The sequence below is a fragment of the Lampetra planeri genome, chromosome 18, assembly GCF_965212315.1.
Source record: "Lampetra planeri chromosome 18, kcLamPlan1.2.h2, whole genome shotgun sequence".
In the NCBI taxonomy this organism is placed as follows: domain Eukaryota; kingdom Metazoa; phylum Chordata; class Hyperoartia; order Petromyzontiformes; family Petromyzontidae; genus Lampetra; species Lampetra planeri.
The window spans coordinates 5,617,415-5,689,503 of record NC_136124.1 but is presented as its reverse complement, the minus strand read 5'-3'; the positions used below and the strand labels follow the sequence as shown (position 1 = coordinate 5,689,503).

At 49.1% G+C, this 72,089-nt stretch overlaps 1 protein-coding gene across 1 annotated transcript; it reads right to left on the bottom strand.

Moving 5' to 3' along the window:
- Positions 1–27,134: 27,134 nt before the first annotated feature.
- On the bottom strand, positions 27,135–64,549 carry LOC144723537 (protein transport protein Sec23A-like). Its single transcript, XM_078602370.1, has 20 exons — positions 64,433–64,549; positions 60,652–60,904; positions 59,879–59,936; positions 59,339–59,425; positions 57,656–57,892; positions 57,070–57,155; positions 56,787–56,931; positions 56,333–56,491; positions 55,806–55,921; positions 54,950–55,073; positions 53,539–53,619; positions 52,859–52,948; positions 37,183–37,289; positions 35,178–35,331; positions 34,376–34,453; positions 32,826–32,987; positions 32,083–32,169; positions 30,849–31,004; positions 29,779–29,844; positions 27,135–28,289 (listed from the first exon to the last, which is right to left on the bottom strand). The coding sequence occupies exons 2-20, from the start codon at positions 60,870–60,872 to the stop codon at positions 28,200–28,202; spliced, it is 2,304 nt and encodes a 767-aa protein (XP_078458496.1). The 5' UTR covers positions 60,873–60,904; positions 64,433–64,549; the 3' UTR covers positions 27,135–28,199.
- Positions 64,550–72,089: the final 7,540 nt, after the last annotated feature.

The window sequence follows — 72,089 nt, the reverse complement described above, 5'->3', positions numbered from 1 at the left end:
GTAGTGCATGTGTAAACACCGTCACCGGAGAGACAAAGGCGGTCGGGCATGGTGCTGGCCACCCCCTCGTGTACCGTTGCCGGCCTTCATAAGTGCTCGCTAACAGCACTTGCCCCAACAGTATGTGATAGCTATACGGGGTATCGTTGTCTTATGTGTGTGTGCACACGTGTGTATGTACACTGAACTTCTTTCGTCCCGTACGTAGCCAACCGTGTTAATCGGAGGTGCGACTGTTGTTAGGCATTTCAACGCAGCTTCTCTGTTCGCTTTCGTCTTAGGACCCATTCTTATTTCTCCTGTTCTGCTCTTCCCACACGTGGCACGATCTGGGCATTATCAGGGCCGTAAAAAGAGGCGGCCGAACGTTGTGAAAATAAATAAATAAATCGCTCTTTCACCACGCGTTTTAACCACACAGCGCCATAATTTTAAGACCGTTACGTTTGACAGCTGCCAGGCTATATTTATAAAGAAAATTGCGTTCATTTGCCGATAGAGACAGATTTGGGGGTGACTTTTTGGCCCGTTAAATTGACACAGGGACCTGACCGGAATAATAAAGCGTCGCCGTTGTGTGTGCGTGTGTTTGTGTTCGCGTCTGTGTGTGTCTATGTGTGTGTGTGTGTCTATGTGTGTGCGTGTGTGTGTCTATGTGTGTGTGTGTCTATGTGTGTGCGTGTGTTTGTGTTCGCGTGTGTGTGTGTCTATGTGTGTGTGTGTGTGTCTATGTGTGTGCGTGTGTGTGTATATGTGTGCGTGTGTGTGTGTCTATGTGTGTGCGTGTGTGTCTATGTGTGTGTGTCTATGTGTATGTCTATGTGTATGCGTGTGTGTGTATATGTGTGCGTCTATGTGTGTGCGTGTGTGTGTGTGTTCGCGTGTGTGTGTCTATGTGTGTGTGTCTATGTGTGTGCGTGTGTGTGTATATGTGTGCGTCTATGTGTGTGCGTGTGTGTGTCTATGTGTGTGTGTGCGTGTGTTTGTGTTCGCGTGTGTGTGTGTCTATGTGTGTGTGTGTGTCTATGTCTATGCGTGTGTATGTGTGTGCGTGTGTGTGTCTATGTGTGTGCGTGTGTGTGTCTATGTGTGTGTGTCTATGTGTATGCGTGTGTGTGTGTGTATGTGTGTGTGTGTCTATGTGTGTGCGTGTGTGTGTATGTGTGTGCGTGTGTGTGTCTATGTGTGTGCGTGTGTGTGTCTATGTGTGTGTGTGTTTGTGTTCGCGTGTGTGTGTGGGGAGCGGTAGCGTAGCCGTTAGCGCGCTGCGCTACGAATCTGGCGACCCGGGTTCGATTCCCACTCACGGCCAACATCAGTGACGATTTTCTGAACCGGTCCTGGGCCTCCCTTAGGTCGACTCAGCCTCAAATGAGTACCGGGTGTGGTGTGTAAACATCGCCACTGGGGAGACAAAGGCGGTCGGGCGTGGTGCTGGCCACCCACCCCGTCGTGTGCTGTTCCGGCCTTCATAGGTGCTCGCTAACAGCACTTGTCCCTAGTCTGTTAAGGCTATATGGGGGATCTTTGTCTTTGTGTGGGGAGGGGTAGTGGAGCGGTTAGTGCGCAGTGCTGCGAACCCGGAGACCCGAGTTTGATTCCTGCTCACGACGATTATATTAACTAGTCCTGGGCCTCCTCCCCACGGTCGACTCAGCCTAAAATGAGTACCTGTGGCAGTATGTTAAAGATCGCCACTAGGGAGACAAAGGCGGCCGAGAGGGCATGGCGCTGGTCACACCCGCCCTTCGTATCCCGTTCCGGCCTTCATTAGGTGCTCGCTAACAGCACCTGCTCCCCGACAGCCTGTAACAGGCTAGACACGGGTGACCTTTGTCTCTTGCTTGTGTTTGTCGGCTGAGCGATGCCGCGAGACCTCCACCATCCCGCGAACCAACCACCAACTACAGGGAAAATAACCCTCGTCCCAATTTTATTTTTTGGTGTGGGAATAAAATGAATTTGGCACCCCCCTCCCTCCCACCCCCAGCCAGGGACGAAGGCTCCGGCGTTTGCCTCCGAGCGACGCCGAGCGAAATCGGCTGCCCATCGAAGCCCTCGGGGCCACCAAACAGCAAAGGATGGAATTTATGTGGCCAGAAGAATAAAATAAAACCCCACCCCATTTATTCTAAAAATGATAATATAAGCAGCAGGGAGTAACATTACAGATTTGTGTAACATAAGGCGACCAGACCTTGCAAGAGGAATACATTTAAATCGATGTGCAAGAAGCGTAAACATTTCTTTGTGTGTGTGGAAAAATTTATATTTAAAGTGCCGTGAATTTAATATCGTCATCAGCCATCATCGATCCACTGTGAAGATGAAGACGTTACCCAAACCGCCGCTATATCTCACGGTCGTGCAATGCAACGGTCCATCTTGCTTCTGCACGCAGGCCGAATTGAGCGCTCCATCTCTCCCACCACTGACGTCCCCTCGGGCGTTCCCCTCCTTTGCGCTGCCGCTCCGTCGTTAGCCTCACCCAGCGGCCACCGTCGCTTCTCCCGACGACTCGCGTCCTGTCCTGCGCAACGTTCTCTGTACGTAATGTCTTGCGCTACGTTCTCTGTACGTCATGTCGCACGTTCTCTGTACGTCATGTCGTGTGCTACGTTCTCTGTACGTCATGTCGCGCGATACGTTCTCTGTACGTCATGTCGCGCGTTCTCTGTACGTCCTGTCGTGCGCTACGTTCTCTGTACGTCATGTCGTGCGCTACGTTCTCTGTACGTCATGTCGCGCGTTTTCTGTACGTCATGTCGCGCGTTCTCTGTACGTCCTGTCGTGCGCTACGTTCTCTGTACGTCCTGTCGTGCGCTACGTTCTCTGTACGTCATGTCGTGCGCTACGTTTTCTGTACGTCATGTCGTGCGCTACGTTTTCTGTACGTCATGTCGTGCGCTACGTTCTCTGTACGTCATGTCGTGCGCTACGTTTTCTGTACGTCATGTCGCGCGTTCTCTGTACGTCCTGTCGTGCGCTACGTTTTCTGTACGTCATGTCGCGCGTTCTCTGTACGTCATGTCGTGCGCTACGTTCTCTATACGTCATGTCGTGCGCTACGTTTTCTGTACGTCATGTCGCGCGTTCTCTGTACGTCATGTCGTGCGTTACGTTCTCTGTACATCATGTCGTGCGCTACGTTCTCTGTACGTCCTGTCGTGCGCTACGTTTTCTGTACGTCATGTCGCGCGTTCTCTGTACGTCATGTCGCACGTTACGTTCTCTGTACATCATGTCGCGCGTTCTCTGTACATTATGGCGCGCGTTCTCTGTACGTCCTGTCGTGCGCTACGTTCTCTGTACGTCCTGTCGTGCGCTACGTTCTCTGTACGTCATGTCGCACGTTACGTTCTCTGTACATCATGTCGCGCGTTCTCTGTACGTCATGTCGCGCGTTCTCTGTACGTCATGTCGTGCGCTACGTTCTCTGTACGTCCTGTCACGCGTTATGTTCTCTTTACGTCCTGTCGCGCGTATGTCCTGCCATGCCTACGTTCTTTCATCCGCACGTCCCTCCTTCTAGGCGCAATGGTGGCGAGATGTTAACTACCTCGCCTGGTATGCAGGAGATCGTAGATTCGATCACGACCCTAACGCCTGTATATTTGGAGTTTGCGTGTCTCTCTCCCCGTGCTCGCGTGCATTTTTCTCCGGGTCCTCCGGTTTTTCCCAACACATTTAGAAACGTGCGTTTAGAGCATTTGGCTGCTATACTTTTCCACATGATAAGCCACTTTCCTAGAGATATTATTTGTGGCCAGGTTGCTTAAAAAAAGAGCTACCTATCTCAGTGGGCCTTACCTGGTAAAATAAAAAAAATAGTTTAGTTTTAATTTATAGTTTCAGTACAATTTCGAAACGTGCACCTCCCAAAGCCATTTTTGCGCGCTCTTTCGCTTTTCACGAGTGCCGCGTCGGTCATGGGGACTCCTCGACCGTTCTTCCCCAGCACTGGTCAATGCGGGCTGGTTAGACCCAGGGCCGGTTTGTAAATCACTCGACGCGCTGCTGCCGTTCGCCGTAGCCGGGATTCGAACTCGGATGAGTGTCAAGGTTCACAAGGGTCGTGCTCCAACAACCGCGCCAACGTGTACGCAATTTAAAGCCTGCATATATATAAATGGAATTAGCGGCATCGATTAACATATTTGGAGGTAACGCATTTAAGTCGCTTTGGCTGAGAAGCTCGATGTGCGTTGCCAATGCTCACGCCTGCCAATGAGCCTTTCCCCACAAGAACACACGGTGCCTTTGCCGAATATGTGGGCAGTGACTCAGCGATTTAGAAAGTGTTGTAAAAAAATGTGAAAACGTCCTTCTCCAGTTAGGGCTTTGTGCAGGATAACCACAAACCCATCAGTCGCCCCCTTCAGCCACAGACGGCACTTTATGCATTAGCGCTGCCACGGTCACAGTGTCCCGCCGACTCACAAACAAATTGGTTGAGAGTTCAAATCCAGGTCAGGGTGTTATATAATAACCATCGTCATCATCATCATCATCAGCAGCAGCAGCAGCAGCCATTGTCTATCCACTGCTGGACGAAGGCCTACCCTCACCGCCGCCATGGTTCGGCGAGGCTACAATCGGCATCGCTCCTGCACATCAACTGGTCTCGCCACTGCATCCCCACGTGCTGGCTCGGACTGAGACATAGGGTAGCAGTACGTGGGGCAAATGCCCGGTGGGCCGGTCCATTCCGACGGCCGGAGGGTTGGTCTGTGTGGCGAAATTTCAAATGTGTTCAGAGTTTTTTATATATTTATAAAAAAAAAATTCTCAATAAAAATATTTTCCAAGCTCTAATGTGTACGCTTCATTGCTTGTTTACGCTCTCAGTTGCCATTTAAGACCCCATATATTCGGAAGCCCCGAAAGATTATTCTTCACCGGCCCATTTGTTTGTTGGACCCAGCCCCAAATGGGCCAATTAAATCGCGCGGAAAATTTGGGTCCGGCGTGTTTACAAATACCCCGGGGCCGATTTTTAGTCCCGGTCTGTCACTGACCACGGTGGTCATCAATGTTGGACGCGTTCCCTCCTTGAGCTAACATTCCATCGCCAGTCTCGCCCATTGGCCGTCATCCAAACCGCGATGTTGTCCCACGAAAACCCATTCACGGGTTCTTTGTTGTCACTTTAACGTCTCGGAAATTCTGTTTCCCGATCCACGTGTTCCCCTTTTCTGTTCTCTCTGGATCAACACGTTTTGTGTTTGTACGATTAAATGTTACTCATCATTATTTGTTAATATTTATTTGAACAGCACATTTCCTTGGAGTGTATTTCTCATTTCTAAGTGTGTCCCTGGCTAGATGCAAGTCATGAATCTTCAGTTACATGGATTTTTTTTTCTAATTTTTAATCAGCAGACGTAACCATCCTGGTTTTGATCTTATTCGGCACACAGTGGTGGGGTAAGCTGCGGCAAGTGGCTGCCTGTGATCCAGCCCTGTGAAGGCAGCAGCGAGGGTTTGTGGATCACCGCAATAAATGTTTCGAAACTCCTTTCTATCTATGGGGCCTTTTTGCCAGTAAAAAAATAATGAACAAAATAAGAATAAAAAATATAATTTTTAAAAAGCTTTTTCTACTCGTGCCATCCCTGGGCTCGTCAGGAGGAGTCGGGACAGGACGTGGACTAATCTCCATCTGTTTCCATCTGTACGAGTATACAGCGTTGCCCCCTCGCACATGCGTTGATTTTTCTCCAGGAGCTCCAGTTTCCTCCCACCTTCCCACCTTGGATAATAAGTGCTCATTATTAATTGGCTGAAAACATCTTAAAACGAAACCCAAATGCAGCAGCAGCAGCAGGACCCTCCTGAAAACGGCCCTACGACTCAGCGTGGCTCTGCTGGATAAATGAGTAAATTAAAAGTAATCATCTGGCGATGGAGTAACCTTCGAAACACCACACAGTGCAGGCAAGGGACATTCACCTTAGCAGTCCTTCCATCGGCATGGCTTAACAGCTTTGACTCAGACGCACACTTTATTTCAGCCGGTAGGGTCCCGTTGAGAGAAGCAGCTATTCTGTCAGGACGACCAGAGAGCCCCAACACCTTCATCAGTGGCGGCAGTTTCCAGACGTTGCAGGGTGGAGGGAAGGTGGAAACTTACAAAAGCCAACAACAACGACGACAATTTATTTCCAAGAATCCCACGCGACGATTTTCTGCAAAAAGGATAAACAAGAAATAAAATGGCTTACGTGCACAAATAACAAAAAAAAACGAGGTGAAATTACAATATCCCTGTCCAAGATGTGAACGAATCGGATTCTGGTGGTGGTGGTGTGCAGAATGAGATCCGGAGGGGCTTGGAGATTTCGCTCTCCCCTTGGGGCAGGCAACTTGAGACGCAGAAAAACGCATGGACAATAGACACTGAAATGATGTGCAATGTCACAAATTGTCTAAATACATCATTAATCGAGTCAACGACTCAAAAAGGGATTGGGAGACATCGTGTAATATTGCATTTAAATAATAATATTGAAATAACTTTGTTCCCAATGATATAAACTGTATTACAACGCAATTAAACTTAAACGAAATTACGTAAGCGCAACAGGAGGTAATGACGGGGCCCAAAGGGTCCCGTATGAATCGCGCAATAAAACATTAACACAACTGCTGCTGCTGCCCAAGGCGCAGGGTGTGAATATGAAGCCTCCTTTGCGAGAAGCCAGCCGTGGTTGTCCAAATGGGACAGAGCCAGAGGTCGGCAACCAAAATAACAAGATTACTTTTTTTTATTTGGTAAAAAAAAAAACCTAAAGAACCGCAATGCATGTGAATGACGTCACGAAGCGGTCCTTAACACCCCCCCCCCCCCATTTCCCGTGCACAATTCAACATCTGAGATACGAACTGAAAAATCGACTTACGAACGGGTCTTCAGGAACGTAACCAGACAGTCTTCGACTTACGAACGGGTCTTCATGAATGCAACCCGGCGTTCGTAAGTCGAGGACTGCCTGTGCTACAACTTATGGATCCCACTGCTAGAAGGAGGGCCTACCCACGCCGCGTCGATCAAGGGAGTTGCTTTGACCGCACTTTGTCACGTCGCGTTAGCGCGGGGTTGATGAATCGACCACCCCCCCCCCCTCCCCCCGGTTCAGCTGTCGCCCCCTGCCATCGATGTTAACCGTGGCTAGGAGTCGAACTCGGGATGGTGGGTTGACAGCGCGATGCGCTGAACGCCGCCGATGATCATCCGCCGCCGATCATCCGCCGTCTCTCTCGGTATTAAATGGGACATTTTACACGCGCGGCGTTGTCACGTGCGACATCGAAACGCAATCACTGGAAGCAAGGGAAATAAACAGTCGCTAATATAAACAAACAGACATGAGATTACAAATTACGTTCATCGTATTCGCATGACGGTCCCTGAAATATTAGCGCCCGAAAGAACACCGGTTTCTGAAGTCGTGTCGTGACTTCCAATCTAAAATCATCATCATCATCATCTGGACAGCAAGCCCAAGAGGCATCGAGCTACAAAGGAATTCACAGCGGCAGCTAAAAGGCCCATTGGAGATAATCTCCAGCGATTTTTGAGCGATTGCCACATAGAATGCTCGTGCGTTTTTTGGGCACGGCGGTGAGGTTACTGAAATGCACCTGCCACTATCATTCCGCGTCAATTACGGGCGCAGTCTCTCGCATTCCCCCACCCCCTTGGGAGCTTGGCCGATGTACAGACCTCTGTGACGGCGGAAGAGGCTTGCGAGCGCGCGCGGCACACGCATGCACAGAGACAAAGCTCCCCCGTGTAGCCTATAACAGACTGCTGGCGCAAGTGCTGTTAGCGAGCAGCTGTGAAGGCCGGTACGGCACATGAGAGGGTGGGTGGCCAGCACCACGCCCGACCGCCTTCGTATCCCCAGTGGCGATCATTTTTGCACAATGCACCAGGAAGGAGGGCTCAGGACCGATTCAAATACTCGTCACTGGTGTTGGCCGTGAGCGGGAATCGGACCCGGGCCGTCACGTCCGTAGCGCAGCACGCTGACCGCTACACTACCGCTCCCCGTTTACCGTACAGACATACACACGTGTGAACACACGCACACACGTGTGAACACACGCACGCACGCGCGCAAGCACACCGCTGCAGTGTTTGTTCACATTGCCGTAACGCCCGCAACGATTATTTTGTTTATCTTTGACGCACGGACGGAGAGGATATGAGCGTGCGGCACGCGGGGCCCTCGCCATTTGCGCGACCGCATTCGGCAAATTGCCGGGGACAAATCCGACAGGCCGCGTTAGCAGCGGGCGCGGTTTGTTACCGGGGGACATTTCGTCGTTAAAGCCAACGGTGGCAGCGTGGAATAGTGGTCAGGTCCACCTTTCTCTCTCTCTCTCTACCCACAACAAACCCCCCACGCACACTGCCAGACGGGCAGCAGGGTAGGGTGGGTGGCGGCGGTGGGCGGGGGTCAATGGCACCTGGGGTGACCAATGCTTCCATCATCTACCCCCGTGGGCTGCGTCCATCGGGGGCAGCAAGCGCCGTCCGGTTGTGTCGACACTCCTTCCGATTGTTCATATTCGAAGATGTTTCAACGTCGCATCGGGATTTTTATTTATTTTTCCATGAAGATAGTGGCCGTCAAACTTAACACGGTACTAGTAGTGGTAGTAGTAGCCTTAATGGATTTTTTGGTTACATTTTTTGCCTCATTAGAAAGCCACCACGGTGGCCTCGCTATCTCTCGAGAGAAAATCTGCCACAGCATTCGCCATCAATGGTGGGTGGGGTAACCCAATGAGATATTTTTTCGGGCCCCAAATAGCCCAATCGCCCCATCGTTGCCGGTCGCTTTTGCGCGGCCAAGTGAGCCGTGACCAACGAGGCAGAAACTACACCCAGACGGTGGATGGCGTGGACGCCGGCTCTGTCTTTGCTTATCAAGGGAGGATCAAGGCGTTGTTGCAAGTCCGAATGAATGCGCATGTATAAGAGGGTCTATTGCTAGCCAAGATGCCTCTTTCAAAAAAGCAATACCCCATCTCCCACCTTTTTTTGTTTAGATGTTTGCATCTGCTAAGTGAAAGGCCCTAAGACCCCCCCCCCCCTACCTCCCAACGAACACGGAGCAGACGCAACGCGAAGCAGAAGGCCTTCCACCAGTGAGCAACTGCTTCAGCAGGATTCATCACCCCCCCCCCCCCGCGTAGACCCAACAACAAACAATCCCAGAGCGAGAGACGTCGGCGCCAAGAATGGAAAGCAGCGGAGACACATCCAAGCGGATAAATCCCTCGCATTTCTTTAAATAATTAGTTTTCTCGACTGCTCCCGTTCTCGTGTTTTTTTTAAGACATGGAAAAAACGTCGAGTAATTTTGTCCTCGCAATTTATTTCTGTTTGCCGTTACGCAACGAGCGCCGTCAACCGTGGAGCCGGGCGGAGCGGTGGCGCAACGGTTAGCGCACTCCGCTAAGAAGTTTGATTCCCACTCAGAGTGAATGTCAGTGGCGGGTGCTATTTGACCTGGTTCTGAGCACCAACACCAGTTATCCGTGCGGACGTTGAAACTTGTAAAAACAAGTACTTTATTTCATTTCATATAGCGTTTGTTATTTTAGGGACACTGACTGGTCACTCCCACAAATGAGACTCATCCTGGTCTCACGAGTCGCTGCCACCTGGTTAAACAAACCAAAGTTGAACTCAACCAGCGTGGTGAAGTATGGTCAAACAACTCCCGTGACCACCAACAAGCCATGGATAGTCCATCATCCAGGCGATTGTATTGACACGGGGTTCTGAATTAATGAATAATGTACTTACGTACTTTATTTGTATTGCCTTCCTTGCCTTGCCTATACGTTGAACTCATATCGGGTTTTGTATCGTTGTTGTAACATTCTGACCCTCATAGCTCATCGGATTCCTCCTCCAGTCGAAATAAAGATTCTGATTCTGTATGTATCCTCAAATTCAAAATCACCACGCACTTGTGATCAAGGGGATCCAGGTTATTCCAAAGGCTACATCACAATATCATGAAAATACGGGGGCCCACAACACACACGAGAAGCCTCCGATCAAAACCAATGTGTTCGTCATGATGCAAGGAGTAGAATATCAAAGGGCAGTAAGACACAGAGCAATTGTGTTATTTGCACGAGTGCAGATGAAACCACTTCACTGCTTCCGTCATCAGAGAAGACACTGCCGTATGTCGTCAAAGTGGTTTCACGAGATAACCCTCACGCTACGTGTCTCGGGCCTCTGGGAAAGCAGAAGACAAAGGCAATACATGAAGCCATTTTACAACGTGGTTCAAGCAAAGACAAATGAATGCACTAGGATTTTCTGAAAACATACGTAACCGTGATATGTTTATCCTGAAGCATCTACTATACATCGTCTTGAGTCACAACACTACAAGAGCAACACATTCCTGCGGAGGGAGCTGGTAGGAACGTTGGGTTGCTCGGTCAATGGCCAGGGTCAACGGCGGCGTGGTGTATTCCGAAAATATGCCCGACTGTGAGGGCGGGCACAAGCCGGCGTGAGTAGGTTAAACGTTGAGTTTTATAAGGGCACCACGGGGTGACCAGCCCCTCCCCACCCAGCCCCACCCCTCCCATCCCCCACCCAGCCCCACCCTCACCACCCAGCCCCTCCCCACCCTCCCCTCCCCACCCAGCTCTTCCCCACCCATTTTTGGATGCACGACGGACGGACGGACACAATAATCCCCTGTGGGCTGGTGGAACCAGGTGGTTCCTACCAGTATTAACTCTTTATCTGTTGCACATTTAAGAGTGGCTGTTTGTTGCTCGCCGCTTTGGTGATTGTGGGTATGTGCTCAATAGGCAGTGATTTAAAGAAGATAGACCCCAACGCAGAAGGTGCCTGGGTTTGATATTGCACGAAGCTCATGGTCCACACCTAAGCCGCATCCACTGCACAAACCATTGCAGTAGATGCGGACAGCTGATGATGCACAAATGGAAAATTAAAAACTCTCCAGGAGTGGTGCGACTGTGATCATCCAAAACAGAGACCGTGTGAAGACGCAATGCCCCGATCCACAAATACGAAGAAGGCATCACCACAGCGGTACACTCCGCAGCGCCTGACGCGGTTATCTGGGCTTAACCGCCCGAGTCTGAAATTGTAGTTATTGCTCTGTATCATCTACATCAGCCGTACAAAACGATGAAGAAAGCAGAAGAAGAATAAACAAACATTACAGTACTAACATTAAATATAACCCAAAACATTTTTTTGTAAAATGCCCGTGTGGGTGTTTTGTTGTCTCTCGAGCGAGGTGCGACAATTGACACCGACCTGGAAAAACGGATCGTTCGACGCAGGTGGCTCTGCAAAGGCATCCAACCATAAACGTAGCGGCCACTAGCGGCTGCAGGGAGTCCACGGTGAACTCCGCACTTGCGATAAGCGCGCAAACGGATTTAACCCCCCGCCCCGCCACGCCGCCTGTGATTCAGCGAAGCCGTCACGATTCGCCGTTACGACTCTGCAATACGAACTCCGTATTTTTTGTTATTTCGCCTGCATCGCATGAACACCTCTCCTCGCATCGTCGTGTGGATCTGTGTCATTCGTACAGTTTCCTCAGCTTCAAATGAGTGGGGTTGTTTTTTGTGCAGACAAAGACCTCCCCCCCCCTCCCCGTATAGCCTTAAGAGACTGTTGGGGAAAATGTTGCTAGCGAGTAGCACCTATGAAGACGGGTATGGTACGCGAGGGGGTGGATAACCAGCACCACGCCCGGCCGCCTTTGTCTCCCGAGCGGAAATATTTTACGCGTGTACTCATTTGAGGCCGAGTCGACTTAAGGTATGGCCCAGGATCGGTTCAGATAATCGTCACGGTTGTTGGTGGCCGTGAGCCACCGCTCCCCACCATGTGCGCGTATAAAAACTCACGCATGGACAGACTCGTGCATCATCTTGCCGAGTCAGATCTGCGAGTCGAACCAGAAATGACCCCGAAGAGCAAACGGACGGGGAGCGAGGGGGACCACACGGGAAGGAAACCAAACCCCTGCTGATCCCCGCCTGGACACCCCCCCCACCCATCCCCCAGAGCCCCCCCCCCTCACCCCTCCCCCGGAGCCCCCCCCCCCTCCCCCGGAGCCCCCCCCCCTCCCCCGGAGCCCCCCCCCCCCTCACCCCTTCCCAAAGCGCTACCTTCCCAGAGATTCGGGAAGCCTGCCGGGTTCCCTGTTAATACCGCTCGGACTATCGCCAAAAAGCCTCGTGGCCGTCACAAACAAAAGAAAAACCGCGCGCCGAAACATTGAGGCCGCTCCAGCCCCAATGAGCACTCGAGTCGCCCCGTGGAACGTGAGCGCGCAACTCCACAACGAGACTTCTGCGCGGCTCACACGCTCAGCGCAAACAACGACAGCTGACAACATTCATACACTCGCCCCCCCCCCCCCCCTGGGCTTTGGGCCAAAACACAGACAGAATAGAACCAACTGCTCCACCTGAGCCATTCATGTTTTTGAAATGCGCATGCTGTGTCTGTGTGCCGTTCGCCTTGTGGCGTTCTCTGGCCAGACACTGGCGAGACGAGGCCATCGAGGCGGCTGTCTCTGGTGCAGGCAAATCAGTTTCAAGGACAATGAGAACATTACATTACACTGTGTAAACAAAACAATTTTTGTAGTAACTTTTTTGTTACTTTAGTATAAATACATGTACATTTGTATTCATATGTTGTTTTATTCTGACTTTACGTGAACGAAAAGACACAAATTCGCCCGTTTTCTCATTGAAAATAGGTAACTTTCAAAATATCACGGTCCTGGTCACAAAAGCAAAGCTTGTGCGCAATAAGTCATTTTCTATACTTTTTAGGCATAAGCAATTACAAAAAAATACTTACTACCCAGGAACAAAAATTGCGTTACATAGTGATATCAAAGCATTAACACGAAGGCTTGCACGACCAATATTATCCATAAAAGTCTTTTTTTTCGGGAAAGATCGGGTAAATATAAATGTGTCGTTCACCCGCCCGATGACGCTGGTTGTAATCTCCATTTGTGAATGTTGTGGGTTTACTCTCCAACACACACCGGCGTGTGTTGGAGTAGCGACTGTGTCGTGTGGTGGCGGCCTAACGACATTTATATTTACGCGAAATAACCACCACCCACCACCCCCCCTTATCATGGATTATCAAATAATGTTTTCATGTTTTACAAGCATGTGAAGTAAATGCAGATTTGAGGCCTTGCTAGACGTGTCCATTTGGTGTTTGATTGTCTTAACACCGGAAAGGCATATTGAATGAGTTAACATCTTGATCCTGGCAAGAAGGGTCCCATAGACAACCTCCACTGCCATTAATCTACGGATCTTGGCCCTGCCATTCCACGGTCTATACCAGGAGTCGGCCACACGCGGTTCTTTCAAGGACTGCTTCGTGATGTAATGTATGTATGTGTTCACGTGCACTGTGGCTATTGAAATGTTGATTTGTTTTTTTTACCGAATTCGAAAACAAATGGCTCTTCTTGTTATTTCTAGATTTGAAGCTTTCGTGACTGCAATGATTCATACTCTTAGGTTTATTCGGTGAAGTCACGTAGGTAAAAAAAAATTATGAAAAATTACTAAAGTAATAATAGAAATATAATAAAATAATAACTCACATTATTCTTTTATTTTATTTCTATTATTACATTTAGTAATTTTTTTATTTTATTTTTTTACCTACGTGACTTTACCGAAAAAACCTAAGAGTATATTCTTGTTATTTTGGTTTCCGAACCGGTCTATACATATATACAGTATTTAAATGAAATGTCGCGTTATACTCATTTCAACGAATTTATATGTCGAAAAAAATCATGTTTATTGAATGAACAACTAACAAGTGGGCGAGATGCCACGTGGCCATCGCAGGAGGGCAAAAGCCCCCACAAGACTCGCTGCACGTGCATCATCATCATTATTATTCATCCGGCCGCTCGATTTCGCCTCCGTCGCAATCACCCGCTAATCCTGCCAAGCCAGCCCCGCCGCGCCATCAAAGGGGGCGAGAGAAACGTCATCCCCGGGGCCCATTTCCCAGGCCACACCTGTCCCCAAAATGTGGCGACTGACCCCGCCTGATTTGGGAGCACCGAAGTCAAACATCCCGTTGAACCGCACAGACGCTACCCCTCAACGCGCGTCAGCAATACCGCAGTGGCAAGGCCCCCTCCCCGCCCCGCCCCCCCTCCCCCCCCCCGCATTTGAAGCCGGACGAATCCCACGGGGCTCCTATAAAATGGTGAGTGTTGGGCAAGCCTCCAACAGCGTGTACGTAAGGCCGGTCCGCGCCCAACTGACCGCTCCCCATGAACCACCAACCCCCCTCCCCTACCTCCTGCCCCACTGCGACCAGCACCCCTCTCTCGCCAGCAGCACGGTGGTCGAGATGTTAGCGAGCTCGCCTCGTGTACAGGATGTCGTAGGTTCGATCCCGACCCTGACGTCTGCTGTATATTTGGAGTTGGCGTGTTCTCTCTTCCCGTGGTCGCGTGGAGTTTTCTCGGGGTCCTCCGGTCCCTCCCCCACATTGAGACGCCGCACGTTTAGATTATAGCTCCTGCTATAAATTGTCACGTTTGTAAGCCACTTCGTTGAGCTATCTTTTGTGGCTTCTGAAAAAGCACTACATAGCTCAGTGGACAGTTATTTGTAAAACAAAAATAGTTCTCGTAGTTTAATTTAACTCCCCCCTCTCACCCCCCCCCCCACGGGCGAGATGGAATTCAGATGCTGTGGACTGGGAACTCAGACGACGTTTCATCGGCGAGCCCACGCGTCTGGGTCTCCCCCCACCACCACCACCCTGTGCTCGAACTTTGCCGATGGCCGTGGATGAGAATTCCACTTACAGACTGGCATGTGGGGGGGGGGGAGGCTGTGTATGAATAGGGTGACCGTGGCTGACGTCCCACTAAGTGGTACATTTTTCACGTAGGCTTTTGGTACATATTGTGTGGAAATGATGACAGTGTAGGGTTTGAAGGTCCCCGGCCAGGATTTGAAAATAGGAGGAAAGTGCTTTTCACACATTGCTATTCACAAGGGCGATCACATTGTGTGCTCGCGCTTAACATTTTAACTGTTCTCTTTTTGTTTTGCGTTTGCCAATTTGCAATTTCCTAAGAATAAGCACACAGGTACCGCACGAATGCAAATAACCATTAATCAAGTGGTCTCGCGTTTTGCCACGAACATTTGCACTCGAATATATTTGTTGTTGTTGCTCTGTGTGAAGAGACAGATAGTATACATGTGAAAGAGACCTACCGTCTATTTATGGGATTACAATAACCGGCTGTGGCTCATGCATTCCAATCAGAAATTTGACACACAGGCAAATAATTCACTTGGCACAGGAGCCGTGCACAGCTTGCTTGGGACATCAGTTGAACGGAATTGGAGGCAAAGTGAAGAGCTCCCCTCTTATCCTGCCTGCCAATAAAACTAATTTCATTTGGAAATGCTTGGATAAATCTTTTAATTACTTTCCGTGGGTTTTGTTGCACGGTTTTATTAACATTAAGCTGGGAGACAAAGCAACTGTTCGGCATTCTCACAGAGCAGTGGATTAAAGAACGGACCGTGGAAGATGATATCTCAGAACTGCTTCCGAGATTCGTTCAAAGCAAGGCCGTAATTATAATATATATTGGGGAGGACACATCCCCCCCCCCCCCCCCAATATTCAAATTTGCTCAAAATATCTCCCCCCAAAATATTGTTGCTATAAGAAAGATTTGGTCCCCCCCAATGTTGACTCCATGGCTACGGCCTTGGTTCAAAGTGACCTCTTATCCACACTAAAACTATTAAAACGAAACTTTTTTTCACGTTGCCAGGTAAGGCCCACTGAGCTATGGATATCTTTTTCAGATGCGACCTGGCCACAATTTATTGTTCAACGAAGTGGCTTACCACGTGGAAATGTATAGCAGCCAAATACTCTAAACGCATGTTGATTCTAAATGTAGGGGCATAAACCAGAGGACCCGGGGAAAAATCCACGCAACCACGGGGAGAGAGGAGAGACGTGAAAACTCTAAATATACAGACGTCAGCGTCGCAATCAAACCCACGACCTCCTGCAGAGCAGGCGAAGTAGTTAACATCTCGCCTCCTCGGTACCCCTCACACAATGGGTTCATGAGCACATCGTAGAGTTACAGAGAATGTTCTCCTAGCAATGTAATAACCCTGTTCCACTCTAATTCTCAGTGGCAAATGAAATGAAAACGTGCATTAAATATAGTTGTTTCATTTTTACAAAATTATTTCCAGGAGAGAACCCATTGCTCTGCAGTAGAGAATAAGAGATGGCTGTCATTTTCACTCTTCTCACAAGCTTCCTATATTCGGAGCACTAAAACTAATGTTTTTTCACGTAATAATACATTGCCATGATAATTTGCACAGTGCGGGTTTTCTTTTATATCATATCTAGGATTACAATGTTCCAGGGAAAGAATAACATGAAAAGGAGCACACACTCAAAAGTTAGAGCAGTTTTAAATTAACCTCGTCACTCTTCCGTATCGGTTACTGCCACCCTCTTTGGTGTCACTACCCATGATGTCTTCCGAACTTCAACTCGATTGTTACGTGTTCCACGGAACAAAATCCCGTTGTAGCCAGTTACCCAGCTAGCTTCGGTGACAACGGCCCCGCAGCAGCCACTAACAATGGAGTCATCGTCGGGGTGGTGGAGAGGAACCAAACCGGCAGCCAGCCAGCCAGCAATCTCGAGGCGTGGGTTACAGCTTTGTATGCTTCCGAGAACTTGGGACATTCACAAAAGGCTGACAGAGATAAGATATTGGCACTCGAAATGTTTTGCTGCAGAAGGATCACTGCCCGCATCTAAGTTGAACCCCAACAAAAATTGACCAGCGTAGAAGTGAGAAAAAGGTTGCACAGAGCAGACGAGCTGATGATGATGATGCAGATGCATGCAGTGATGAGAAAGAAACTGGGCGCTATTTAGACACAAATGTAGGATGGACAACAGGCACATTAAAAGTGTGTTGTTTGAAAAAATTGGAGGGAACCGGAAAGAGAGGAAGACCTAACAAAGAATCGCTTGACGACACAAAGAGATTGGTGCCAGTAAGATGTGACACTACTTGAGCACAGAAGTGGAAACAAATGACGAAATGTGCAGTGGAAACCTGCGGGATGTCTGCCCATGGATTATGACGACGACGACGACGATGATGATGATGATGAGAATCACGTGCAGTCATTACATCCCTGGTAATTACGCCAGCGCCAATCACGATGACAGGGATTGTATCGCCATGCCTCGGCAGCGAGATGTCAATGAACTTGTCCGGTACACAGGAGGTCGTGGGTTCGATCCCGACCCTGACACCTGCTGCTGTATATTTGGAGTTTACATGTTCTCTCTCTCTCTCTCCCGTGGTCGCGTGGATTTTTCACCGGGTCCTCCGGTTGTTCCCCTCCACATTTAGAAAGATGCGTTTCGATTACTTGGCTGCTGTAAATGTCCACGCGAAAAGCCACTTCGTTGAGCTATCAATTGTGGCCGGGCCGCTTCTGGAAAAGAGCTGTATAGCTCAGTGGGCCTTACCTGGGAACATAAAAAAAAATAGTTTAATAGTTTTATGCCGGCCGATTCTCTACGGGTTTAATTCTGTCGCCGTCTGCTGGTATTGCCAGGTAATGGGTTGTGCGACCTTAATTGCCTATACAAGGGGGTCCCCTCTTGCACTGCTCCTGGCTAATCTTTTAAGTGACAAGAGAGTGGTTTAATTGGACAGCCGACACATCCACTTTCCGCTCGGATTAAAACCACCACACCGAGCGGATGTATCCGATCTAAGGACCGGTGTCACGTCCGTGTACATTACTCACCACCAGCTGATGTTTGACGTGAACGGGAATCGAACTCGTTGTCACTTGAGTCGTAGCACAGTGTACCAACCCCTGCACCACCCATCGCGCTGGCACTTAAGAGCAGCTTTATGCGTGTACCTGCGTGTATGTTGAACTTCTTTTGCACCGTACGTAGCCAACCGTGCTAATCGGTGGTGCATAACAGGCGTTATAGGCTCTGCGGCGGGGCTACTTTGTCAGTCGAAGGCAGTGCAGCAACACCCACTGTTGTGCCATGCTGTACTTTACTCCAATATCCATGCATTCACCAGCGTGGTGAAGTATGGTCAAAGGACCCCCACGACTCGCACGACAGCGTTGGGTGGGGCCCTCATTCATCAGTGGACTGACAACTAATTTAATTCTATGTGAGTGCTGTACATGTGAATCGTTTACGTTAATTTAAGTACTGTATTGGGGAGTTTCAGTTCAATAGCCTCCGTTAATAGGAACGTGTCGCCGCACGGACATTGACATTCGTAGCGACTCACAAAGCTCCGCTTATCCACTGATAGACCCCGGGCCAATTTCCCGGCTGTGGCCACTAACATCCCACGCGAACCCGCATGCTCTCTCCCAAACATCCTGGGCTACACCAAGACGAATACTAAAACTTATTTAAAAAAAAAACAATTTACTATAATTCCAGGAACTCAAAAGTGTGTATGGGGAGAGGGGGTCTGGGTGGGGGGGGATGTATTTTTCTCGTGAAGACAATTCATCGTCAGGCTTCCAGTGGCATTGTTAAATAGAATAACCATGAACGTAACCTTTGGAGCACTTGGATCGTCAAAGGGGAAGGAGAGGTCACGAATGGGGGGGGGTTGAGGGGGGGTGCTGAGAGGGTGGGCGGGTGCTAACACGAGAGTTGGGATATCCGATTACCCTGGTGGTGGTTGATGAACTCTGCCGATTACCGTTTCGATTATTCAACTAATCGGAGAAGACGAAGACACGAGAAAAACACGTTTTCAGCTCTGACCCCACGTGTGCCGCTGGACGGGAAGTTGGATGGAGGTAGAGGCTTAGGGACGACATCATCATCAGCAGCAGCACCATCGGCATCGACGAGGGTCTATCCTGACGATTCGATGCAAGTTATTATTGACGAACCGAAACATCACTGCATGGCTTGCAACAATAGTTTATCGTTATGGTCAGCCATGGTCTATCCGCCACAGTGGCTGTCTTTCACTGCAGAAACAAGAGTGAGCGTTCTTGACTTGGGGGACATCCGGGTCGCGGCGGTGTCGAAAAACTGGTTGTTCAGTCTGGGTTGGCTCCAGACTGTGCAGCAGTGTGCATACACAGCAGCAGCCATGGTCTATCCACTGCTGAATGAAGGCATTCGCGAGAAAGCTGTTGCCGTCTGAGTCTCGCGATGCAACGATAGAGGGGGGCAGGCAGGGGAGCCATGCCCCCCCCCCCCCCCCTCTCTGCCCTGGTGGCCAAAGCTACCAGTTGTGCTCCCCTTGACAACCACCATGGGATATGTAACGAACAACAGCGTGGAATAACAAAACAAAGATTTAAAAGGCGGTTTAAATGCATTTTGTTCAAACGCTTAACGATGCGATTAGGCAAGAGGATCCGCGATATATGAAATCGGCTCGAGGTGCGAGCGTGCGAGACAAATCAAATATTGAGGGGCCCCACCTGACCGATTGCCGCACCCCCTGAGCTGATGATGTCGTCACTACGCCACTGACTTGTGTCGGGGGCGCTGCACGTGGCTCAGCCGGTCAAAGCCAAAAGTTTGGGGGGTGGGGGTGGGGGGTTTGGGGGGGGCGCAAGTCCCCCCTTGGGGGGGGGTTTGGGGTAGGGGGCAAGTCCCCCCTTGGTCCCCAACATTTTTGACTGCGGTACACTACCATTAGATTATAGATTTGAAGCTTTCGTGACTGCAAGGATTCATACTCTTAGTTCTTTCGGTAAAGTCACGTAGGTAAAAAATTTAATTTATTTTAATTTCATTTTTTACCTACGTGACTTTAATTTCATTTTTTACCTACGTGACTTTACCGAAAAAACTAAGAGTATACTACCATTAGAATTAATTAGGCGGACAGTTATTAACACGCCGATGGCTCACGCTCACCTTGTGCTGGGACCCGCTCGCGATCTCACGTGAGCGGGCGCATAAAATAAGTTCACGTCTCTCACGGGGGGCGGGGGGGGGCAGTTCGTCTCAGCTACACCCCCCCCCCCCACCAACTCTTGCTGTCCATTAACTTTTTTTTTCGATGCCCGGTTCCCCACGTCGTGCGATTTGACCTGTCGTGGGGAGCGGTTGCGCAACGGTGAGCGCGCCGCGTGACGAACCCGGCACGGCACACGAGGGGGGTGGGCGGCCAAGCACCACGCCCGGCCGCCTTTGTCTCCCCGGTGGCGATTTTAACACATCGCACTGAGTGCTCATGTGAGTCCGAGTCGACCTCGGGGAAGGTCCAAGACCGGTTCAGATAATTGTCACTGGTGGTGACCGTGACTGGGAATCGAACTTGGGTCGCCGGGTTCGTAGCGCAGCGCGCTAACGGCTGCACGACAGCATTTCCCGCACCTCCGATGAGCACGGTTGGCTACGTACGGCGCGAAAGAAGTTCAACATACATTACACACATTCACGTGACAACTCCGCAGGTGTGTGTGTCTTGTGTGTGTGTGTGTGAACTCACCACGAGATGTCGTGGGACAGATGTGGTACGCTTCAACGGCGTGGATTGACAGCGAACCCTGGTCGTGAGATCACAGGATCCCATCCTCGCCGGCGGCTTCGCGACTCGCCGATCCGGTTTTTTTCCCCCCAAACACGAAGCTCGCGGGGCTCCCGGTCCGCACGCAGATTAATTGAGACGCGGTCCAAAGCATGCATGAAAAATCGTGCACACGCATGGATTCTGCAGCAGTGTGACGGTTTGTTGTTGTTGTTCTCCCAGCAAACCACATCATCAGATAGACAAGTAGTCGACTCATAGCAACACGCGTTTGCATATTCGCAATGTCCGTTTGGCTCTGGTTTGGGTATCCAAAATGTGGGCAAGCTTTTCATTCGTTTGGTCGGTTTGCATTCGAGCCTAAGTCCCTAATGGCAATACAATGTTACGCGAAGATTTTGTTCCTATCGGAAAATCTTTTCACGAGAAATATCCCACGTTACGCAAAAGCACTGCGATTCCAATTAACTCAGGTATGCTGTAAGGACGTGTGTACGTGTGCATCCTGAGTGTGGGGAGTGGCGAAATTTTTTACCGGTCCAGGGCCTCCTCTAGGTCAACTTAGCCTCAAATGAGTACCTGATGCGGTGTGTATACATCGCGACGAGGGAGACAAAGGCGGCCGAGTGTCGTGTTGGCCACCCAGCCCGTCCTGTGCCGTGCCGGCCTGCATAGGTGCTCGCAAACACCACTTGCCCCAACAGTCTGTTAAGGCTATACGGGGGGTCTTTGTCTTCACAAAGATCGTGTTAACGCGTGTCACACGTGGCGTAGAGAACGCACTCTCACTCTTAAAATAATAGCAATCAGCGCCCCCTATACGTCACGTGGGACGCAACTAGAGCAACTATCAGGCGCGTGCGGCTTGTTAAAAAAACAACTTTAATTTCCTTCTAACAAATGTATTTCGGAAACACCATGGAATGGCAGACCGAGTCTGTAACTCTATGAACGGAAGCGATGATTCGTTTCACCCAACACCCGGACCAGCTGAGAACAATAGACGTTTTCCCGGCACGTGGCACTAATTGGAAATTCACAACGTGCCATTTTTCGCCGTGATTATTAAGCCATGAATCATGGCATCTCCGTCAAAAGATGGCGAGCAGTGTTTGGAATGATCACGCCTATTACATGCCTTACCCAAGCTTGAGAATTGATCATGCAATTTGAACGCACATTACTTATCGATTTAAGCTTACAGGGGTGGGGAACCTTTTTTCTGCCAAGGGCCATTTGGATATTTATAACATCATTCGCGGGCCATACAAAATGATCAACTTAAACATTAGCCTGTTATATTTGATCAAACATTTAATTAACTCGCCCCTAATGCGATGGGCTGGAACTGCTTCTCTTTGGCGAGGCGTGTGATGTGAGCTGGTATTGATGATGTTGCTACTCGCAAATGCTTTTCCAGGTTTGCTCCGAGATTTATTGAATTTCGAGTCCCGCCTGCGGTTGCCTTGGCAGGGCCACACCAAATTATTTCGCGGGCCTCATACGGCCCGCGGGCCGGACGTTCCCCACCCCTGATTTAAGTGGTGCCACGGTGGTGTGATGTCATCTTCCTCGCTTGGTACCGCAGGAGGTCGGGGGTTCGATCCGACCCTGACGCCTGCTGCTGTATATTTGGAGGTTGTTTGTCTTTCTCTCCCTCGTGGTGGTCGAATATTTTTTTTTCTCTCCGGGTCCCCCGGTTTTACCCTCCACATTTATAAGCATACATTGATAGTATTTAGAATACTTTGCTGCGAAACATTTCCACGTGATAAGCCACTTTGTGGAGCACTCGTTTGTGGCCAGTTCGCTTCTGAAAAAATAAGCGAATACCTTTGTGGGCTTTACCTGGGTTAAATAACCAATTATTTAGTTTTATTTGTATAATTTTCAGCGATTTGTTTCCTATACTTGGCAGTTCTAACGAGATCTATAGCTCATCGGATTCCTCCAGAATAGATATATCTATGCTGGGGCACTTTAGCTTGTATTGGATCTCAGATTGTGCCAGACTGATTCGGTAAGCCTTCAACTCTACATATATACAGCATTCTCTGGATTACGAGACACGCTTTCCCTCTCCCATGTTAAATCAATATTTGGGGTGCGTCTCATAGTCCGGTGTGTGTGTGTGTGCGTTACAAGCTCTGCCACCAGCTAATCTCACCTCCGATGTATCACGGCTGGCTACGCACGGTGCGAAAGAAGTTCAACGTGACACGCACACGCAACCCGTGTTGAGGCGGGGCACGGGCTCGGAGTGCGTCTTATAATCCGGGGGATACGGCAACGAAGGAGGATGCGCATTGTCCGTGTGTCCGTAGTGTTACGGAACAGATTGAAAGTCACGAACTCGCGGGTGCGCTCTCTCTCTCATCCACGTTGCCTCCTCTCCCTGGCTCTCTCCGAGCCCCCCACCCCCCCCAAAAAAAAATGAAAATTCCAAACACGGCGCGCACCGCACACAGATCATTGCAATTCCAGTGAAACTCACGAGACGATTAACAATTCACGAAATGTTCCGCCGTAAACCTCGACCATCGTGCGCGTGAAGGTGAACGCGCCGGTGGTGTAATCAAGTCGGGTGAAGTTGCATTGTTTACGAGCTCTGTTTGGGTACAAACTGAGTAGTCGTTGGAAATATGTTATTAACCATTGAAAAACGATTTAACTACACATATTTGGAGCATCTTATTTGACAGGCACTATTCTTTAGTTACCGTGCAGTTTACTGATAGACAGCCAGTTTTGTTTTATCATATTTAGCTTCTTTTTTCACACACTGGTTTCCTGCTTTAAGTTTTACCCACCCAGCAACACAGCAAAGGGCTGTTTCATCTACATAACAAAGGCTCAGTCCCATTTACAGCAGCCGCACCTTAACAACTCTGGCACCTCCCAGCTCAACCAGTCTACACAACAAAGGCTCATTCCTAGCAGCAACCTCAGCCGCACCAACCTCACAATAATAATAATACAAAACTCCGATCCAGATGCCTACCTTGGCTCCTCCCACCCTCAACCAGTATATATACAAGGACGGGTCTCTTAGAATTTCTCTTTACTTGATACAGCAATCGTGCTGTGACGGTTCCACCTGAAGACGGAAGCTTGTGTTGCCTCCGAAACGTCGTGATTTTTATTTTACTTTTATTAATTTTAACTTTATTTTTTACCTACGTGACTTTACCGAAAAAAACCCAAGAGTTTTACTTGTTTCCTTTAACCGGAAGAGAACTCAAAAGGGGGTCCGGGGGTTGAGTCTCATTTGCAAGGAGGTTTCAATGACGCCTTTTGTTCGTGCGCAATAACTTGCCTAGAGCGATCTCGCCTGAAGACGGTCGCTTGTGTTGCGATCGAAACGTCGTGATCTATTAATTTTCTTTCTACGTGACTACCGATAGAACCAAAGAGTATTGCTTAGAGCGGTGGTGCAGCGGTGAGCGCGGTCTGTTACGAAGCCGGCTAACCGAGTTCGAATCCTGCCCCACGGGCTAACGTCAGGAGCGATCGAGTGACATCTGAACCGGTCCCGGGTCTCCATCAGGGTCGATACTCGGCTTTGTAAATGAGTGCCGGATGCGGTGTGCATACATCAACACCGGGGAGACAAAGGCGGCTGGGCGTGTAATGCGTCTCCCTCGTCACACCACCGTGACGGACCCCGTGCTCGCTAACAGGCAACAAACAGCACTTGCTCCAACAGCTTATGCAGCCTATAGGGTGTTCTTTGGCTGTTTTTGAATAACAAATGATTACACCATTGGTACCTCATTTGCCAGTAAAAAATATGATAATTGTTTTTTTACCCTTTTGTCTGACAACAAAACTGACACCTTTTTTACGAGGAGTCATGTTTGCATAGACCACAATACCTGCAGTCATAATGCAAACCAAAAATATAACTCTGATAATATATGCACTGTCCTTGAAGTTGATTGGTCTCGGGTGTGGACCAATCAACTTCAAGGACAGTGCAAACATTATCAGTTATTTTTTTTGTTTGCATTATGACTGCAGGTATTGTGGTCTATGCAAACATGACTCCTCGTAAAAAAAGGTGTCAGTTTTGTTGCCAGATAGAAGGGTAAAAAACCAATTAACAAATGATTACTCACTCAGGGACGAAGAGTCATCACGGCTCCTACAAGAATAGTTATCATAATTATAATAATACGCTGAAATCGTAATTAATAGTCATCGTGTAACAATACTTATCATTTCAACTTTAAACGCGCACGGTTATTCACTCGCTCACGAAGCGAGAGCACGACTGTGGAGGAACCCACAGCAGCCAGGCAGGTAATCCGCGCACCAAGCTCTGCGGTCCTCTGTGTATCAAGATGTTAACGACGAATGAATGAGCGTTCACCTGTGGGAGGAAACCGGAGCGACCAGAGAAAACCCGCGTGTGCGAGTGTGGGGGGGGGGGGTTGCAACGCTCACATCCCGCAAAACATGGAACAGGAGGCGGTGGATGTCGCATTGTCATTGTTACTTTAACCGCGTTCTCGTGGCAAGCCACGGGTAGTTTCGCAACACTTGCACGGTCCACCAACCCCCGCTGCCTCGACGGTGCTAGATTCGTCAGCGCCGCTGCCATTCAGGTGCATCATCCGCTGCTGTCCGCGTGAGAAAATCGCTTCGCGCGGATCCATTGTGAAGGTGAATTGAAAACGCTTGAGAGCATTGCCTTGAACGTGAATCTTGCACGAGGTGAACCTTCACATCGTCACAGCTTGTGAGAGCGCCTTTGTTTCGTTTCATGTGATCAGCAGTTTAACGCCACCTCGAGTCAATCTCGTGAACCGAGGAGACTCGTGTTTTATCGCTGCCAGGGTAAAGGCACAGCCTTGCTCACTCCACTGCTGGCTGACAGGTCCTTATATCGACGGAGCTCCAGAGAGCTCCCTCCGAAGAGAGTGCTTGGCCTCCTCTTCCACGCGGACCAGACGTCTTGGAAGAGGCGGGAGAGGACCCCACACTTCTTTACCTCACCACACGCGACCTGCCGATCGGCAAATGTAAAATTATCTGCTGGGTGGACAGTGGAGGGGGTAATTGATAAACTTACCCCTTGCGTCTGTGGCGCCACAGTGGCAAGATGTTAACTGCCTCGCCATGTGTGGAGTAGGCCGTGGGTTCGATTGCGACCCTTGACCGCCTGCTGTATATTTGGAGCTTGCATATTTTCCTCGTGGTCGGGTGGATTTTTCTCCGGGACCTCCGGGTTTTTCCCCTCCACGTTCAGAATCAACATCACGCGTTTATTTGGCCAGCTCTAAATTTACATGCGCGACAAGCCACTTTCGTTGAGCTATCATTTGTGGCCAGGTCGCTTCTGAAAAAGAGCCACACAGCTTAGTGGGCCCTTACCTGGTAACATAAAAAATAAAAATTGTTTCGTTTTTAGCTGCTGAGCTGGGAGATCCAACCGACAAGCTCTTTCGCGTCATTATGCATAATCTCACATCGGGGATCAACAAGGGCAAATGGATTCCAATCACAAGTGGACGGCAGCTCATGGCTCTTAAGCAATTGTTCACAGACTGGTGGGCTGCTTGAAATAGTCGCAGCACTCGTGTGCTTGGACGTTTATCAGCCTAATGAGGCTGACTCTCAAGAGGGCCGGGGGGGGGCAGGGGACACCCGTTAATTGTGCGACTGCAAAACCTTAAGAGTTTGCGTCACAATTTTCGCCACACGCTGTCAACACCTTCTATCTCATCATCATCATCGCCATCATGTTAACGAGGGACCCGCCGGGAGGGGCTGAATGTAAACACGTCTTGACAAGTTCACTTATTTTGTTTTGAAATCGATGCGAAATTAAATGCCCAGCTTCAGAGTTGTGCAAAGGTGTGGGGAGGTAATTATATTACCTAAGAGTGTACGGGTCGATGTCAATACACTGCTGCATAAAAGCCTCCATCCAGCAGTGGAGAGTTGTTTCACCGTGCTTCACCGCGCCGCCGGTCAGTTGCGGGTTTGGCGAAGGGAGTACCCAAGAACTGGTTCAAATGTCACTCGCCACCTCCTCCTCCCTGCGGTGGCATTACAACAGTTCACTGGTAAAAAAAAAACATTTTAAAAACAAATTGTTCAGATGGTTGAGAAATTAAGGTTTGGGCCGGGCACTTTGTTAGAAGGGACCGACGCCGGCTGATGGTCAAGTATGAATGTACACGTTGAACTTCTTTCGCACCGTACGTAGCCGACAGTGTTAATCGGAGGTGCGGGGGAAGGGCAAGGGGAGTGACGGAGTGCAAGGCAAGGCACGGAAGGCGTCCAAGGGAACCTCGACCGATGAGACGGAGCGATGACATCGACCCGTGTGTGTGTGTGTGCGCAGGTGCTGGGTGGATTGGTGATGTCGACCTTTTTACGGAGGCATTCATCTAGCAGTGGACTGACCATGGCCGATGATTAAAAGACGTTAATGTGTGAAGGCAACCACCGAGAAGCATGTTCCATTTCATTCGGTTTATTTTGTCTGATGACCCTCACACTACGTAGAAACGGTAAAACATTTAAAATGCTGAAGGTCATTTCATATAATAATAATAATAATTTCCATGTAATTTTAAACATCTAAAACAATCACGATACTCTTATGAACATTTCAAAAAAAATAAAAAATTTCATCCGGTGCTAAAACAAGTGTGCTATCATTGACTTAATTAAATACTGTTCCTATTACAGTATTAAGTTACATTTAAATAAACTACATGGAAAGACACGTTTCTGTAAGCGGGCGTTTGGTCACCCTGGCGTGTGTTTGGTCAGTGTGCAGCCAGTATTGCTCCGTCATACAGACGACAACTGTCCGCAAGAAAACCGTAATTCGGATGGCACTGGGGAATCGCGGCGTGCGCCCGGGAGAGAGGTGAACGCAACCTTTCATACCCTGGCTTCTTTAGAACAAAAGAAGCAAAGCAGCGCCACCGCTAAGTACAGTGTGTGGAAAAAACATTAACGATGAAAACCACCATCGTTTTTACCAAAGTAGTCACAAGCAGACAGCCCCCCCCTGCCCCCCCCCCCCCCCCCCCCGTTGATTCACGTGGCCGCGAATCGTCCGTGAGTCTTGGCTAGGGTTGCCACCTGTCCCTGGTTACCCCGCCCCCCCAGAATCGACCTCTGCACATCCCGGTAAAATCTGTGGGAATTCCGAAACATGTTAAGTCTTCCCGAGACATCAAAAGTCAAAAGTCCCCTATTCTTTTCAGATGCATAATAACAATTATTACTATAATACATCCAGGGTTTAATTACTCGTGGACATATTTTTCGATGGTCGCCAAAACCCCCTGCATGCTGGGGGGGAAATACTTTCTGGAGCTCAGCCCCATCTACAATTAAACCCTGAACACAATTGCACTCAAGCGTGGCTCTTCCCTCTTTATAACGATCTTGTGAGATTCCTCTTCCAAAGATATGTCCCGTTCGTTTTGTTTTTTATACATATACCGCGCACAGGTGACAACCCTAGCGTCGAGCGTGAGTCCGCAAGCTCCGTTATTATCTCGCATCCTAGTTGGCACTGGATACCGCCAGGCGCTTGAGGTGGTCCATGAAGACCTGCAGGCTGACGTCGTCTGTGAGGATGGGCGCGCCAGACTCCTGCGTTAGCACACACCATGACAAGGCGGGGGGGGGGGGGCGTTGATGAGATCTCGTCTGGCAAGTGCACGGTGTCAGTTTTTCTGCCGATACAAATCATCGTCCAACCTCCGGTCGGCAGCACACGGGCAAACTGGATCAGCCTACACCCCAAGACGGCATAAGAGAAGGACCCAGAGCAGTTTTGCTTTGTCTACTTACCCGCACACTCGCTCGCCTACCCCGCTCATCTGCTCACTCACTGAAACTTACTGGCATACTTTTGAAGTTTCTAGCATGTCAATGTGAAACTCACTGCCGGTTACTGTCTAGGATTTGTCACTCACCGCCAGCGAATCCTGCAGAAGCCTCGAGCAGGAAATGTTCTGCAAAGCTTACATATACCGTTCTTCGCGAGAGGCTGTGCGCTATAAGGCGTTACTCAAATACCAAATGTACTCATTATCGCTGGCTGCGTCCTCACGAGACAGCTGGCTGTGCCTCAGACGGACGCTCTTCCGCACACAATTAAGCGCTTGTAACACCTTCCTTGGGCACTGCCCATTTGGAGCGATAGGCCTCATCAAGGGAACGCATCTCGAGAGACGGCAGATTAAGGTTTTTTTTTTTCCTTTTTTTGTTTGAAGTGCGTGTAGTAAAGCCACCGTTGGCGTTCCGCTCGTAAGTGGAAATGTGGAAAGCAGGACGATGATGGGGCGATCCACCAAAAAACCGTTGAACAAAATCCTTTTCCACAAGTTTTTTTAAAATAAATATATAACACATCACCTGACCCGTAGAGTGGGAAAAAACTTCAAGTGACAGGTCGACTGCTCGCTGCCTACATTACGATGTGTTTCAAATCATTTAACTACTAACGACTTCTTGAATTATGTCGGCTTTCATGATCATCATCGCCATCATCAGCCATAAACAATCCACCGCTGGATCAAGCCGTCGCCATCGGTACTGCGATGTAACCGTCTAGCCGAGGGAACTGAGCAAATAAATCGTCATCATCAGGCTACTTTATTGGTGCACTGATAGGCCGCTTATCTATCGTTCCACTTTTAACTCGAGAAATAAAAGTAGCAGGAGCAAGAGCCACGGCTTCTACGTGGCTCCCTGTGTACATGGCACGGTGGGAGCGAGATGGGTACAACCAAAGAGCCGCCGGAACTAATGCCCTCTATAAAACGCAAAGCTCAAACGAACACGGGAGTGAGAATCCAAGCGCGCAAGTCTCCGTGGTTTTGCTGCTGCGCCGCTTTCCCCGACGCGTCGCGTTCGGGTCGTGCCGCGCGTCGTTCGGCACGACGCCCGCCATTTCACTCCATGTGCCGGGAGTTTCTTCCGCGCGTTGGGAGCGAATTAACGTTGCATATCGTGCCGAATGGACGCTGGATATCGTCGCAGAGCTGCTGGGAAATGTGTGCTCGAGTTGTGAACTTTTTTCGTGAAAAAAAAAACAACACGATTTGTAAATGCAAATACGTAAATCAATCAATACCTGTCCCCAGCCGTACATGTTGTTGTGCGTCTGTGAAGGGTTCACTTTTGACAGCAGGAACCGGGCCTGAAGACGAAAAAAGAGAAAAAGTGTGAAAACCTCGTGGCGTGACGAAGAACACGATGACACGAGTTAAAAGTCCGCTGCTAAAGAGGGAGTCATTACTGGAACCATTTCTACCAGCCTGGCAAAGTGGATAGCTGAATATAACAAAAGAAAATGACATATACGAAAGTGTAATTTTCTAACTTACATTCACTTAATCAATTTAAACTTCCCAAAGTAGTAAGGCTTCAGATAATTTGTTGAAATAGGTTACCGTCCTCCGAATGTTAAGTTGGAGAGTGTGAGTGCGTGCGTGCATGCGTCACGTGCGTGTGTTGAGAGCGGTGGCGAAGTGGTTAGCACGCTGCACTACGATCCCAGCGACCTAAGCGTTATTCCCAACCGTAGGATAACATCAGCGTCTCTAAATCTGTCCCGAGACCACACCTCTGTGGATACACCCTCTCTGGCCACTTGTTGGGGGCAGTGTGGCACTTCCTCTGTGCAACAATAGCCCAATTCTTTCAACACTTTCTGTGAATTAAAAAAAAAACTCAGGACAGAAAATAAACTGAAGCGCTACGCACATGATCATTGGGTGCGTGTGTGTCTCTGTGTGTGTGTCTGTGTGTAAATTGGAAAGACAAAAGCTTGCGAACAGCACTTGCCCCAACAGTCTGTTAAAGGCTATAACGGGGAAGCTTTGTCTTTACGTGTATCCATATATCTGTGTGCATCTGTCTGAGTGTGCACGTCCGTCTGTGCGCCTGCATGCGTGCGTGCATCTGCGTGTCTGCGTGCGTGCATCTGCCTGTGTGCGGGTCTGCGTGTCCGAGTGTGGGTCTGCGTCTCTGACTGTGTGCGTCTGTGTGCATCTGTGCGTGCGTCTGCACGCACGTCTGTGTGTCCGAGTGTGCGCGTCTGTGTGCGGCTTCCCTGTCTCTCGGTGTTGGCGCGTCTGTGTGTGCATCTGTGTCCGGAGTCTGCGCGCCTGCATGTGTGTGTGTGTGTGCACGTGTGCTTGCCTGGCTGCCCCCGTGCTCCGTGTCGATGTAGCGCGGCATGGGGAAGCGCGTCTGCAGGATGTCCTGGGCGTCATCCAGGGGAGCCTTCAGCAGCTGCCGGAAGTTCTCGTACTCGGGCTGGTCCTGGTAGTTTGCTTTCCGCCACTGTGCGATCGTCTGGAGACAAACAATGACAAAGGACCTCCGTATAGCCTCAACAGACTTTGGGGCAAGGGCTGTTAGGGAATCGAACTCGGGTAGTCGGGTTCGTAGCGCAGTGTGCTAACCACTACACTACCGCTCTCTAGACACAGACACACACGTATATATTTATATATATAACATGATCGGCAAGATGTAACTTTAAAATAACAGGATCCAAAAATACATCCATTGTGTCCGTGTGTGTAAATGTTTAATTTGGCTACGTACGAGTGCAAAGGAATTGCAAAGCAATAGCGTTAACTTAAAGTGAACTTAGTCTGGTAGAGACGATATCGCAAGGTCACCACCGATAGCTTGAAGAAGAATGGCATTAAAACAATTATGTACACATGGACTGTGCATTTTTTATTCTATCATATGCAAACATATGTGCAAGTGAATTATGCATTTTGTCACATTATAGTATAAAGAACCTGGTATGAAATTTTAAAAACGACGCCACTGCATATTCTTATTGGCTTGGTCTATCCACATATATCCCACATTTACCCATCTATAGTGTTGGGACATGCGCAGTTAGCGAGCACCTATTAAGGTTAACGGGGTATAGGGAAGGGTGGTTTTGCTCCACACCATGCCCTGCCAGTTTTGTCTCATCTCCCAGTGCCGATGTGTACATGTCCACACCATGTGCCCGTTTAAGGCCGAGTTAACCTACGGGAGGCCCAGAACCCGTTGTGATAAACACGCGTCAAGATGTCAACCGAGACGGGGAATCAAAGTACGTTTAGTGGATTTGTACCACTGCTACCCTATACAATTATACATACCACGCCAAAAATAATATCGTTTATTTAATTTTGCATCGTTCATGCAGATTGCATCTTATAATCGCTGAGGAGCCATGGAGAAGGCAGCCAGGCAGTGGGCCGGCGCTACCAACAATTGCCCAAGATCTGCAATCATCAATACAATCGGACTGTTTCAGTCAATTACCGAGCGTTAATAGATTCACACTTGCACCAATGAGTGTGGCGAGGCAGCGGTGCGTGCGTGGTATTCGGGGTTGCTCGTGTGCAGGCATACGCACCTCTCCGTGGTAGATGAGAATCTGGAAGAACGTGTCCATCAGGAGGATGCGGTCTGGCAGAATGCTGTTGCTGTCCAACAGAACGGGCTGTGTGGGGTGGAAGACAACATGATCAATCCACTGCTGGATGAATACTTCCCCAGGCTAGACCACACAGATGAAAAGGACAGAGCAATCGGGGCAAGCGGTACAAATGAGACAAATGGCACGCAGACGACCCAACAAAACGAGTCCGATGGTACATAAGAGATGGAAAGTGCAGGCCCAGATGGTAGAAACAAACGTAGCAATCCTGCTCTCTTGCGTTCTCACCCAGTTAAACAAATAAACTTGAAAATGAGACAAAAACTGAATAGATTTTCAAAAAAAGTGTCACAATCGTGGTGACCCCATATCCTGCTAACTCATCAGCTCGCACTGCAGGGAAAATCACCCACGTGCCTAACAGGATGCAGACGACGCCCTACAAACGATGCCATGTGACTGACACGCTGCAAACGATGCCCTGCAGACGACTCCCTGCAAACGACGCCCTGCAGACGACGCCATACAGATGACGCCACGCAAACGACGCCATGCAGACGATGCCATGCAAACGACACCATGCAGATGAAGCCATGCAGGAGGACGCCATACAAACGACACCCTGCAAATGACGTCATACAGACGACGGCCCGCAGAACAACACACCGCAGAACAACACACCGCAGACGACGCATGCGTGTGTGTGTGTGCGTGTGCACCTCGGGGGGTCCGCTGAAGGAGTAGGCGTACAAGATGGGCTGGATCATGATGAGCGACTGTGTCAGGTCCTGGCGCACGAAGTGGTGCCGGTAGTAGGACGACTCGTCGGGGCTGTTGTTAAACACCTGCAGGAACGGCGACCTCCGCAGGTGGAAAATGAACTGCGTGGGAGAGACGAACGCGGACGGCGATGAGACACCGCACACTCGGAACGCTCGAGAGGTCATCGTGCTCTACTGGCAGTCGACGCCTGGATGGGCAACTACAAGGGCTTGCCAGGTGTTGTAGGTGGGGCGGGGCTGTGAGGTGGCAGATCTGAGTGTCACCCCCTTGATTAAGTGGTGGGTTTTCTCTGAGTTCTGCTGTTTAGACCAACATTGCCAAACACTCATTGAAGATATTTTGGGTCTTTCGGTAAAGTCATGTAGATAGGTTCAAAGAAAATAACAAGAAATAACAAAAAAAACAAAAAAGCTTTAAGTCAAGACTCATTGAAGACATTGGCCAAAAAAATCCCAATGCAGGGAACCCTCCTGAAAAGCAGTCTTGAGACTCCATGCGAATTCCCTGGGTAAACAACTTTGATATGATTTACTATCATACACACTGGGAATGTGAAACGTGCATACACCATTTCTAAGGTGGCTGTTAAGCTTTTTTGTTAATCTCCAAAAGTATTTTATTAACAAAACAATTCAAGTACACAACACAGAGGGCATGAAAGGAGGTTGACACCGGCACAAACACATTACGGATTATAGTTGCATTGGGAACCTGTCTAAAACCGCATATTTCAATAAACTGTGCCAATACACTCTACAACCCCCTGGTGTGGTGTCTTCCTAATCTCTGGAAGCCCTGTAGGAGAAGAAGAAAAAGGGAAGGGGGGGGGGGAAGGGGCTGGTGCCTAAATGCCCTAATGAATGCTCTTAAGAATCAATGCCCACTGAAGGAGAGGTAATGAAGACGTTGCATGTTTGGTGGCAAGCTTCCTCCCTCCCCCTTAGTTTTGCACTTTAAGATGCTCTAGGGCGGCACATTTTTGGACAATTTATTGGCCCATTCCAGCAGTGCTGGGGGAGCGTGCTCTTTCCAGTTGGCTACAACGGTGCGGCCTTTTCACTTTTAGAAAAAATTAACCCGTAAAAACAAAGTTTTTCACTATAAATCCTTTATATGCGTGGTCCTCTCGTCCTCTGGCTTGAGATGGCTGCCACCTATGGGTCAGATGATTGCTTGCCACCATTAAGCAATTGGTAATTACATCTAATTTTTTTTCCTAAAAAGTGTAACATTTTGGGGAAAAAATTTCACGAAAATTTATTGTCAGGCATAACGAGTCTGTGTGCAAAATGTCAGCTCGATTGGATCACGGGAAGTGGGTAAAAAAACGACCGAAAAATTTGCACGGTCGTAAGCGCGCAAGCAAGCAAGCAAGTGAACTTAATATAAAGGATTTAAAAATTTGTTTCAAGACACCGCGCCGAAGTGACACGAAGACATTTTCGCACGCCAGAGTTACAAGGCTCCGACCGAGGAGTTGAGATACCTGCGGGAAGAGGGAGAAGGATTCCGAGAGTCTGAAGGAGCTCGTGTCGTCCTTGCTGTACTCCCCAAACTTCTGACACTGCGGAAGCAATGGACAAGAAGGCACATTCGCAACCGTCCCCCCATTGTACGTCGACTGCCGACCGCCGTGCAACGTTCAAGGATTTGCTCTTCACAAGCACACCATAAACAAATAATTGTCACGAATCGTGAATGACTCATGAATGCATGTGTCATGAGAACACTAATTGAATTTAATCAGATGATGAACCAAATGTCCTCTGTTTTTTGTTACAAAACTCCATCGATAACTGCTTTTGTAACCACGTCACAAGACGTCGGATTAAATCAGAACTCGCGTACAGCAGCGCATCACCCCGTGTTAGGGAACGGTCAACAGAAGCGGATTATCACAGACCTACTTCTGAGCTCCCTTCAATTGGCATCGAATCCACGCACTACTCGGTTTTAGTTGACGAACAATTTTTACCACCAAATGTAGCAACCGGGATGCAAATTACTTTCGCTGCGCCAGTTGCCCTTCAGATCACCGGTGAGCTGAAACAATTTGAATTTCGCGTCGTCAGAAATTCTTGGGCCGCATAACAATTTAAATATCTTCGGCCGTGTCGGGTGGCAGAGGAGGGTCTCTTCACGAGGCAAACCCTTCGGACCAAAAGAAATGAACTGCAAATCCGTAGCTCTCAGCTCAAGTTCAAAATCGTCGTCGGCGAGACGACCACTCCACGCTCGCACGCCCGCCCTCTCACGCTCACTCGCACGCTCGGGCTACCGCTGGGTACCAGGCGGATGAGCTGGCGGTCGAGCCAGCGCAGCACGTCGGGGCCCTCCTCGGAGTGGGCGCGGTGCACGCCCAGACGCGCCATCACCACGGCTGCTGCCTCCTGGTCGAACGACGCCGAGATGTGCTGCAGCTGCGTCTGCGTGTCCGCCCAGCTGCCGCGCACAGGGGGTTCGGTGGGCATCCATCCATTTAGACATCCATCCATTTATCATCCATCTATCCATTTATCTATCCATACAGACATCTATCCATCCATCCATATATTCATACATCGATCCATTTATCCATCCATACATCCATCCATATAATCATTATCCATGCATCTGTGGATACACCACAGTCAATGGGCAAGTCGCGTGTGGTGGGTTAAAGTGTGGGCACTCCCCACTCTTCCACACATTGTGACCGGCGTGGAAGAATAGGCCAAATAACCTCTAGAGAGGCTCTCTAAAGCGACCTCTAGCGGAGGCCCTTTTGCGAGCAGTGGCGTGAGTTAACTGTTGCAGGGCTGCACCTTTACCTCTTTTCAATATGCTTATGACATTTAACAACTAAATTAGAAAATTAGAGGTAAAAGTCATTGCTCTGCAAAGAAATGTCACGTCCTCTCTTCTGCAATAAAGCAAAGTAATTTGATTCATAATAGATGTTTGGGTCAGATCACTGCGTAAGTAAAATGTGTGTTATGCACCCCCCTCCACCCGACCACAGCCAATGAATAAAGTTTGCAAGAGATGAACAAACGTGCCAATTTACCACTGCTTCAGCAGCACCACCGTTGTGTTGGAGAGCGATCGGCTGAGAGTTACAACCAGCATCATCAGGCAGTTGCGGTGTTCAAGTAATCCGCTGGTAAACAACGCTGTTATATGCGGCATCGCCCATCCTGCCGTGACGGTGCGATCGCCGGTTACCGCGTGCGCGTGTGTGTGTGCGTGTGCGCGTGTGTGTGCGTGTGTGTGTGCGTGTGAGTGTGCGCGTGTGTGCATTTGTGTGCGTTTGTGTGCCTGTGTGTGTGGGGAGCGGTAGTGTAGCGGTTAGCGCGCTGCGCTATGAACCTGGCGACACGGGTTCGATTCCCGCTCACAGCCAACAGCAGTGACAATTATCTGAACCGGTCCCGGGCCTCCCCTAGGTCGGCCTCGCGCAGAGGTAGGCAACCTGCGGCTCTAAGGACTTCCGTGCTGCTCTTGAAATTTGAAAAAAATGTCTCTTCTTGCTATTTTGGGTTGCCGACCCCTGACCATGAAAGTCCAGTTCACCATGGAAGTCCAGTTCGCCATGGTAGTCCAGTTCACCATGAAAGTCGAGTTCACCATGGAAGTCCAGTTCACCATGGAAGTCCAGTTCACCATGGAAGTCCAGTTCACCATGGAAGTCCAGTTCACCATGAAAGTCCAGTTCACCATGGTAGTCCAGTTCGCCATGGTAGTCCAGTTCACCATGGAAGTCCAGTTCACCATGAAAGTCCAGTTCACCATGGAAGTCCAATTCAGCATGGAAGTCCAGTTCAGAATGGAAGTCGTCCAGTTCAGGATTGAAGTCCAGTTCACAATGGAAGCTCAGTTCAGGATGGAAGTCGTTCAGTTCACCATGAAAGTCCAGTTCACCATGGAAGTCCAGTTCAGCATGGAAATCCAGTTCAGGATGGAAGTCGTCCAGTTCACGATTGAAGTCCAGTTCACCATGGAAGTCCAGTTCACAATGGAAGTTCAGTTCAGGATGGAAGTCGTTCAGTTCACCATGGTAGTCCAGTTCACCATGGAAGTCCAGTTCACCATCGGCAGGGGTCGGCAAGCTGCGGCTCCGGAACCGCATGCGGCTCATTAAGGACCGTTTAGTGACAGTTATTTATTAAGGACCACCGTCTCGTATTGACAAGCGCCATGGTCATGTCACCGCCACTGAGTGACGAACGGCGGTTGTTGTGGTTGTTGTTGTGTTGTGTGTGCGTGAAACGTGCGAGAGCATGCTGGGTACGTGGTGGGGGCGGGGGGCCGTACTTCCTGGCAATGGTGGTGACGCGGACGCGGCGCTGGCCGCTCGAGTGCTGGTACTGCGTCACGAACTGCACGGCGCCGCGCCCTCCCTGCGGGATCGGAGCGTTGTGCTGCGGAACAAGTGGGGGGGGAGGGGGGCGGAGGTCAAGCCTATTGTCAGGCGGTGTCGCGCGCGCGGCTTGCGGGAGATTCAGAATCGTAAGTTTCATCTCCCCCGAGTAAAGCCCAATTAACTAAAAAGAAGGGCGATTTCAAGGGCGACTCGGCCGGCAGCTGTCCGAACAAAAATTTGGCACGGTTCATTGATATTATATTGCCAATAAATGTTAATGCGCAAGGACAACGGACCCACTTTTATAGTCTCACAGGCTGTTGCGGGGAATGCTGTTCGCGAGCACAAATTTAGGCAGGCACAGCACATGAAGAGGTGGAGTTTTTATCCTCATGCCTGGCTGGTCGTGTCTCCCTAGCGCCGATGTTCGAAACATCAAACGAGGTAACTCATTTAAGCTCCGAGTTGACCTCTTGTCACTGCTATTATCTGTGGCCAGAAATCACGATGGTTTTAGCGCAATGTGCAAACCAATGTGTCACTGCTCGCCTTTTCCTTAAAATCAGAATCTTTATTTATTAATGGAGGAATCCGATGAGCTATTACGCTCTTTTTCACAGATGTCCAGTCGGGGCGAGTCAGCAAATGACATGTATAGAGGGCACAATCACACACATATAGATACACACATACGACACATCCGATTAACACGGTTGGCTACGTATGGTGCGAAAGACGTTCAACATACATAAATGCATGTGCATGGTGAGAGTGGCGGCGCAGGGTTTAGCATAAGAATCCGGCAACCTGACGTCGATTCCCAACCACGACTAACATCAGTGGCGAGTGCCATCTGAACTGCTTCTGCGTCCCACCTCCATACCTCCTCCACCAGCCCCTCCTCCCCCCACCCCTGCCCCAACCTGGGCACCCCCCTCCATCAACCTGCACTGGTCAGCATGGTCCAATATGGTCAAAGGTCAAACAACCCCCACGACTGAGACGCAGCGGTGTTCTTTAAAAGGCTGTAAATGATCGTCGTCAAACTTACATATAGACCACACAACCATACAAAATATAAACTCATGTAACGGGGACGAGAACGCTTCACGATTGCGTTACAAATTAGTAAACCACAAAGCGAAATATTTTTCCCCATCCAAGTACGATCCCGCTGCTCCGTCAATCCCGAGCGCCCAGATTATATTTAGCTCCCACCTGCAGGAACATTCAATTACAAACACGCAGAGCCGCGTAAGGGGACCAAAACGAAGGTGGAGCCACGGCTAAAGAGGTACGACGGCTATCACCGCCGCGCCCGACACGAGCGCGACACGCGGACGCGCCTGACCTGAGGAACGCTCCCCTTCCCATTGCTTTGCGCACGTTAACCGCATATAACTTGAAAACTACTATCGGATCCTGTAGTATATTTTAGAAAGGCACACGCACGTACATATATAAAGACATGTACGTTTAAAGCGTGTGGCAAGACAAAATGAATGACTCTGGCAAATGCCAAAAACACGCGCTCGGTGCAAAATTTTAAGGGAGAGACCACCTTGCGGAAATAATGTAGAGAAGCTAGCCCTATGATTCACTATCACGGGCCGGACATTTAAACCCGCGCTCACATCGACTATAAACTCACCGCACAAGACCACCCGGCAGGCGGGTCGACCACGCAAACGGAAAACGAATTTTGAAGCGATAACAACCTGCGTCACAGCTTCCGCGCTTTTATCTAAAAAACGACAACTCGACGGGCACGGCGCCTGACCGCCCAGGGTGGTACGCGGCTCACGGAGAAGCGGGGGGGGGGGGGGGGGGTGGGGGCGCAATCTGCCGGGAATGGAGCTGGTGCACAAGCAGGTGTTCACGGCGCTGGCCGTATGCACGTGCCTCTTCGTGGTGGCTTCAAACTTCCTCTACCTGCTGTTGCTCGCCGAGTACAGGCACCTGCGAGCGCACACCAACGCCTTCATGCTCCACCTGGCCGCGTGCGACCTGGCCCTCGGGCTGGTGGGGCTCATCGGCCTGCCGCTGGCCTCCGCGCACCAAGGTAGGGGTGGTGTCGTTTACTTGGCTCTCATTTCCCAACCCACCCCCCCCCCCGCCTGCCCGGTGTTACCGTCGTCTAGAAGACTCCGGTCATCGTCGCAGCAGGCGGCTTTTGGCTCGCCATCGAACAAAGACGGTCACTGCATCGCGCGGCGCTTTGAGATGCGCTTTTGCGGCCATCTGGAAAGCTCTTCCTTCCGATATTAGGAAGCCACTGGAGCTACACTACGCACCTTTAAATCATCTTGATTGAAAATGAATTTCTTAAAAACTGCTTTTGTGTTTAGTTTGTTGTCCTTCCCCCGCACCTCCGATTAGCACGGCCAGCTACGTATGGTGCGAAAGAACTTCAACATACATACAACAGGGGTATTAACAAAATGTACACCGACAACCCTTTTGTCTATCCACTGCTGGATGATTGGTCTCTTTCTCTTTCTGTCAATGCCGTACATGTTGTGAGGATTATTTAAAACACTTCACCAAGTTGGCTCAGAGTTGGGTGGGTGAAAACGTGGAGCCAAGAAGAAGGGACATAGACATAGAGTACAACAATAGATTGTGTTTCACTGACCTCTGCTGTCCAACATGTAGCCCTGTAGCCTCTAGCAACCTGTTTGTTGTATGGTGGAAGCCTACCCAAGCACTATCCGGACTTAATTCTGATTGGCATCCAGTACGTGACAAAATCAGGTGCACTGTACGCAATTTGGTCATCAGCTCGAATGAGTACGTTAAGTTACAATGGGCTACAATATGTATTCAGGAATTTGCTGGCAGGATAAAATCGTGACGCGTTTATTGAATGATACACAATAGCTATGAGTGGTGAAAAGGATGCGACAGTCATTTTAACCACGTCACCGTCACCGCTGCCTTTTCCTGGAAAGGCAAAAATTACAAAGTGTGCATATATTGCCAATAAGTAAACGCGTGTCACGACTCACTCTCAGGGCTCCATGAACTGTCACGAATCGGGTTGCTGCAATTCAAGTGATTAAATTATCATAATACATTTTTGGCACTGTGGTGAATTTTTCACTTTGCAATCTCAAGCACAGTTCAGCCTATAATCATTCATTGTAAGTACGCATGTCTGTTCATGCGTTAAGGAACAATATAATTGTACCGTGTGTTACGACAATGTGAAAATTGCAGCGGTGTACGTGCGTGCGTGTGTGTACACGTTTGCATGTATGTATGTATGTACGTTGAACTTCTTTCGCACCGTACGTAGCCAACCGTGCTAATTGGAGATGCGGGGACGGGGGAAAACATTTGAAACGCAAAAAAAAAATTCGTTTTCATTCTACATTTAAAATTCACAACCGCAAAGGAACGCTGTCTGTGCAAGATTTTTTTAATGCACATTGTATATGGCCTGCAATAACTTCCTCACCGAGGGATTCTCTGCACCACCGTATATTTCCAGTTTAATAACAAATGCTGGGCGGGGCGCTTTTGCAGGGGGGGGATGGTCAATGAGACGTTCCCCCAAAACGCGCACAGTGACGGCACCGAGTGCGGCGGTCGCTCCCTCTCACTCACGCGAGTCGCCGTCGCGTCTCACGTACACCGTGTCCAACCGCCGCACTGCAGCTCGCTTCTTTCCTCGTGCTTCCATCGTTAACCTTGCCCAATTCAAGACACGAGTTAACTCGTGTCAGGGTGGCTAGATGTTAACTACCTCGCCTGGTATACAGGAGATCGTAGGTTCGATCCCGACCCTGACGCCTGCTGCTGTATATTTGGAGTTTGCGGTGTCTCTCTCTCTCATCATCATCATCACGGTGGCTAGATGTTAACTACCTCGCCTGGTATACATGAGGTCGTGGGTTCGATCCCGACCCTGACGCCTGCTGCTGTATATTTGGAGTTTGCGGTGTCTCTCTCTCTCATCATCATCATCACGTTGGCTAGGAGATGTTAACTACCTCGCCTGGTATATAGGAGGTCGTGGGTTCGATCCCGACCCTGACGCCTGCTGTATATTTGGAGTTTGCGGTGTCTCTCTCTCTCATCATCATCATCATCACGGTGGCTAGGAGATGTTAACTACCTCGCCTGGTACACAGGAGGTCGTGGGTTCGATCCCGACCCTGACGCCTGCTGCTGTATATTGGACTTTGCACATCTCTCTCCCTGTGGTCACGTGGATTTTTCTCCGGGTTATCCAATTTTTCCTCCATATTTACGGACATGCGTTTACAGTATTTGGATGCTACATATTTCCACATAAGCCGTTAGCTATCATTTGTGGCCAGGTCACTTCTGAAAGAGAGCCGTCTAGCTCGGTGGGCGTTACCTGGTAAGTCAAGAAAGTTCAATAGTTTACACTATGAGATCTCTTTTACCAGTGGCAAAATATAATAGTAGGTTTTTACCCTTTTAACTGGTACAAAACTGACACCTTTATTCAAGGCATCATGTTTGCAATGACCACAACACAAGTAGTCAAAAAAGCAAACAAAAAGAAGCAACTCTGATAAGGATGATAATATGCACTGTCCTTGAAGTTGATTGGCCCACACCCGAGACGGCTTTCTTTAGAGCCTAGTCCCCATTGGTGTAGGGCCAGATGACACCAGAAGGCGTACAACTCAAACACAGTGCAATATCAGAGTATTGAGAGCTCGGGTAAGCATTTACACTATGAGATCTCTTTTACCAGTGGCAAAATATAATAGTAGGTTTTTACCCTTTTAACTGGTACAAAACTGACACCTTTATTCAAGGCATCATGTTTGCAATGACCACAACACAAGTAGTCAAAAAAGCAAACAAAAAGAAGCAACTCTGATAAGGATGATAATATGCACTGTCCTTGAAGTTGATTGGCCCACACCCGAGACGGCTTTCTTTAGAGCCTAGTCCCCATTGGTGTAGGGCCAGATGACACCAGAAGGCGTACAACTCAAACACAGTGCAATATCAGAGTATTGAGAGCTCGGGTAAGCATTTACACTATGAGATCTCTTTTACCAGTGGCAAAATATAATAGTAGGTTTTTACCCTTTTAACTGGTACAAAACTGACACCTTTATTCAAGGCATCATGTTTGCAATGACCACAACACAAGTAGTCAAAAAAGCAAACAAAAAGAAGCAACTCTGATAAGGATGATAATATGCACTGTCCTTGAAGTTGATTGGCCCACACCCGAGACGGCTTTCTTTAGAGCCTAGTCCATCATCCTTATCAGAGTTGCTTCTTTTTGTTTGCTTTTTTGACTACTTGTGTTGTGGTCATTGCAAACATGATGCCTTGAATAAAGGTGTCAGTTTTGTACCAGTTAAAAGGGTAAAAACCTACTATTATATTTTGCCACTGGTAAAAGAGATCTCATAGTGTAAATGCTTACCCGAGCTCTCAATACTCTGATATTGCACTGTGTTTGAGTTGTACGCCTTCTGGTGTCATCTGGCCCTACACCAATGGGGACTAGGCTCTAAAGAAAGCCGTCTCGGGTGTGGGCCAATCAACTTCAAGGACAGTGCATATTATCATCCTTATCAGAGTTGCTTCTTTTTGTTTGCTTTTTTGACTACTTGTGTTGTGGTCATTGCAAACATGATGCCTTGAATAAAGGTGTCAGTTTTGTACCAGTTAAAAGGGTAAAAACCTACTATTATATTTTGCCACTGGTAAAAGAGATCTCATAGTGTAAATGCTTACCCGAGCTCTCAATACTCTGATATTGCACTGTGTTTGAGTTGTACGCCTTCTGGTGTCATCTGGCCCTACACCAATGGGGACTAGGCTCTAAAGAAAGCCGTCTCGGGTGTGGGCCAATCAACTTCAAGGACAGTGCATATTATCATCCTTATCAGAGTTGCTTCTTTTTGTTTGCTTTTTTGACTACTTGTGTTGTGGTCATTGCAAACATGATGCCTTGAATAAAGGTGTCAGTTTTGTACCAGTTAAAAGGGTAAAAACCTACTATTATATTTTGCCACTGGTAAAAGAGATCTCATAGTGTAAATGCTTACCCGAGCTCTCAATACTCTGATATTGCACTGTGTTTGAGTTGTACGCCTTCTGGTGTCATCTGGCCCTACACCAATGGGGACTAGGCTCTAAAGAAAGCCGTCTCGGGTGTGGGCCAATCAACTTCAAGGACAGTGCATATTATCATCCTTATCAGAGTTGCTTCTTTTTGTTTGCTTTTTTGACTACTTGTGTTGTGGTCATTGCAAACATGATGCCTTGAATAAAGGTGTCAGTTTTGTACCAGTTAAAAGGGTAAAAACCTACTATTATATTTTGCCACTGGTAAAAGAGATCTCATAGTGTAAATGCTTACCCGAGCTCTCAATACTCTGATATTGCACTGTGTTTGAGTTGTACGCCTTCTGGTGTCATCTGGCCCTACACCAATGGGGACTAGGCTCTAAAGAAAGCCGTCTCGGGTGTGGGCCAATCAACTTCAAGGACAGTGCATATTATCATCCTTATCAGAGTTGCTTCTTTTTGTTTGCTTTTTTGACTACTTGTGTTGTGGTCATTGCAAACATGATGCCTTGAATAAAGGTGTCAGTTTTGTACCAGTTAAAAGGGTAAAAACCTACTATTATTCAATAGTTTAGTTTTAGTTTTAACTCCCATCGATTACACACGCTGGCAGCATGGCACTTTAGTCCTCGGTGCCTCTGTGTGCACGATAACTGCGATTGTAAAATAACGAAATGCAATGAGTGTCTGATCATTAACGGCTCCCCTCCCTACCACCCTGCCTCGCCGCCGCTCTTCCCGCACCCTCGTCGCTACGGCCGCGGCAAGCCGGGCTGCTGGGGGACGAGGCGTGCCGCGCGGCGACCTTTGTCCTTGTGCAGCTGCAGGTGATGGCCGTGCACTCCATCACCTGGCTGAGCATCGGCCGCTTTCTCGAGATCCGCCTCTCCCTCACGCACACGCAGGTGGGGCCCCGCAACCTCCCAAACCCCCAACCGCAGCTCCTTGGGAAATCCACACTAATCCCCCCCCCTGACGATCCCCATCCTCAGACCCCCTTCTAAATTCCTGAAGCCAGGTCAAAAGAATTGTTGGCACAGCCGTTGCTCACGTACGTAGGGGGGGGGGGCGATTGACCTGAAGCAGAAGGCACCATCGACAAGGGCATAAAGTGTCGTTGCTCATTCTGTTTAGCTGCTAACCTCTGTTTAATTAAGGTTACGCTACAGGGTTGCCTGGCAATAGTCTAGCGTTGGGGGGGTGTGGAATCGGTTCGGAACCGAGCATCGAATCGGACTTTCACACATCTTTGAAGTGGGGTGGGGGGGGCTTGCATCAACACACGTCGTCGTGATATCGAATAATAAACGCAACCAATAAATTCAAGCTCACCGAATGCCATAACGGCGGCTGCTTTTCACGAGATAGCACGCTGGGTGTCGGGGGTCACAGGTGGGAAAGAGACGGCCGCCTACCACGCTGCCAGTGACGGGTAAATACCGTTTTCGGGCCGTTTTGAAGTGGTGGGCCTCATGTGTAATATTTTTCTGCAATATTTTACTGTCTTTTCTTGGATTTTCTGTTTGCACTCAGTCACATTCACTTAAGATGTTTTTTGTTCATGTTTTTGTTTGTTGCGGTTGCACTCGATTCAAGAGCCGAATGGCTCACAGGGCTATACCTAATAAATGAACTTGAACTTGATGTGGCCAAGGACTGGATGAAAATTAAGTAGCGGATCGTACCTTGCCCGATAGAAACGTGGGTTTAGATTATTTGGCTACTATAAATTTCCACGGGATGATAAACTTCGTTGAGCAATCATTTGTGGCCAGGTGTCACTTCTGAAAACAGAACTAATAGCTCAGTGGGCTTTACCAGGTAAAAGAGAAATTGATTAGCTTATTTATTTACGTATCGTTGCACACGCCCGCCCGTCACCTTAAAACGCCCAACAAAACTGCGGCCCGCGGAGCCATTGCACAAGTTCGAGCCCTTTTATAAATCCACTGCTGGATGAGGCCCCCCCACACTGTGTGGAGGTCATGGGGGTTATGTAATGATGCTGGTCAGTGCAGATTGTTGAAGGCAGAGATCAGCGACACGTATGTATGTTGAACTTCTTTTGACATGAGAACATCGAAGCATGGTACGGCAATGTAAATTCATAATAATCATTTACATCTTTAAGGCCCATTACATCCGTAGATTCCCAATGCGCCACAGTGTATGAAAAGCCGGAAATAAACGAAACTTGCAGGGTAAGCGACCAGCACTAGGTTTGAAGGGCAGTTTAAAGAGGTGAGTTTTCAAGACGGACTTAAATATCTCTAACGACGCTCAATGTCTTATTAGCAAAGGGAAGGAGTTTAAAAGATTTGGAGCCGCACTGGCAAAAGCCCGATCACCCAAGGAACAGAGCTTTGACCTCGGAGTAGTTATATAAAGAAGGCGATCCAAACATCTCAGTGATCTCGTTGGCGTATAAAGATGGATCAGTTGCTGTAAACATTTCTGTACCGTCCCTCGGCTGTCCCTCCACGTAGCCCTGGATTTAAACTATAAACTGATTTTTTTTTAATTATACCAGATATAACCTTTCAGAAGCGACCTGGCCACAAATGATAGCTCAACGAAGTGGCTTATCACGTGGAAAATTAAAGCAGCCAAATACTCGAAACGCATGTTTATAGATGAAGAGAGAAAAATCAACGCGACCACAGGGAGAACGTGCAAACTCCAAATATACAGGCGTCAGGGTCGAGATCAAAACCACCACCTCCTGTATACCAGGCGAGGTAGCCCATTAATATCTCGCCGCCACGGCATGGCGATGCAATCCGTGTCATCATGATTGGCGATGGCGTAGTTAAAGGGATGCAATGACTGCACGTAATCCTTATCGTCATCATCGTCATCATTGTCATCAGAACCAGGTGAGGTAGTTAACATGTTACCCCCATGGCACCCTACGAGATTTAAAATCCCGTAGGGCACCTAAATCCCGTTGCCACGGGGCGCGCGGTTTGCGGTTCTCGTTCTGCGCCTAACGGAAGCTCGACGACGACGACGACGACCCAAGGTGCTGACGCCAACGCGCTCGGGCTTGGCGCTGGCCGCCGTGTGGACGTACGCGGCGCTCATCGCGAGCCTCCCCTTCGCGGGACTGGGCCGCTACGGCTACAACGCCAACGCGGGGATGTGCACCCCGCTCTTCGAGGTAAGGGGGAGAAAGGCGCAGGCCCTGCCGTTTCGTTCTCTAGGGCAACTGGGGGGGAGGGGGGAGTACGCGGACCCCCTGGGGGTTCACGTGTCAATGTCCCAGGACGGTGGTGCAAGAGGTGGAATCGGTTCGGAACCGAGCATCGAATTGGACTTTCACACGTCTTTGAAGTGGGGGGGGGGGGGGGCTTGCATCAACACACGTCGTCGTGATATCGAATAATAAACGCAACCAATAAATTCAAGCTCACCGAATACCATAACGGCGGCTGCTTTTCACGAGATAACACGCTGGGTGTCGGGGGTCACAGGTGGGAAAGAGACGGCCGCCTACCACGCTGCCAGTGACGGGTAAATACCGTTTGCGGGCCGTTTCGAAGTGGTGGGCCTCATGTGTAATATTTTTCTGCAATATTTTACTGTCTTTTCTTGGATTTTCTGTTTGCACTCAGTCACATTCACTTAAGATGTTTTTTGTTCATGTTTTTGTTTGTTGCGGTTGCACTCGATTCAAGAGCCGAATGGCTCACAGGGCTATACCTAATAAATGAACTTGAACTTGATGTGGCCAAGGACTGGATGAAAATTAAGTAGGGATCGTACCTTGCCCGATAGAAACGTGATGTTGGGGCATTTCATAGACGACTGCATGCAACGCTTTGTCCCGGTCGACTCGGGCAATTATTCAGGGTAATCGTTGCCGGCGACAGTCGCTGCCAACGAATTCATAAATGTTTGAAATTATATCGTACGTGAGAGTCATTTGGTGAATAATCGCGTATGAATCTGCCAATATAAAATAACTACGATGCAATTTGACTCCATATGGGAACCTCGAACGATTTCAAGAGAAACCAGCGAGCGCAAACAAAGTACGCCATGCATGGAAAGCGTCCGTTGAATATATTTTTTATTTGCTTGCAGTTACTTGGCTAGTTAGGATACCTCTAGAAATGGACAATTGGATAAAATATTGATGTTCATCATTCACACATTTACTTACAGAACCATGTTCGGTCAGGCAAGGGAGTCCTCGGTTGAAACAAAATTCAATAAGGGGTAACAGTGGCCAAAAAAAGTTGAGAACCATTGCTCTAGAGAATCTGCCTTGAGCGCATCGCGAGATTGAGAAGTGGTTTAAAGGAAAAAAAATCTACGAATCGAATGTCGTTGGCGAGCCGTCCTGTGGACAGCCCGGTCCAAGCTCAAGACCTTCCCCTAGTTTTCTCTGCCTGCGACTGACCGCCTCTTTCCCTCCATAAAATAAATAAACAAGCTCCATTTCCACAGGATACCAATGTCCCACTGTTCTATGCAGCATCTTGAAACGGGGATGAATTTAGACACTATAAATCCAGATTGCATTGTCCTCAGGTCTCTTAGGCCCTCACTCACGCAATCCATCCACCTCTTGACTGGCCGCCTGCAGTGCCTCCTCCTCCCATTGCCCTTCCTCTCCCACACCTCCCTCACAATATATTCCTTAAGACTTCCTTCCTGCATGTGTGACCGACCAAACCACCGCAGTCGGCTCTTGCCCCATTGTATCCAGAAGTCAAATTTGAGATGTTGGGGCATTTCATAGACGACTGCATGCAACGCTTTGTCCCGGTCGACTCGGGCAATTTTTCAGGGCAATCGTTGCCGGCGAAGTCGCTGCCAACGAATTCATTATGAGCAGTTACGGCAACTTGTTATGGCAACTTGCTACGGCAACGGAATGGAGCAGCGGTGACCAGAACAGCGGCTCGCGAGCTGAATGTGACTACCGGGCAGCCCGAGTGCGTCTCGACGTGAACAATTCTGAACCTTTCAATAGTATTTAATTTCAAAGAAATATGTGGAAGAAGGAGCGGCCCAGGGCACTCGGCCATTAGCACTCCCCCCCGAATGGGTTGCTCCCGCAAATTTCTAAATTCAAAACTCTCACAGGCAAGCGGTGCGAGCTAACAGGCCGCATGACCATCCCACGTCACCACTCTGCTCAGCATCTTGTGGCTCTCAGCCATATGAAGATCTTGCTTTTGCGGCTCATAGGATCAGGATGTTTGGCTAACCTAGGGAATAGTGTCAGAGTTCTGTCCAGCCAAGGAAAACAAAGTTTGTTAAAAAGTGTGTATGATGAACAATGCTTGGTCCAAGCAGCATACAACCTTGGACATCCACGTGACCTCTGTCTGCGACCTGCTTGGAAGGTGGTGTACCAGTTGCCCAGCAGGGCGAGCAGACATCAGATTTTGTCCGTACACCAAGTCCTCGTTTAATGCAATAGATACGTTTCCCAAAAAGTGCCGAGTATCGATAAAGTTTTGCAAAGTACGATGTACGCACACAGTGAGATGGCGCGGGGCAAATAACTTGGGGTACACCACCACGCTACTGTATCAGCCACGCAGCTCAAGAAAGTAGTTTGCCGTAGACAGCTCAGACACCGCGTTAGAATGGTCGAAGAACCACGCGACAGCGAGAACGCGTTGCGCCAACACCACGCGTTGAGCGAGCGACTCGCCGTATTCGGGAGCGCGACGGTCAAACGGCGAAGGTGGTGGTCTCCCGTTTGTGCGGCAGGAGGGCTCCGGCGCGTACTGCTCGCTGGCACTGGGGGGCGGGGTGGCAGCCCCCATCGCGGTGCTGTGCGGCATGTACGCGTACGTGGTGCACGCGGCGTGCAAGCAGGCCAAGCGCGGCACCTTCGTGTGCGACGAGGAGAACTGCCGCTACGTGCCGGCCAACCGCTACCTCAAGTGCACCGTCATGCTCATCACCGCCGTGGGTAAGAGCCGCGGCCACTCGCAGGAAACTGCGCATCTACTAAGGGCCGCGTTTTGCGATTATTTAAGCGGCGAACTGGGCTTGCAATCCAGAAGCGGATGTCGCAGAACGACCTCCGAGATCCCTTCAAGTGAGCACTTGTCCGCACAGTAGTGGGCAGCAGCACTTTGTCGTCCACCCTGCCACCGAGAGTAATGTTTGTCGCTAGAGAGTCAAACTGATCATCATAACGCTCACGGCCTAATCAAGGGCATAACAACATTTAAATTGGATAATTATTTCCTGTAGTCATTGGTGACCGAGCTGAGAGACCATCCAACACACGACGATTGAGAATCCAGTTTTAATCCCATGCGGCCGCCTGGATTCAAACTCAGGGCCTCCGCAGCGGCAGCTCAGCGTTCACACCTCCGAGCCACCCGGCTGACCAAATTAAAATCCAACGTCTCTTCGTCTCTCTCGTGTTATTGCAGCCACGCTGCTGACCTGCTGGCTGCCCCACATGACCATCAGCTTCTACATTTCCTTCACGGGCAAACCCGCTCCCTGGACGGCTCAAGCCATCGCCTCCTGGATGCTCAGCCTGCCCTCCGCCCTCAACCCCTGGGCCAACTCCCTCTCACAGAGGTGCGTCTACTTGCATGCAAATTATCAGCTGTTGCGTCATCACTGTGGATTGTTGCTACCACAGGGACCGAACGAACACCAGCTAATGTAAATGTGTACGTGGCTCAACCCCTTTTGTGAGCCCACTGCAGGTGGGGCACTTCCACCAACACTTGAGTGGGCTGTGGTTAGTGCGGGTTGGCGAATGCTGGGAGCGTACTCTCGTCTAACGCCACTGGAAGCGGAGTGCAGCAATGAATGCTGCTGCACTGCCCTCTGCTGCCCGCAACGTAGCCCCCGCAAGCCCCACGACAACCTACTTGTGCGTGGCCATCGGCGCACTAGCGATCCAGGCTTAGAGCTGCTGAGCTTCTGAGCTATGAAAGAGATCGAGCACATTGCAGTTGATTTGGTCAGAGGCGCCTATTACCAATGCTTTCAAACTTTAATGTTTGTTGCCATGAAACTAGCGAGCAATGACATTAAGTGGCGTGTGCTGCACTGGCCATTAAGGAAACGAACACATCTTATCTACGTGTTGTGCGTGTTTTGGAATCTTACAATTAGCACACTGTGCCTTGAACCCATGAACCCACGTTCGAAAATCCCACTTCACGGCTGACATCAGTGACAAATATTCGAACCGGTGCCGTGCCTCCCCTGGGTCAACTCAGCCTTAAATGAGTACCCGGTGCGGTGTGTGAACATCGGCACTCTGGGGAGACAAAGGCGGTGGGGGCGGTGTGCTGCGAGCCCCCCCCAACGGCTTGCGCGGGCTAAGCAGGAGACGTTTATCTTGGCGCTTGGCATTGCCGATGGACCCCCGAACAGAAAATTTCGCAAGGCGATGACACAGCGCTGGAAGCGATGGCTGTGCTGCGCACAGGACTCAAGCGGCGAGCGGGCGGAACGGGACAATGGAGGACACAGTGAGCAGAGCCCCCAGCCATCCGCGGGGCAGCACTCGCAACCCACCACGGCGGAGTGAAATCAATCTATTTAAATAACAAAAATCTTAAACAGGGAGCTGAAAGTAAGAAGGTGGTGACGGTTTACTTTCGTTTGAAGGCAATCTAAGTTGAAAACTAATTTATTTAAAACTGCTCTGTGTGTTTAGTTTGTTGTCCTTCCCCCGCACGTATGTCAACGTACCGTACGTATAAGAATAGTTTTGACCCTTTCTGGCAATAAAACAGGTTAAAACACCAAACTGAAACCTTTTTGCAAGGAATCATGTCTGCATTAACCACATATACCCGTGGTGAACATGCAAACAAAACACGTGCTCTGATACTATATGCATTGTTTTTAAACTGATTGGTCATCCACACCAGAGACAACTTCTTTAGAGCCTAGTCTCAAACAGTATGAGACCAGAGGATGCTAAAAGGCGTTCAGCACAAAAACAATGCACTATCAGGACATTGAGAGCTTCGTGCTGTTCGCTTTTAGCGATCTCTGGTCTAACACTGTTTGAGACTAGGCTCTAAAGAAAGATATCTCTGGTGTGGACCAATCAGTTCCAAAGACAATGCATTTTCTACCAGAGCACGTTTTCGTTTGCTTGTTCACCACGTCTATATGTGGTTAATGCAGACACGATGTACCGTACCGCACATACTGAAAGTGTCATCACTTGTTGTCCCCACGAGCCGACCGTGTTGCGTTCTTTGCGTCACACGAAAGTTTGTGCAAGTCAAGTTGGACAATCTGCATATCAGCTGTATTTAATAACTATTTAAAGATTCACCCAACCCAGATTCGACCAAGGCTCATAATTTGGAATGCTGTTTTCATTAAGAAATACATTATTACTGTTGTTATCCCGTTTTACGTCACGTGTATTTCTCGCTTCTCCGTTTCATTTGTACGGCTCGTTGAGTCTTGATCGTTCTAATTTCCGAAATGTATCGTTAACATATAATTAACATAAATCTAACATAATCGGCTCTTATGCACACACTTCGATGCACCTTTACATGTATATGTAGATTATATATAGATAATGTGGAGATGTAGCGATTCACTTCCCCAGTGATTCGATGAATTGTCATAAAATCGGGACGCCGATTCAATGCAAGAAATTCTGATGATTATTGTCTCGTTTTTACAATCTTCTTTGTAAAATGTATCTTATTTCCATCCCGTTTATATATTTGAAATCGCTCCATTAGCATCAGTGTAACAACACATCATTTTCACATCATGCACATAGATTTTGTTGTTTAAACCACACCGATTCTAACACGCAATTCGGCACGTGAATCGTGAGCCTTGACAATAAATTGAATTGATGAACCGATGCCTCCATGACCCAAGCGTGGCTCAGGCCAGGTTCACATAGATACACCTGCCTGGCATTGCGCATGTCCAAGGACACAAGGCCAGGTATGCAAAGTGGCAGCACAGCACAAGGTGCACACTCAGCCCGTCCCAACTGCTCATCATATACCCTCCACTCCCGTGGCAGCCGTCCAAGCACTTACTGATTAACTCCATTTACTCTCTCGCCGATGGTCACGTGCCACCTTTTCAACGCATCCATTGCTACTACTACCATGGTTACTGGTCCCATGAATGTCAATCATTGATTCCTCCACTCATCTTGAGGACTTGCTCAACCAGACTAACCGTTCTGTCTCATCGATACCGTACTGCAGGTCACAACGACATTCACTCACTCACTCACCCACCCACCAACTCACCCACCCACCCAGCCATCCATCCATCCACCTACCCACACTGCAGGTCGCAACACTTTGCGTTCTGCTTCATTCCTCGCGCTGCTCGACTCTGAAATTCCGTCCCATTGTCTCTATTTAGCAATCTCTCATAATAAATAAACCTTGCTCAAATCCGAGGAATGTGCCAACTCTTTCGATAACAACGTTGATTGTGTTGTGTTTATTGCTGGCCAACCGACGTTTCAGGCCTTTGGGCTTGTGCTCAGCAAGTGCGTCATACATATATATAAAAGTGTGTCAAGGTGCGTTTGTGCGTTTAGGTGGCCCTCACCTGGTTGACAATGTCAAAGTAGATGGCCAGGGTAGTGCTGGAATCCAGCGAGCAGATCTTCCACTGGCACGTACCGCCGATGCCCATCTCCTGCGGCGAGGATCACGATTGTTGGCAGAATTCAACGCCGAGGCGCACGGCTATCGGTGTTCACGCAAAGGACAGCGGCGAGCACCGCGAAGCGCATCCCGGGAACGTTCACACGTCCGAGAGCCGCAATAACCACTCGCGCGCGGCGCATTCTCAAAGCGCATCGCCACTTTCATTAAGCGGCCTGCGCGGGCGACTTTAATCATAATCGCACGCGCCCGTTTAAAAATGTTTATTTAACCTGAAAAACGCACTCGCCATTCACGTGGCATTCTGAAAACGTTCAAGTGTTGAGAGCAGTGGAAAGAAATAAGCTGTTTCAACAAAGCCCTTGATTGCACTTTCTGTTGTCAGCGCCTTCAAACAATAAACGCCCCATGTAATTACACCCCTGCTGTGGCCAGCTGAGCTAATTACAAGTGTCGTGCTGCGATTGTCGCGAAAACATGAACCTAATTAAGTCAAATAAACAGCGAGTAATTCATCGAGTTAATGCAGATTTATCAAAGCGACGTGTAATTATACGGTTATCGTCCAGAACGGCCGGGTTGCAACGGGGAAGGCGGCTTATCGTCACGCGGGCGACTTACGTTCTCAGACACGCAGGGCCCCTTGGTGTTCAGCGAGACGCAAGGACCGATGGCTCCAGACACCTTAAGCTCTCGCGTTGTCTGAAATTACCATACAAATGAAGAGCACGAAAGATTATTTACACTTGGCACGATGGACACTCCCCCTCCCAGAAGCGGTACGTGCACGGGTACCGAATGTATCTATCGTGGTCTAACAGAATCAAGGCATCCAATGTCAGATTATATCGGTTATGCAAAGCTAATGGAAATTCACCTCTGACCAAAATTGTCAGATCTCTTGGATCTTAGCAGGCTTGAGCCCGGACAGTGCTTGGGTGGGTCGCCATCATGCACTCCGGGTTGCCATAGGCTGCTGCGGGGCTGTGTTAGGTGGTGGTCAGCAGCAAAACACATTGTTGGGAGGGATTTCTAAGCTCCCAAGCGCAGGATTCGCTCGGCGCACTGGTGAAGTATGGTAAAAAAAAATCTCTATGACCAACACAGAATGGGGAGGCCTCCATCCAGCAGTGGATTAACAAGGCACCATCACTTATTATTACTGCTGTCATGAGCATAAAAATAAATGTCAAACAAACGACTTGCGAATAATTTATGCAAGAGGTTTAATTGACTCACAAGTGGATTGCGTTCACATACGCCGCAATGAAACTGCCAAACCTCGCATCATCACCATCAGCCATGATCTATCCACTGCTGAATGAATGCCTCCCCAAGCCATCGGCATCTCTCACGGTGCTGTGCTGGAGTAATCCACCACGCACCCGCAGAACCGCCGATTTCATCGCTCAATATTTCTGGAAATGTTGCAACAATATTGGATAAACCCTACAAGGAGCTCGATGGGTTAGTCCCGCAATATTTACGGGAACCGATCCATTTTCATGGTCCAACGAGGTCGCCGAGATATTCCGATCGCCTTCTTCGAATGGCTCCGAGGTCAAGCCGAATTTCCTTGGGTGATCGGGCTTTTGCCAGTGCTGCTTCCAGGCTTTGGAAAACTTTTGCCATTGCTCATAGGACAATCAGAATTGTTCAAAAACTCACCTCTTTAAATAGGCCTCTATCCCCTAGTTCTGGCCGTTTACCCTGCAGGTTCTGTTTATTCGCTGCTTTCCATACACGGTGGCGCATTGGGATATACGGATGAAACGTGCCTTACAAATGTAAATTGTTATTAATTATGATACAGGTTGGTCCAAATGCCTTGTGACCTCCAATTAATTGAGCCCTATTTATTTTCCTTTGCATATCCATTTACGTTTTAAATAAACGTTACTTCCAAAAATATGAAGTATTAGAGAATAAAAATGGGGATCACAATACATCTGGACCACCCTGTACTGTTAAGTGCATACTCGGGCAAACAACACACAAGTGGGGGTTTCACATTGCAAGCTGCTATGCTCACCTTGACTTCAAGGACGGCTCCAAAAGCCATGCGCAGGTTTCCCTGGAAGTCCCTGCCAAACACTCGCTGGAACGTCTGCTTGAAGAGCGACGTATTGAAGGAATCGCCCATCACCATGTAGCCGCTGGAGAACAAAACTCGACAACGTCACACCGACTGCATCGATCCGCAAGCCAGGGGACACACGCGGAGACAATCTTTAATTTTGTCGTTGCATTTGCCTACGCGCTTAGAAATAAAAATACACAAGGGACACCTTTACACTTTCATCGATCGGATCCGAAACAACTTTCATCTGATGGGAATGATCAACCAACAGAACAATCTAATGACAATTACTTGAACGTGTAAAAAGTAGATGCCCAACAGCTATCGCCTCTACAGTATAAGGGGTTGGATTACAAGATAATAAGTTCAAGTCCGAATTATCTCAGTATTTATGCACCTTGCCAAAAAGATCTGATCCACTAAACAGGACAAATTAGGTCGCATTCCAAAATCCATGGATCGTGTTGGGTTGATTTAGATAATAACGCTACGTGTCGATTAGATAATGACACACTGCATTCCAATCAATGCATTGGGGTCATAAGCTAGACCAAACCAAATACACACAAGTACAAAGATCTCCCGTGTAGGCTGCATCGGTTGCCGGGGCAAGTGCTCTTAGTGAGCGCTTATAAATACCAGAAGAGCTCATAAGGTGACGGTGCGTCCCCCACGACGGGGAGAGAGACACGCAAACTTCAAATATACAGCAGCAGGCGTCAGGGTCGGGACCGAACCCACGACCTCCTGCACACCAGGCGAGGGAGATAGCGTCTGGGAACACGTGTGCGTGGTGCAGGTGGTGTACCCAGTGAGGTTGGGGCAGCACTTCATCTCCAGCAGACCAGTCTGGTCCAGCGCGCAGGCGTAGATGTCAATGGCATGGCCGTTGACCGTGGCACGGTTTGCCAAAGCTTCAAAGTGCTGACCGTGCACGGAGGTCGGGGGTGGGATGGGAAGGCAAAGAAGAGCGTTGTGCAAAAAACGCGCGAGCGCTACAACGATGCAGTCTTACGCGACATCCCAACGCTCCAGTGGTGCAAAGCGATGCGAGGCGCCACTCACAAACCTCAAACCAAGCCAGGGATACAAACCTTCTTGAGAAGGACAGTGTCAACTACCAAGAAAGTGTGTCACGCACCAAAGAAATCGTTCTCATTGTGCAAAGGACCAATTTCTTGCGTGACACTCGAACAGAGGAAAAAAAAACAAATAAAGCATCTCCACCCAAGGTTGGCACAAACCTAGCCTTGTCAATTAGGGTGTAAGAAACGCCAAGAGGTGGAGGAAATTGGAACGAGCCCGAGCAAATTTGTGAACTGACAGCATGCCAACCTTGGTTGCTTTCTTCATGTGTTTGACATTGTCCTTCTCAATGTCGTGCCAGGAACGGATGGGCGTCTTCAGCTCCTCGCCAACGACCATGCCAGGCCCTTGTGTTGGGGGCCCACCCGTGAACAGCATGATCCGGGCGCCCGCGTTGGGAAAAGTGCACTGTCGGGTTCAAGGGCGTCACCAACAACAGGAGTTTGTTAGTGGGTGGGGGAGGCAAAACACAACTGCAAATCAGCACAAAGAAATAAACAACTGCCGACACAAAAACGATAACTGCGTAGGTTTTCTCGGTGTTTTTCAGGTCGCACCACGTATTGTTCGGCACAATGTCTAATGTTTCGCTCCACGTGCTGGGAGCCGTTTTTTTTTTTCACGAACCGAACTCGGCTCCTGAAGACGCGTCGGAGAGCCTCCCGACACAAATTGCTGCGAGCAACACTGTGAATTTCTTTACCTCCAGCAATCCCACGGCAATGGAGAGGGCAGTGCCGGTGGATCGCAGGGCCCTCTTGCCCTGCTGCACGGGCCATGGGTCCCTCTGCAGCTCCCCCAGCAGGTCCGTCATAGCCATGTCGATGTTCTGCACTGGCTGAAGAAACCTGCAGACGTTGGCAGAGAAAGGCGAGCGTTGTGAGCGTGCGTCGCAAGTCAAAGGGCTGGACTGCGTCATCTTTTGTTGTTGCTGCTGTTGTTGTTCTTGTTTTCGTCAGATGTCACCACCGAGGAGAAGCCTTTACCGGTTGTGAACTGGAGAATGCTGAGGCTGGACTGGCTGAGCCTGGCCACCTTGGGAAGCAACTGGTCTCATCAGCCCGAGCATATCCTGTTCACAACAAACAAACAAAAACCATTACTGGATTGTAATAAATATTTTCCATACTTATTGAGTCGGGATGTTGCCGTGTTTTAATGGTGAGCGAGCACTGGTCTTGCAACCCAGAGTTCGGTGGTTTGATTTGATGTCCCGGCTCATCAATTGAAACCAGTATAAATGAGCACAACACTGTCAGTCCATTGGCAGGTCGGAAATTGGTGGGTTAAATTGTTACCTCTTCCAATATGTCTGGCCAGCATGGAAAATTAAGCCAAAATACACTCCAGAGCATCCTCTAGTGTGGGCCCCTCTGCCAGCAGTGGCATGCGTAAGGAATTGCAGGGCTGTGCCATTATTACCACCCTTTTAGCATTTAAACCCTTCCCCATCCACCCACTCACCCCAAACCCACTCATTATATCTGAGGGACAAAGGTGGTACATCCGCACACATTACTTCGAGGACACAACACAGTTGTGATCTTGGTCGGGGGGGGGGGCGGGAGGCACCTGGATCTGCTTGGCCGCCAGGTCCTTGCTCCCGCGGAACACGTAGCTCTTGGCGATGCCCTCGGCGCCCAGCTCGTGCACCTGGACCATGCGGCCGAACGTGATGAGGCCAACGAGGGCGGCGGGCGGCAGCAGGCTCAGCGACATCTGCAGCGACTCCTTGAGCGCCTGCAGGTCATCGTCCTCCAGGCACGTGTCCACCACGTAGAGGAAGATGGGCGGCAGGGTGGTGCCGCGCTGTGGGCGAGAAGGGGCCAGACAGCGACCCGCGTCGTTATCGTCGTTACTGTCGTCGTCATCGTCGTGGGCCATCGTCAACTCACTTCTGATTGAAGGTCTCCCCCCCCACCCCCCCAGTCGTCGCCAACTTTTAGTGATTCGATGCGACAATCGATTGAGTGCGCATGCAATAGACATATTTCACGGCACAATCGGTCTTTTTCGTTATTCCGGAACGCTCTTCTTTCCGATATTAGGAAGCCACTGGAGCTATGCACTTTTAAATCCAGATTGAAAGCTCGCTTCTTTAGAACTGCTTTTTTGTGTTTAGTTTGTTATTCTTTCCCCGCACCTCCGATTAGCGCGGTTGGCTAGGTACGGTGTGAAAGAATTTCGACGTACATAGAGCTACACATGCATTCATTCAAACACACAAGACAGGCAATTCTCCTCTTGAGCGCAGCGCTTCACGCTAGCACCACCTGCTGACAACCTTTTGAAGTGCCGAATTGGGACACGAATTTCATTTAAGCCATTATCATATTTTCATTAAATTTACAGCGGGTTGTCATAGGCAATTGGGTCTACATGGTCGGCAGCAGAGGGAATTGCAGCAAAATCCAAAGTAACACTGCGCCTCTAAGCTGTCATGTCTATGCTGGCCACCTTAAACAATCCGCACTGACCACAATGGAGTACAGGCAGTCTACAGTTTACGACGATCCACATTTACGACGTATATATAATGCCACCATGGATAGATTCACGACGCATCTTCCGACATGACTCCGAACACATCTGAACAGGGTCAGTCTGGTTTCCGGTGTGACTTTTGTTATTCTCAAATGTTTTCGTAGGTTTTTACCTATTAAACCCTGTCTGTGGGAAAACAGGGTCCTAGATATACGAAGACGGGGTTTCCAGGAACGCGTCGCAACGTCGTAAAAGCGGGGACCGCCTGTACTGTCGAATAACCCCTCCTGGAACCGCTCAACATGGGGAGCTGTCATCCAGCAGCGGACCGACAAAGGGCCGTAGATCAGAGGTCGCAACCGGGTACCCGATACCCGTACCCTACCCGATACCCGGCTACCCGTACCCAGCCGGGTACGGGTACGGGTACCCGTTTGCGACCCTGGTGCGGCCGGGTACGGGTAGACCGTGAGTCACTGGTGAGTAACTGTTTGTCACTCATTTCCCAACGTCTTGTCTCTTCTCACAATTTAAGTTCCTAGAATCAACCCACCCGCGCCTGCAACATGGCTTCATCCCAGAGGTCGCAATCAGGTACCCGATACCCGTACCCTACCCGTACCCGGCCGGGTACGGGTAGGGTACAGGTACGGCTGGGTACGGGTAAGGAATCAAAACCCGTTTGCGACCTCTGCCGTAGATGTAGGTGAGGTCAATTTGGCGAGGGTAAACTAAAACAATGTTGGCATAGCTTACAAGAAGCATTCTTACCTGTACGATGTATTCAATGGTGGAGAAGTGAGGTACGAGCTCTGCAGGTTGGTTCACTTCTGAAATCCCAGCGTACGTAGGTGGAAACTGTCAAACAGTGCACAAACCACACAGGTGCATGTTTACAGGGACTCCTATACTTACGAATGAGTCAGGTTCCAGAGATCTGTTCGTAAGTTGATTTGTTCTTAAGTACAACTTTACTCCTGTCCATTCCAAACATGTTGTGCGGCATGTAGACTAAACACGGGAGTGGCTTTAAAAGTTGTATAATCTCCTGTAGATGTAGATGCCACTGGTTCTTAATGTTCTGCAGACGTAGATGCCACCATCACCATCTATTGCGCGGCGGTTGAACTTTACGACTCTCGGTCCGAACAGGCAGCTGGACATACGGACAGGTTTCTTGATATCTCTGAAAGTTCGTAAGTTGATTGTTCGTAAGTTGAGGAGCCTCTGTATAATTAATTCAATGGCTCTGTGGATTTATGTGAACCTGTAATTAAACGTTTGTGGCAAAAAGAGCAAAAAATTACCAACCGGATTTCTTTGAAGGCAAAAGTTGCATGCCCACAGCTTCGCGTTGTAATCCACTTGGCTGTGAATAAAAAAAAAATAGATTTTACGAATGACGGCGATGTTCAGCTCAAGGCTATACAGAATTGTAAAATCCCTTTTTTATCCGGGAAAACATTGATCAAGCTCACGATTGTATTTTAGTACAGTCCAGAATCACGATGTTTGGGGCAATTCCTTACATAGTGTGATATGGGACCACATGATGGGATAACTAAATCAATTCACGCTAATTGGTCAGCAACCTAACTAATATTTTTATTAACTTTGTGCACCAGTGCCAGTGCAGCATCAGCACAGATTTTGTATGCGTATTGTACCATCCTCTCCTAATCACCTCATAGCCCTGGGGGATATGCATCTCACACACGGCAAAATCTGCTTCCGTGGGGCCGTTCTTGAACGCGCAAGGGGCGGCTGCACTGCTCTGCGAGATTTCCCCACAGGTTTTATCCGTCTCACAAAGTCACACCGGCAGCACAATTGTAATACAATTGGGGAGGGAGGGGTGTGGAAGACAACCAGATTATAACTTTAAAAATCAAGTCTGCACAATCCCCTACAATCTCCGAGGCGACCACGCCTGGCTGAATCCCATCTTATTAACGTCCCCCGAAACAAAGTCGGTTGCTGCTGGGTCAGAGGTCAGACTTGTTATTACTCCATGGGGTTGGGTGTGAGGCTTGGGGGGCGTGGGGGGTTCGGGTGGGTGTGGAAGCCCTGCCAGCGCTACACACCACAGCGGGTTCAGGACGGCGCGGCACGTGGCGCGGCTGCAAAGCACCGGCTCGTACTGCACGGGCGGGAGGTCGGGCCGCTCCTTGAGCGGCGTGTAGAGCCCGCCGAGGGGCACCACCAGCTTGGTGGCCTCGATGCGGCTCGAGGGCCACACGTTCCAGCTGAAGCGCACGCCGTCGCGCTCCTCGCCCTGGGAGATGAACTCCTGGTACGTGGCCATGGCTGACCGTCGGCGGGTGTCTCCTCCGGCTTCTGCGGAGACAGAACTAACTGAAGTGTGTGTGTGTTGTTTGCACCTCCGATTAGCACGGTTGGCTAAGTATAAAGGATGTTCAACATACATACGCGTGTTAAAGTTTGGCCCAGCAAAGGCATTAGAAAGTTCTATTCGGACCCTAGTCAAGAAAGGATCCCCCCCCCCATCCCTATTGTAGATAATCATCGTTATCATAATCAGTCATTAATAGTCTATTTCTGGATGAAAGCCTTCCTTAGCCGTCACCATCTCTCGCAGACCTGCGATGGTGGACGTCCTGTCGTGGTGGATGCCCTCTCAAGCACGTCCCCTCCCTCCTTTGTCTCTCTGTCACTCCATCATTAGTCTCATTAACCACCCATCATCCCTTCCTAGTGCTGTGTTCTGGCAAAACCCACTAACTTTGCACAACAGTCAAGACGATGTCTTTAACCTGTGAATGTTATTTAACAATACAGCAATATTTGATTTCATAAAGTGTCTTCATATAAATGTATCCCAAGACACGTGAGTGTCTGGCGTGTGGGAGAAAGCTCAGAGAATAACCCACGCATACAAGGAGAGGAACACACTCAAAACTCCGCACCGATGCATTCAAAATATACCGCCGTACTGTCATCTCCTGACTACCTCGCAACCCAAGCCTACAACACCTGGCACTCCCAGGACTTTGCCCAGCCAAGAACTGTAGTAACCAAGCTCAACTCTACTTTGCTAGAGGGCTGACCGCAGAAGGCATGCAGGATATCTGCTCGAGTGTTTGAACAACGTAAGCTCATTATACCTTCGTCAAATAATTAATCCCTTTGCACATTAATAAAATATCACATTAAATCATTCACACTCATTTTGTGCAGAAACATGACACATCTGTTAACTTAACACGATATTAAAACATGAAGTGTAGTTTTCAATATGTACATTACCGATATTCCACAAAGAGGTGTTATATTTTTTTTTAAATTGTATCTACCGCACAAAATGTTTTAGGTCTGGTTCTTGCCTATAGCACCCTGCAATTCAGCAGCATTAGAAAAGCGGTCCAGAGTGTGTTTTCTGTAATAAGAAAAATATTTAATGGTCAACAATTTCACAGGGGAAAAAAAATTTGGTTTTATGTGACGAAACAGATGCTTGTCTGTTGAGTATTTATCATTCTTGTAAGTGAGAACCCACCTGAAGCAGGTACAGGAATTTCCTATTTTGAAATATCGTGGCCTAAATGATGGTACCAAACTGGTGCGTGTTCATTCACGTCAACTGGGCTATTATTGTCGCGTTAGTGTTTGCAGTTCCGCTTGTCGTTACGTCAACAGTTGGGAAACTTGCGTCACAACTTAAAGGGAGTAACTCTGGGTGGGGGGTGATTGATAGGCTGTCATGCAGCATAAGGGGCAGGATCTTAATCACCAGTGGCCAGGATCCATCCACTGCTTGATGAAGACGTCCACCTAATTCGCCGCCACCTCTCAGGGTCCCCGCGATGTTAACAATCAACCCCCCCAACACCTGGCACACGAGCAAACTTCATAGTCCCTTCTAGTGATGTTACCCTGCTCAAACCCCACTTCAACGTTCTTAACAGTCAAAATAATGACGTCTATAACCTGTGCACTGTCTAATTCATCATTTTTGGTCTAATTCATGGCAGGAGAAACGTATGTACGTTGAACTTCTTTCGTGTCGTACTGAGCCAGCCGTGCTAATCGTAGGTGCCCATTTGGATGAGCCACGTTACCGATTCAACGGATGTAAAAACAAATATTCAAACAAAACTCTGATCCTATTACACTATTACAGGTTCATACATGGAATATAACTTGGGAGTTGTAATCTCATAGAAGCTATCACAGAAATGGGCTGACTGCTGAGATATGCCAACGTATTTCTAGGGCCAATACAGAATCCGAGGCATGCAGACAAATATTACAAATCCCATTCTCAAAAGCTGTACTACATTTACATTATATTCTTGGTTCTTTCGGTAAAGTCACGTAGAAGGGAAATAATAAAATAATAATACAAATATTAAACAATAAAAATTGTCACGACGTTTCGACTGCAACACAAGCAATCATCATCAGGTGTGAAATCCACAGCTGGTAAACGTGGCACTTTTTTAAAAAATTCTTGCTGTTGATTTCACACCTGATGATGATTGATTGTGTTGCAGTCGAAACGTCGTGAGAATGTTTATTGTTTTATATTTGTATTATTTTATTAGTTCCCTTCTACGTGACTTCACCGAAAGAACCAAGAATATGAACCCCTGCAGTCACGAAAGCTTTAAATAAAAATTTTACATTTACATTCTTGAACAGCTTACTCGTAACAGCTGTACGCCGTGGCGGGCATGGTGGGATTCTGTGACCATACTTCACCACGCTGGTCAATGCGGGTTTGGTGAAGACGGGCTGACAGGGGGAAGCATAGAAGTACAGAAACAGCTGCTGGGATACATCCCACACGTATCGGTCGCGTTGGCAACAGCTGCTAAACGTGGCATATGCGGGTAGATGCCACAGAGTCTGCTCGAGTCAAACTTTACCCGTTGAATACTCACACAAAGTTCTCGCATTAACCCGGCAGAACGTCAGCTACCCAATGTTGTTGTTGCTGTTTTTACTCATAGGCGACCAGCAACGGGTGTGATGAAGACGTAGCCTTGGATGTAATGAGCGACGTTCAATTCAGCGGGCGTATTAACAAGGCAGCACAATTAAGAACAAAAGCCAAAGGCAGGGAGGGCGAGTGTGGGGGGGTAATCATCGCTCGGATGTGACCACGGCGGCCAGGGTTCAATCACCAGCCAAGGCTAACAATGAGTGCGGTGAGCGATATCTCAAAACGGCATCCTCCACAGTCCAGCGTGGTGAAGTATGGTCAAACACCCCCCCCCTCCTCCCACGTCTCCCTACCTCCAACCAGGACCGACCGACCACGTCGCGTGATGGAGACCCTTCAAATCACAAGTGGATGTGACACTACGGGGTCTAATAGGGGGGGGGGGGGTGGATACCTTCACTCCGGATACGGCGGCGACTTGGGGATTTAGTTGCCCACTGACCGCCTCTTCATAACCGTTGCCGTTCATTCAGAGGGGGGCCCCCCATTCAGAGGGGGCCCCCATTCAGAGGGGGCCCCCCATTCAGAGGGGGCCCCCCATTCAGAGGGGGCCCCCCATTCAGAGGGGGCCCATTCTGAGGGCCCCCCCTGTTTTAACTTTAACCACGAAGACAAAGCCCCCCCCACATCTAGCCTGCTCCCTATATCCTCGACAGTAGCACCCGAGGGTGGCCAACACCACGCCCGGGGCCGCCTTTGTCTCCCCGCACCAATGTCCTCGTCCGAGGCTGAGGAGGGCCTCAGGTTACCGGTTCGGACAATCGTCACCGGCGTTGGCCTCGTTGAGCGGAAATCGAACTCGGGTCGCCGGGTTCGTAGCTGACCGCCACGCGAACGATCACTGACACGGACACGCCGCCGACGACGATGATGATGATGGTGATGCCCCCTCCTCTTACCTTAACTCGACACGGCTGTCCGCTGTTCGTCGCCCGCTGAGCGAGAGAGAAGTCTGCCTGGCTCGCGAGACGGCGGTCGGCTTCCACACAAGATCGCTACAGCGGAGAGGCCGGGAGAGGGGGGGGGGTGATGGGGGGGTGATGGGCGGGGCGAAGTTGGGAGCGTCACGGGGGTTGGGGTTTAGCCGGCCACCTTGCGTGGGGTAAATACACAGCCACATACTAATACACTTACACACACTTACACACTTGCACACAGTCACATACACACACTAATACACTCACACACACACACAGACACACACTCACACACTAATACACTCACACACTTACACACCCAGCCACTCACACAGCCACACTCACACTAATACACACTCACACACCCACCCAGCCAGCCACACACAATTACACCCAGCCACACACTCACACACTAATACACTCACACACTTACACACCCAGCCACTCACACAGCCACACTCACACTAATACACACTCACACACCCACCCAGCCAGCCACACACAATTACATCCACCCACACACTCACACACACAGCCACCCACACGCACCCAACCACATACACACCAGCCATACACACATTAGCCACACACGCAAAGACAAAGATCCCCCGTATAGCCTTAACAGACTGTTGGGGCAAGTGCTGTTAGCGAGCACCTATAAAGGCCGGCACTGTGGCACACGAGGGGGTGGGTGGCCAACACCACGCCCGGCCGCCTTTGTCTCCCCAGTGGCGATATTTAAGACAACGCACCAGATACTCATTTGAGGCTGAGTCGACCTAGGGGAGACCCGGGACCGGTTCAGATACTCGTCACTGGTGTTGGCCGTGAGCAGGGACTAGCGCTCCACACACCCATCCACACCCCCCGTGTTAAGCTATTGACGTTTAGATCGTGTACCTCTCGCGATGGAGATGTGTGCCCCACGCGATGCTCAAGCCCAACGCGTGTCTATTCATGTCGGTCGTAGGTAGGAGGTTACATTAATGAGTCTGCGGGAGCCCTAACGCAGGTTCCCTCTGGGTGTGTGATCTTCCACGAAAGTCCATGGTGCATCCTAAACCGCATCCATTGCACAGACCATGGCAGGTGTGGATATAAATTTAAATATATATATATTTAAATCTAACCAGGTAAAAACAAGGCCGTAGCCATGGAGTCAACATTGGGGTGGACCAAATCTTCCAGGGTGTCTGGGGGTCCCAACCCAGAAAAATATCTAAATTTGAAAACTAATTTTCTGCCTAAAATATTAAAAAATGCACTAACACGTGGGATGGACTTTTTTTTTTACAATAATGTCGAATAATGTATTGGATTACATTGCTCTGTTTTTACTTTTTTACCATTTCTTGTTTCATTGTATGTAATGGCAGAGATTAGGTATTAATAAATTACAACCATAACCACAATCATATAAACAGATATCTATGCATTGATTTATATGAAGACAAGTCTAGATATTTCTCTTATTGGTTCTTTCGGTAAAGGCACGTAGAAGGGAAGTAATAAAATAATAAAAATAAAACACAAAAATGTTTTATTGTGTTTTATTTTTTTTATTTTATTACTTCCCTTCTACGTGACTTTACCGAAAGAACCAAGAAGATGAATCCCTGCAGTCACGAAAGCTTTAAATCGAAGTCTAGATATTATGGCCAAGGTTTAGCAAATTGTTTTTATTTACATAGCACGGCAATTATATTTTTTATAGCAATATATTGGGAGGGGGGGGGGTCATTTTGAGCATATTTGAATAATGGGGGGGGGGGGGTGTCCCCACCAATATATTATAATCACGGCCTTGGGTTAAAATGCCCACTGAGCTATGTAGCTCATTTTCAGAAGTGACCTGGCCACAAGTGACTTCTTAACACGTGGCAATTCATAGCAGTAGCAAGCTACTCCAAACGCGTGTTTGCTCAAAGTGGAGGGAGGGTGGGGGAGCTAAAGTGCCCGGAGTTTGACATCAGCCATACGGGGGGGATAAAAAAAAGAACGAAGAATTTTAAAGCAACGTGGCCTTAAGAGCGGAATGGGCCCTCACATCGCCTGTAGCGCCACTCGTGTCGCGATTGCCACCCCTTAGTAAGATGGCCGAGCGCTGGCTCTGTCGAATGCGGGCCCTACGCGCGTGCGATTTGCCGGACTCTGAACCGCACTCTGCAGATTATGAAGACAGAGATTTCCCCCTTCTATATACTGGGTGGAGGGGGGGAGTTTGGTAAGCAAACGTTGCGGGAGGGGGCGGGGGGGGGGATCGATACGTCCCGTGTAGTTGTGTATCAGACGAGATATTGACACCGGGTACAATTTGGGGTGGCGTCTGGTATGCAGGAGGGCGTGGGTTCGATCCCGATCCCGACGCCTGCTGCTGTATATTTGGAGTTCGTATGTCTCTCTCTCTCTTCTCGTGGATTTGTTCTTCTCCAGGTCCTCCAGTTTCCCCCTCCACGTTAAGAAGCACCTTGCCGTTTAGATTATTTGTCTGCTATACATTTCCACGTGATGGTCAGCCACTTCGTTGAGCTATCATTTGTGGCCAGGTCGCTTCTGAAAAATTAGCTAATAACTCAGTGGGCTTTACCTGGTAAAATATTTTTTTCATGATTCGCTAACCTTTCCTATACTTTGCACTCCCATCGTGTCTTCGTATTGTTTGTTGTAACTTTCTGACCCCGTGCCCCCTTTTACTGGACATCCGTGAGAAAGAGCTTCACAGCTTATCGGATTCCTCCAGCCCCCCCCAAAAAAACACCCCATAGATTCCGACTTTTCCGGGACGTCGCGTTCAATCCGGACAATACGGTCACCGCCGAAGTGAACTGCGAAATGCAATCGTGTGTCAGAGGGCGTTCGGGGTGTGTACGTCACCACGACTGGCTGCACCTGCCACGTGGATTAAAGTCGCCCTGCAGGCACGCGGCCACGTGGGACCGGTGGTATTGAGGCGTGGTGACTGACAAGCACCCCCACCCCACGTGCCGTCACTTATATAAGTGGCAGCCTTTGGTTGTTATTTCTTTTTCATTGAGAAATAAGCGCGGTTAGTTTGGAGGGTGTTGTCTTTGTTGTTGTTGAGAATTTCGTCTTCGATTTTCATTCCAGTGTTCAGAGACTGGTTTTATACCTAGCAGTAAGGGTACATATGCTGTGCGATCAATGATAATAGTAACATATAAATGTCAACTTTATATAGATTATATTGGTTTCTGTAATAAATATTGTCTAAGTATTGAATTATAATAATTTACACACAAAAACTTAAGAATGCTCACGTTCTCTCCGTCTGCATTAGTTTCACCGGGGGGGTTTGAGAAATGTTACGTCACATCAAAATGCGCAACTTGAAATTAATATAGACAACACGTTCTACTTAATTAAATCGACTTTTTTAATAAATGTTTTGTCCTACAACATCAGAGTGCAGCGCCACATTAAATACGCACTACAATGACAATAGTTTAAAGCGATTTGAAGCATGTTTTAAAAAAAAATGGGGGGGGGGGGGGCAGAGCTTTGTGACGTCATATTTGAGGGGGGGGGTCTGACTTTTTGTGACGCCGTGTGACGAAGGGCGGGGGGGGTCAAAAATCATCCAAAATCGCGTAACGTAATTTATGGACGGCCACTAAGCATACAGTGGCTTTTGACATGGGAACGTGGATTTTCTGCCCTCAGCCCCGTTGCTCGTTTGAGCAGGGAGACACTTCGATTTTAATCGATAAACAATACTTTAAACATCCTGTTGCCAAGTGAAACACCGCAAATACTGTTACAATACATTGGGTGTCACCAGAGGGCGCAATGATATCTGTTTACCATAGGTCGCAAACGGGTTTTGATTCCTTACCCGTACCCGGCCGCACCAGGGTCGCAATCGGGTACCCTATACCCGGCTACCCGTACCCGGCCGGGTATCGGGTAGGGTACGGGTACCCGATTGCTACCTCTGGTATGAAGCCATGTTGCAGGCGCGGGTGGGTTTATTCTAGGAACTTGAATTGTGAGAAGAGACAAGACGTTGGGAAATGAGTGACAAACGGTGACTCACCAGTGACTCACGGCCTACCCGTGCCCGTACTGGTAGTATTAGCCACCCCAAGTGGCACCGACCAACCCTGTCGCATGGACTAAGGGGCCGTTCATAAATGACGTCACGCACCTAGGGGGGGGGGGGGTCAGACATTTGTGATGATGTGTGACGAGGGGGGGGGGCTGAAAAATGTGACGTCACATCAAAATGCGCAACTTTAAATGAATATAGAACTGTTATAACAACATCAGAGTGCAGCGCCACATTAAATACGCACTACAATGACAATAGTTTAAAACGATTTGAAGCATGTTTTATTTTCGAAATGGAAATATGGTTTGGGGGGGGGGGGGCAGAGCTTTATGACGTCATATTTTAGGGGGGTCTGACTTTTTGTGACGCCGTGTGACGAGGGGGGGGGGGGGTCAAAAATCGTCCAAAATCGCGTGACGTCATTTATGGACGACCCCTAAGGCACAATCCTGCTTTCAAGTATCCCCTACGCAGTGCACCTGCATCAAGTACGGGGCTTCTCTTTCCCACGACAGCCACGGATTTCGCGACACCGCACTCGAAGGCACGCACAGAAGATCGTCAAAGAATCGCGCCATCCGTGCCACATCATCCTGGCGGTGTCGCTGCGATCCACACGGCGTCGACTGCTGCTGCTGCTGACTCCTTTGAAAAGTCAAGTCCATTTATTAGGTATAGCCCTGTGAGCCATTCGGCTCTTGAATCGGGTGCAACTGCAAAAAAACAAAAAACAAAAACATGAACAAAAAAACATCTTAAAGTGAATATGTGACTGAGTGCAAACAGAAAATCCAAGAAAAGACAGCAAAATATTGCAGAAAAAAACACCGTACACCAACGCTGTGTGCAAAAATCCCAGTGGTATGCAAGTCAGACAACCAACAACAACCACAAGACAACTTAGATTAGGGCCATCAGTTTAACTCTTTACTACAACAAACAAACATGGCTAAACAAATACACTTTTCGAAATCACCAAAATAAAGCCATGAAACCAACTCTCAGGAGCGCGTCACAACACTGCTGCTTTTCCCTCCTGCCACACGAAACAAGATGGATTGCATACATTGGAACGATTTTACTTCTGTAAAGCGTCAATAATAAAGGTTATTATTTTAAAAGAATAGTGTACCAATTTTACATGCTGTGGCGGGGGTAATATATTTAATTCAGACGTCGCTGTCACGCATACAACAAGCTCGTATAGTATCGAATATGCTGTTACGGCGTGAGGCCCATTCTGCTCTTAAAGCCACGTTGCTTTAAACTCGACTTTTTTCCCGTATGGCTGATGTCAAACTCCGGGCCCTTTATCCCCCACCCCCTCCACTTTGAGCAAACACGCGTTTGGAGTATTTGGCTACTGCTATAAATTTCCACGTGTTAAGCCACTTGTGGCCAGGTCGCTTCTGAAAGCGAACTACGTAGCTCAGTGGGCATTTACCTGTGACGTCTAATGGTATGCTGCACGACACGTGGATGACCAGGGCTGTCCATAAGGGGAGTGGAAGGGGGAGGGTTGCGGGGCCCAGGGCAAATCCCACCATGTGGGGTCTTCAGACTAAGCCAGAAGCATTCCATATGACACCGTGACGTCGAAGGGCGGGCACCCCCTAACGCGCGGGGTCCAGGGCGGCCGCCCCGAATCGCCGTACCCCAGCGATGGGCTCCGTGGATTGCAATGGGCAAGTGTGTGCCGTTGCCTTTTACTAGTTTCAGTGTTTGAACACAGCAGATAGAACTTGAGAAGAGCCATTAGAGTCATTGGAATTATACGCCGTAAATATTAAGTTGGGGGTGGAGCTGTGGGTCTGCAACGAGCCCGGCGAAATGGGTTCTATCCCTGGCAACGGCACATTTTAATCAACTCGCCCAAAGTGTTTTTTTTGCGAGCCGTTTCACCCGGAGCAACACGGTGTGTCTGTAACGTGAAACGTAATGCAGTTTAATTTCACCGTCGTGCCCTTGGGCAGAGACAAAACCTCCGCTCCCATTCCCTGGGCGATTCCACTGCGCACAGCGTCACAGCCCCGCAGCCAACTTCCCACGGGTGGTGAAACTCGTGTGATCGCTTTTAGTTCTGTGCGTGGGTGTGGACAGCGCAACAAATGAGCACCTTGTGCGGTGTGTAGTAAACATCGCCACGGGGGAGACAAAGGCGGTCGGGCGTGGTGCTGGCCACCCACCCCCTCGTGTGCGTGCCGGCCTTCATAGGTGCTCGCTAAACAGCACTTGCCCCAACAGTCTGTTAAGGCTATACGGGGGATCTTTGCCTTTGTTGTGGGGAGCGGTATGTCGACTCAGGCTCCAATGAGTACCTGGTGCGATGTTTCCACACCGCCACTCGGGAGACAAAGGCGGCCGGGTGTGGTGCCACTCGTGTATCATGCCTGCCTTCATAGGTGTTCGCTAACAGCACTTGCCCCAACAGTATTTTAATGCTATAGGGACATCTTTGCCTTCGTCTTTGGGGAGCGGTAGTGCAGTGGTTACTGTGCTGCGCTACGAACTCGGCGACCTGAGTTCGATTACCGCTCACGGCTAACACCAGCGACGATTATCAGAACCAGTCCTAGACCTCCCCTAGGTTGACTCAGCCTCAAATTAGTACTTGGTGGGATGTGTAAACATCGCCACTGGGGAGACACAGGCGGTCGTGTGTTGGTTCTGGCCACCCACTCTCTCGTGTGCTGTGCCTGCCTTCATAGGTGCTCGCTGACAGCACTTGTCCCAACAGCCTGTTAAAGGCTATGGGGATCTTTTATCTTTGGGGGCAGTAGTTTTCGCATTGCACTATGAATCCGGTGACCTGAGTTCGATTCCAGGCCACCGCTACAATGATTACACTTGCCTTAGGTACCTACTTTTAACACAATTCTGCTTCATATTGTATCGGCGTGTCTTTATTCCAACACATTTGTTTTATCGTGCGATTTTAAGTAATTAAAATCATTACAAAGACAAAGATCACCCGCATAGCCTGTAACATACTGTTTTGGGCAAGTGCTGTTAGCGAGCATCTATGAATTCATCACACAAACAGGTATACACCCACAATTACTCATACACTCAGTCACACATTCTCTCACACACGGAAACTGCACAACAGAGGGAGAACATATAAAGTCCGCCCGATTCTGGAACCGAACCCTGGTTCGCATTGCTGAGGCACGAGCCATCGCCACCGCGTCGAAAGCTGTAGCAAAACAAATTAACAATTCTCTGCCTGGTTTTTCCGCTTATTCCGCTTTATATGGAACGTCAGGGTCGTCTTAAGCCGCCGTACATAAATGACGACATGCACCTAGGGTGCTGGGGGTGGGGTCAGACATTTGTGACTATGTGTGACGAGGGGGCGGGGTTTTGAGAAATGTGACGTCACATCAAAATGCGCAACTTTAAATAATTATAGAATTGTTATAACAACACTAATTGTTATAACAACACTCCTACAACAACAGAGTGCAGCGCCACATTAAATACGCACTCCCCCTCCTTGGCACGCCTCCTTTGGCCTGGCATCTCTGCCATACCTACAGATTAGCCGAACTAATCACAAGCTTCTACCTG

What these genes read in the sequence shown, in the direction of transcription:
- LOC144723537 (XM_078602370.1), bottom strand. Translation starts at nt 60,872, where the DNA reads ATGGCCACGTACCAGGAGTTCATCTCCCAGGGCGAGGAGCGCGACGGC. An exon ending in TTTGCCTTCAAAGAAATCCG is followed by an intron (nt 59,426 to 59,878) that starts GTTGGTAATTTT and finishes ACTGTTTGACAG; the next exon opens with TTTCCACCTACGTACGCTGG. An exon ending in CCTTCAGCGGACCCCCCGAG is followed by an intron (nt 32,170 to 32,825) that starts GTGCACACGCAC and finishes CACCCCACACAG; the next exon opens with CCCGTTCTGTTGGACAGCAA.